At 35.5% G+C, this 51,589-nt stretch overlaps 1 protein-coding gene across 1 annotated transcript; it reads right to left on the bottom strand.

Annotated features, from left to right (window-relative positions):
- Positions 1-248: 248 nt before the first annotated feature.
- On the bottom strand, positions 249-26,822 carry LOC138330760 (rab GTPase-binding effector protein 1-like). Its single transcript, XM_069278284.1, has 18 exons — positions 26,771-26,822; positions 24,627-24,721; positions 22,459-22,557; positions 18,479-18,614; positions 17,815-17,973; positions 16,910-17,017; positions 16,587-16,618; positions 15,892-16,135; positions 15,012-15,139; positions 12,930-13,151; positions 12,228-12,326; positions 11,904-11,942; positions 11,629-11,730; positions 9,819-10,008; positions 9,195-9,361; positions 8,088-8,204; positions 4,283-4,393; positions 249-3,748 (listed from the first exon to the last, which is right to left on the bottom strand). The coding sequence occupies exons 1-18, from the start codon at positions 26,820-26,822 to the stop codon at positions 3,584-3,586; spliced, it is 2,265 nt and encodes a 754-aa protein (XP_069134385.1). The 3' UTR covers positions 249-3,583.
- Positions 26,823-51,589: the final 24,767 nt, after the last annotated feature.

Raw genomic sequence — 51,589 nt, forward strand, 5'->3', positions numbered from 1 at the left:
ACATCAGTGATAGTAACCCCTGAGTATCATGGATGATTGCAGCCTTTTAAGGACTTGCATGCAACAGCTTAGAACCATGAATCTACATTTTGGTCCATCGTGCACTTCACAACTTGCACCAAAACTTAACCAGCCAGTACATTTTGCATATTGGGCCTCTTAAATGTATCAAACTCCTGATAGTGTATCCCAATACCAATACTATCTCAATCTCTGCTAAAAACTAGATATACAAAACAAACACGACATTGTCTGTACCGTTTATTGTTATTACGGAGTGGCCAGTAGACAGAAACATCTGTACACATCACCAACATAATCAGTGAACGCATTAATATAATAACGCACCAGTGACAGAAGATTGGAAATTTTATAAAATACTAATTAATTAGTAAAACCAAAGAAAGCTTTATATGCATATATTGTCTGGCTCACCACCAAACATTTGACATAGAAATCTACATAGAACCTTTATAATTGAATAATATATCATTTTGACTGGTAAAAAATTTTGAGAGTTTTATTTTTAAAATGAAAAAAAAAATTGATTTCAATAACTAGATTGCACGTTCAGGCTTTTAGTTTATACATGATTTGTTTATTATTGTTTCCATGGATTTTAATATTTGTAACCACAATAACATCTTGTAAATTCATGGAATTCCTGCAAAAAATGTACATGGTATTTATATTATTAAATACCCGGTAAAAATTGTGACAATTAAATTTGGACATAAAAAGATTTTGATGGAACTTGAAGGAGAGGAGAATACCGTATGTATATCACAGTTACTTAACATAGATTAGATATATCTGTTTATTTTCTTATCTTATCATCATTGATGTTTTTATATACCGGGTATATATCCAACACCATTTTCTATATAGTTTCATTTGTGTACAGTAGGCATGGATACCATGAGGTTTATTACCGTATTAACCCTAATTAGCTCCCTCACTCAATCAAAGGTTATTTCTGTGTTATAATTAAAAGCCTTTTCTCATTGTAATAAATGTTGATAACTCTAAGTTTGGGTCGCACTATTTCTGATTTCATTTTTATACACTAAATCATATATACCTGAAACAAAGATAAATATTGTTAAAGTCTTGAGTAGATATACATGTATTTTACTTAATCACAATTATCATTACCAGGTAATGATTTTCTAAAAAAAAAAAAAAAAAAAATTTAAAAACAGGCCAAAATATGAATCAAAAGGTATCTTACAGAGTTATCTGCTCATAGGGGTAGCTACCGTATTCAACCTAATAAGTGCCCATGTCCTTAAAAGCACCCCTCCACTTTCTGAGGCCACATTTCCATGACCTGGTCATAAGACCAAAACTATCAAAACTATGGTAGGTTTGCAATGATTTCATCTTATTAAGCACCTTTTCAGTGTTTTCATTTTTTTTTTAAACACCCTCGGCAACAGTAATTATTTTTACTGCATTAGTTTGCATGCAAGAGTTACTTTATTTTCGATGAAAAGTATGATGTACTCACGAGTACAGATGCAACAAAAATTACCTACCATCTAAAACAGATGACTTCCACTAGCATTTCAAGTACAAATCAAAACTTAATTTTGATTACATATCCTCTTTGAAAATTATTAAGGCCAGAGCCGAACTCGATTTGCCGTCTTCTACTTTTAACTTAAGTAAACTTCTGATCATTCAATTTGTAGCTCTTCAGCTTCCAGAGGCTCTTCCATCTATAAGGTTAAGTATCATTTTAAATGAAGTGAATAGATAGAGTTGGCTGGATACTGGTTAAGGCTAACACGATAATTTAGTTTCTCAATTAACTCATTCACCCCTGAAATTCCATAATGGACTGTTCCAGCCTTTGATTTAGATTAGTTCAAATGTTTCCCCAGGGGTGACTGCATGAGCTAAAGCTAGCAACAGAATATAAACAGTCACTGTGATAAATACAGTTCATTTATACCAACAAACACATTACACGCATCCTTAAAAACGTTTTAGAATAATCTGACATACTCCTAAATATAGGGGTGGTCAGGATGCTACCAACATACTCCTAAATATAGGGGTGGTCAGGATCCATAACCTTAGAACATTTCAATATGTACAAAGTTTACATAATTTTGCTACATTTTAAAATTGCCGCTAGTTAATAAATAAATACTAATGAAATATACTACAATCTACAATAGTATGATCAGATCCCAAAGTTTTGTATCCACTCATTTGTGCAAGGCAAATACTCGTTCATAAACATAAAATTTAATTTAACTACATATAAATACACCCTAAATTTTCTCTTTACTTACTTACAAGTGTACAGCTAGCTTGAAATTATCACTAAACAAAAGGTGCAATAGACCTGTACTTCATATCATACACAGAGAACACATCGTTAAAAGTTTTAATGAACTGTAATGACCTTGAGACTTAGGAATTTCTGGATCAAACATAAAGTATGTCATTACAGAAATGACTTGCAAGAGCTACATACAATTTTCTGTACTGAAACCCCTGCAGCTTTATATTTTTAACAAACTTGCTTTCCTTTCACTCAAGGATGCTTCATACTAGTTAAGTCGCAGCCTTCGTCATGACTAGAAATGTCTTTGGAAAAGTTGACAGGCAGATGGAGCAATATTGGCAATGGTTGAATTGATGTGCTATGACATGACCATAGATAGTGGACAACCTATTATAGCACAAATAACTTATTTTTTCTGTAATTACACAACAATTTTCAGAACTGCTACTAATATTTCATATACATGTATAACTTTTCATCCTGTTTGAGCAGAATTAAAATGAACATTTCAATGATAAAAAATTTCAGGAATAAAAAACAATGAATCTAAATTATCTGATATATAAGCAGTATGACTGCAATATATATTAAAGCTGTATTACTGCAAAATAGATAACAGTATATAGCTTGGAAATAAATAACTTGAAAGTATTTATGAATTATAAACTGGCCAATTTTTGTTTTTGCAAATAATTTTTAAAAAGACCAGTTTTAATGGTGCACCATTTAATCATAGATTTAACCTTGTCCGCCAATCTTTTCACATATTTTCCATCTCTCAATGGAATTCATAATGTAATGGCCTTCAAAGACACATTTGGGTCTCCAAATCATGACAGAAAGTACAAGTGGAAGAATGTTTGTCCCCTTAGTAAGTCTGCTCACTTTATGATCAGGTGTATGTTGATCTTCATCAAATTAAAGGATTCTTTGAATAGGGCTTAATCAATTTTTCCACTGATTCTTGGAATAGGGGTTAATTAATTTGTCAACAGATTCTTTAATTAGGGGTTAATTAATTTGTCGAAAGATTCTTTGCAGAAACACAAACACTGAATGTCTGAAATGTTTTGGTAATTTGAAACAAGAGTTTTGAATATTTTATTTAACAAGTCTGTGTTTGCATACTATCTGTAATCACTAAGCTATAATAAGTCTTAAATGTAAATTTTAATGCTACTACACCAATCAATATTTAATGTTTATATACCACTAGCTGTTGATATGGTGTAAGAATTAAAAATGGTGGAAGTAAAACATGAAATGATCACGAGATTTAAATGTTTATCCATTCACATTAGGCGGTTCTGTACTGAAGTAGGGCATGGCGTCCTTCACCAGAATCGTGTGACAAATGTCACACACTTTGGAGACACGGTTATTGGCATTGGTCACAGTCTTCATGGTACAATCAGCACAGAATATACGGCCACAGTGTCGACAGTGGTGCTGCAAGGGAAAATAACAAATACCATTGTTAAAATGGACAAATAGCAAATACAAAGTGGACAAATAGCAAATACAAAGTGGACAAATAGCAAATACAAAGTGGACAAATAGCAAATACAAAGTGGACAAATAGCAAATACAAAGCGGACAAATAGCAAATACAATTGTTCAAATTTCGGCCAAATAGCAAATACAACTGTTAGAATTTAGGACAACTTCATGAATTATGACCTATTTTGCGAAGTGAAATGTCAGAACATGTGAGAAACATTACTTGATATACTTTTAAGACAGACAATCAGAACAGGCTTCATAGTGGAATTTCCCCAATTTATTAATGAAACAAAATTAGTTCTGTTTGAAGAAGCTAATCTTTTGAAATTTCCTAACATCAAACTTTCAAACCATTTAAAACCTTTCAAAGATATTTTACTTTGAATCTTCTTCACTATCTATACTTGACTTCACTACTAGATACATAATGTAGGTACACAATTTGTCACGCAAATTACAGAAACAGAACTTGACACTTACCTTGCGTTTTGTAACACTGAAAGCTTGTTTACAATTTGTACATTCATCTATATCATCCTCGTGTTGCCACCGAACCTCTGTTTCAGCCTGACGAATCTTTTCTAACTGAATCTGTGGAACAAGAACACACACATTGGAATCTAAATAAGGAAAATTCAATGCTTTGATTGTATAAAACCTTAATACTTTATCATCCCCTAACAATTTTTCTGCGGGTTGGAAAGCATGGTTTATGTACCGAGGTTTGTTACACAACCAATGAATGTTTCTTTTGAGACAATTTGATGACTAGTACGATGTGTTCACAGTCACCTTCATCAGACAGATGACTAGTACAATGTGTACACAGTCACCTTCATCAGACACATGACTAGTATGATGTGTACACAGTCACCTTCATCAGACAGATGACTAGTATGATGTGTACACAGTCACCTTCATCAGACACATGACTAGTATGATGTGTACACAGTCACCTTCATCAGACACATGACTAGTATGATGTGTACACAGTCACCTTCATCAGACACATGACTAGTATGATGTGTACACAGTCACCTTCATCAGACACATGACTAGTACAATGTGTACACAGTCACCTTCATCAGACACAGATGACTAGTATGATGTGTACACAGTCACCTTCATCAGACACATGACTAGTATGATGTGTACACAGTCACCTTCATCAGACAGATGACTAGTACAATGTGTACACGGTCACCTTCATCAGACAGATGACTAGTACAATGTGTACACGGTCACCTTCATCAGACAGATGACTAGTATGATGTGTACACAGTCACCTTCATCAGACAGATGACTAGTATGATGTGTACACAGTCACCTTCATCAGACAGATGACTAGTACAATGTGTACACAGTCACCTTCATCAGACAGATGACTAGTACGATGTGTACACGGTCACCTTCATCAGACACATGACTAGTATGATGTGTACACAGTCACCTTCATCAGACAGATGACTAGTATGATGTGTACACTGTCACCTTCATCAGACAGATGACTAGTACGATGTGTACACTGTCACCTTCATCAGACAGATGACTAGTATGATGTGTACACTGTCACCTTCATCAGACAGATGACTAGTACGATGTGTACACTGTCACCTTCATCAGACAGATGACTAGTATGATGTGTACACAGTCACCTTCATCAGACAGATGACTAGTACGATGAGTACACAGTCACCTTCATCAGACAGATGACTAGTATGATGAGTACACAGTCACCTTCATCAGACAGATGACTAGTATGATGAGTACACAGTCACCTTCATCAGACACATGACTAGTATGATGTGTACACAGTCACCTTCATCAGACAGATGACTAGTACGATGTGTACACAGTCACCTTCATCAGACACATGACTAGTATGATGTGTACACAGTCACCTTCATCAGACAGATGACTAGTATGATGTGTACACAGTCACCTTCATCAGACACATGACTAGTATGATGTGTACACAGTCACCTTCATCAGACACATGACTAGTATGATGTGTACACAGTCACCTTCATCAGACAGATGACTAGTATGATGTGTACACTGTCACCTTCATCAGACACATGACTAGTACAATGTGTACACGGTCACCTTCATCAGACAGATGACTAGTATGATGTGTACACAGTCACCTTCATCAGACAGATGACTAGTACAATGTGTACACGGTCACCTTCATCAGACACATGACTAGTACAATGTGTTCACGGTCACCTTCATCAGACACATGACTAGTATGATGTGTACACAGTCACCTTCATCAGACACATGACTAGTATGATGTGTACACAGTCACCTTCATCAGACACATGACTAGTATGATGTGTACACAGTCACCTTCATCAGACACATGACTAGTACAATGTGTACACTGTCACCTTCATCAGACAAATGACTAGTACAATGTGTACACTGTCACCTTCATCAGACAGATGACTAGTATGATGTGTACACAGTCACCTTCATCAGACACATGACTAGTATGATGTGTACACAGTCACCTTCATCAGACACATGACTAGTATGATGTGTTCACGGTCACCTTCATCAGACAGATGACTAGTATGATGTGTACACAGTCACCTTCATCAGACAGATGACTAGTACGATGTGTACACGGTCACCTTCATCAGACAACATGACTAGTATGATGTGTACACAGTCACCTTCATCAGACAGATGACTAGTACGATGTGTACACAGTCACCTTCATCAGACACATGACTAGTATGATGTGTACACAGTCACCTTCATCAGACACATGACTAGTATGATGTGTACACAGTCACCTTCATCAGACACATGACTAGTATGATGTGTACACAGTCACCTTCATCAGACACATGACTAGTATGATGTGTACACAGTCACCTTCATCAGACACATGATTAGTATGATGTGTACACAGTCACCTTCATCAGACACATGACTAGTATGATGTGTACACTGTCACCTTCATCAGACACATGACTAGTACAATGTGTTCACGGTCACCTTCATCAGACACATGACTAGTACAATGTGTACACTGTCACCTTCATCAGACACATGACTAGTACAATGTGTTCACGGTCACCTTCATCAGACACATGACTAGTATGATGTGTACACTGTCACCTTCATCAGACAGATGACTAGTACGATGTGTACACGGTCACCTTCATCAGACACATGACTAGTACAATGTGTACACGGTCACCTTCATCAGACACATGACTAGTACAATGTGTTCACGGTCATCTTCATCAGACACATGACTAGTACAATGTGTACACTGTCACCTTCATCAGACAGATGACTAGTACAATGTGTACACGGTCACCTTCATCAGACAGATGACCTTCATCAGACAGATGACTAGTACAATGTGTACACGGTCACCTTCATCAGACAGATGACTAGTATGATGTGTACACAGTCACCTTCATCAGACAGATGACTAGTATGATGTGTACACAGTCACCTTCATCAGACAGATGACTAGTACAATGTGTACACGGTCACCTTCATCAGACAGATGACTAGTATGATGTGTACACAGTCACCTTCATCAGACAGATGACTAGTATAATGTGTACACAGTCACCTTCATCAGACAGATGACTAGTACAATGTGTACACGGTCACCTTCATCAGACAGATGACTAGTACGATGTGCGATGTGTACACCGTCACCTTCATCAGACAGATGACTAGTGCGATTTGTACACCGTCACCTTCATCAGACAGATGACTAGTACGATGTGTACACCGTCACCTTTATCAGACAGATGACTAGTATGATGTGTACCCAGTCACCTTCATCAGACAGAAGACTAGTATGATGTACGTGTTCACGGTCACCTTCATCAGACAGATAACTAGTGCGATGTGTACACTGTCACCTTCATCAGACAGATGACTAGTAGGATGTGACACTGTCAATTTCATCTGACAGATTACCAACAACTACAATGCTATACATATGATTGTGTAATCAGCAACGCCAAAATCGACATAGAGCTTGAATCTTTGACTTTCATTTGGAAGACACGTCAGAACCCATTTTTAATACCTTTTCATACCAGACCTGTATTTCTACATCATCTATGTGACTTTGTTTTTACACCTTTGTGTAACTATACTAATATATGATATCATAAGATATCACATGCCCTAAATTGTCAGCCTGCAGTGTCTCCTTGAATTTGGCAAATGTTAGTACCAGGGAAGTCAGCAGAAAATTCTAAACGAACATGTAAACATTAGCCAGATGATAGTATGTACAGACCTGTAAGGATTGTGAGAGTCTAACAAAGTCCTGCTGAACTGTTTCACTGTTATCTAAGTCCACTTGTAAGGATGCCACTTTGTTCTTATACATATTTATATCAGTCTCCAGCTTTGTCTGAAAACAAAAACAACTCATATGTCACTCAAAACTTAAAGGCCCACTATACCTTTTCAAAGAAAAAAAAAAGTTTCTTAAAAACAATAATAACATAAGGAAATATATATCTATGGCATAAGATGGGGTAACAATACGAAACAAATAAAAGATTTCCTGCATAAGCTATATTAACAGTGAAGATTTGCCGTCTGGCACAGTAGTAGTCAACTAACTCTTGGTAATTAGAATGACGGCTGGAAACATGATACGACACTCGTTACGACAATTGACCATTAATTTATCTAAATTTAATTGTTCAGAAGGTGATAAGAGCTGTAGTATTAACGGTGAGCTGATAACTTTTGCGACTTAACAAAATAATCAATCTTGTTTTACATTCCAATTTTAGCAAGAGATCCCAGTGGGATCTCTGCGCCCATCAAAGAATAATCTATATCTGACAATAGACATCGTCTGAGACCCACGGGTGATCACACTACACTATGCTACACTTATCACCAGTGGGACAGCTCCAACTCAGAGTTTTAGCATTGACGTTATCCTTAAAACTTGGCATTTATCTTAAACCAATCAACTAACTTTGATTTATGACATATGAACAGTCTAGATTTATAATAGCTAAATTTCATTCTGTATGCATATTCTGATAGACTAACTTTGCCTTCTGATATTTGTACAATTTATAGACCAGCTGTTAGAGTTTGAGAGAACTGTATATGACAGACTTACCCTAGCTGATAGAGTTTGAGAGAACTGTATATGACAGACTTACCCTAGCTGTTAGAGTTTGAGAGAACTGTATATGACAGACTTTCCCTAGCTGTTAGAGTTTGAGAGAACTGTATATGACAGACTTACCCTAGCTGTAAGAGTTTGAGAGAACTGTATATGACAGACTTACCCTAGCTGTTAGAGTTTGAGATAACTGTATATGCCAGACTTTCCCTAGCTGTTAGAGTTTTAGAGAACAGTATATGACAGACTTACCCGTGCCTCTGACTGCTGTTGAACCTGCCGCTGTAATTCCTGTATCACCTGTTTAGACTTGGACTGTATACTTTTCAGACTTTGTTCTGATTCCCGTAGCTTGGTTTCCATCTCTGCTCTCACTGCTGACTCTCGCTCTAGCTCAGAGTTTAGACTGTCTTGTACAACTGCAAACAGAATGTTCAATATACTAACCTACAAGTTTCTTAAACAAGTAAACGATAGTATTGCATGTTCATTTTCCATCAACATTTTTCGACTTTATACTACTTTCATTTCAATATTAAAACAGAAAACTGAATGGAAATTCCTATCAATAAATATTATGTAGATGGTTATTTGTAGAGATAACTTTTGTGAATTTACCGGTACTTGGATCACAAAACAATAACAATAACAATGCAAATGGCCACAATTCATCCAATTTTCAAATATATCTTGTTTCCAGAATATCCAATACCATTGAGAAGTTAAACAAGTGACTTAATTATAGCTCTATGATCTCAAGCTAGAGAGATAATAAGGAGCAGTCTTCTTTGAGACTTTACTTGTGAGATGTGACTTCCATACTAGACCACATTATAAAGTGTTCCTCAGTGTGGTGATGTTCCTACTATAGCCTACCCAGTTTCTCCTGCAGTGCCTGAATGTCCTGCGTTAGCGTCTCCTCAATATTATTTTTCTCCTGTTGCTCCGCAAGCACTTGGTCCTTCAGGAACATGATTTCTCCTTTCAGTGTATCTTCTGTGTGCTCCTTCGCCACCTTAGCCTGTATAATCTCTTCACGGTATTTCAGAAGTAGCAACTGCATCTCCTACAAGTAGGGAAACACACATGTGTAAACAATAAACATATAGGCTATAATTTACTGAGGCATTTGGAAACAAGAACTCTTGATAAAATTTAGTATTTTGACATTAGAAATGAAGGAAATGAAATTAAAAACTTTATATTTAGAGGCTTATTATTGCCTAAAATCACAGAAATGATTTTAAATGTATCACTAGAAAACTGACATCTGTCAGAAGGGCCCTGCTCTCATCTTAGGAGCAACTGACACAACTTTTAATAACTTCAACCACCACAACAGTCATCTTGGGTTTCCAGTCTCCTTCAAAACTTTGATCTTGGTATTCAGTGTGACAAAGATGTATACCAATTTTCACTGAAATCAGTCTAACACAACATTTAGATTTCAACACTTTAGGAGCCAGAGCGGACATAATGAATTTCTCAAAAAACAAATTCAAACCTGTATTGTACATATTTGTATCATCACCTATTACCATGTGGAAACTGAAATGATAGGCCTATGGCAAAGTCTTCGAAAAACATCAGTGAAAACCAATTGTGGATGGAGAGACAGACAGATAGACATTACGACAATGACCAAAATATAGGTCAGAGTGACCTAGTTTACCACAATATAGGTCAGAGTAGGGCTGAAACGATTAGTAATTTTTGTATTCGATTAATCGGTCACATGTAATCGATTACTAATCGATTAATCGTTTGAATTGAAGGCAACTATATTGTTTCACTACTGACTACTGAAAACGTCCGCCATGTTTTGTTATCAACTAATAATAACACCTACCGTATAATATGACAGAGGACATGCCTTATATAATATAAGCCTACCAACAAATAAGAATAGATTTATTGACAAAACAAACGTATTTTATCCCAAATAAGCTCTGAATTCCGTTCCTGTATTGTCTTCCGTAACATCGTTTAAATCAAGTCTGCTAACCCGCTGTTTTGACGTGACCTTCACACGTACGACTAATCAACCAAATCCGGATCGCCACGGAGCAACATGACCAAATTTTCGTCAATGAACTTTTTTATTTCCGTGATCAAAAAAATAAAATAAATCAACAACTCTTATATTCAATTAGAATATGAACAAAAACATTCTTTTTATATGATAAACACATGCAATAGTAAAATTTAAATGTTCAAGATTACTGCTCCTTCCCCTCCCGAGCGTCCCGGCGGCGATTAGGCCTCCGTGACGTAACAACATGGAGTCGATCGCTAGTGAAAATTGGCGAACAGCATGATGCAAGCTTTCTCATGACATCCACTTTTTCATTGATTAATGACTTTAACTTCCACAGAGACATAATTCAACAAGTATTTCTCACATCATATATGCTTTGTTGAGTTCAAAACATGTACATAAAGAGATGAAACTCCAGTAGCAATGGCTTACTCAGAAATCCATGATCTGTCAACGTGTTTAGTCAGCTTACAATGCACTGGCTATGCATGTTACGATTAACGATTAATAAAATCTTTAAGCGATTATCAGCAATTAGCTTCATTAATCTAATCGCCTCCGATTATTCGACTAATCGTTTCAGCCCTAGGTCAGAGTGACCTATTTTACCAAAATATAGGTCAGAATGACCTAGTTTTGCTAGCCTACCTCTAGACTAGAGGGAAGGTTAATATCTTCGTTCTGTAGTTGTTGAGCTGTTTTGGAATGTTTACCGATCAATGAATCGTTCTCTGTTTGTAGTCTGTTTAACTGTAAAATAAATAAAAAAATGAATTTATGTTAAAATTAATTTTTTTCACAAGAAATGGAGACATGTTGTATTTTATACAGTATCAATAAGATGGAACTTTCAGATATTGGATCTGTTATTTCTTTATGTAATACAAATTAACTGTTTAGTCATAATTGACTGTGTGACTCACCTCTTTATGAACCTGTTCCCTTGACTCTGTTAATGTTTTCTGTAATGACATTGTAATATATACCACATACCAACATACTTTCTCTGCTATAAACAAAGTTTGCTGATTCTGAATCTTCTTTTACTGAAATGCTTTCCTATTTATAATTTCTTTGATGTAATGGATAACTGATGAGGCCAGCACACCACTTCGTAAATCACATATATCATTTAATAGAAAGCATTTGTCATTGATCATGATTGATACCAATTATTATAATTACTTTTAAACATTTGATTATTGTCAGACTTTGGTGTGACTATACTTATGACAGAAGAGGTGTACCAGTTGGTCCTGTAGCTCCAGCTGAGACTGTGTGTACTGTTGTCGACTTTCTGTGATAAACCTTTCACACTGCTGAACCTGGGTAATTAGACTAGATATCTGAAACAGAATCCAAGTACTGTAAGCACTGGGGGCATTTTTCAAATTCATGCAACAGAAACAGTAACAGATTTACAACAGAGTACATCTGCATATGTAGGAGATATTTGCTAGGTTAAAATCTTGTGAATGTCTGGTTAAAAAATACTTATTCATGTAGTGCATTCGATCACGTATAAAGTTTTGTTGGACAAAATCTTTACTTATAAAAACATATTCTTGCATTATGTATTTTATGCAAAAAAAAGGTGAAAGAAGTTTCCTCATGCAGCATATTCTAATTTCCCTGAAAATCATTAGATAGAAGGCAGAATTCTAAAGGCATGAAAATGTTTTAAAATTTGAATGTTAGTCATTATACATTAGTTTTTTTTAAATAATTTCCAAATTTATTTTTTAACAATTCCACCACCTTGTAATTTAAACCAGTAATGCCAAAATTTCAAACAAATGATAGGTAACTTCTTTAACTTGTTCCATTGTTCAAAATAAAATATTCATAACAAATTGGCATTTTAACTGTCTATACATATTCTAGTGACCTTTATTCATTACCTTCAATGTCAAACTTTGTCAAATGATCGTTTTCAAATATCTTTTTACCTGTTTCTCAGCCTCTTCTGCGGAGGACTTTAAACTGTCCTCCAGTTCGGAGATATATTTTTTCTGGTTTTCTGTGATTTGTTTCTCTGCCTTGAGCTGTCGATCTAAAGAGTTGGCCTTAACCTGTTCCTCTTTTGACTCTTCCTGAACACCCTGAAGCTGAGCTTCGTAATTATTGCACATATCACAAGGCCGGCCTAATTTTTCTCTAGCTTCCTGTAGCTGTAATAAGAGATACCAATAAAGTCATGGTCACAAATTCTACTTTGAAATAATGATCAATGAGAAATTTCTAGTCTTCATTTCTAGGAATCATTTAGTAGCCTTTAATACATGGTAACAAATCAATGAATGGTTATTCATCATCAATGTGAAATATTTATAAAAAAAAAACAAGAGGCCCATGGGCCTTAACGGTCACCTGAGTTAGAATATATAATGAAACAAATTAATGACATATAAACACTTTATGCTGGGCCTTGAAGTTGGTCAGTGATTTATAAATTTGACTTTTTAGACTATGAAGAGTATTTGCTTCCATCAAACCTGTGAACTTAGGGGTATTTTCTGAAATTTTAATCATTTTGACCCTGTTTGGTCCTGCCCCTCTGGTCCCCCAGGGGGTCATCGAGGACGGATATGGATGTTAAAATGCAATATCTTAGGCTAATAATTCTAATCAAGATTGACTAATTTCCTACGAAAATTGGGCAAATAATGTTCACAAATATGTTTTTCCTATATAAACTTGACCCTCCCCAGGGGGTAACGTGAGACCCCAAGGTCATATAATTCACAATTTTTATAATCTATAATTATTTGATTCTATTATATCCAGAATTTTAGAAGATTTTTGAAGTTTTAGCCTATTTGACCTTTTTTGGACCAGCCCCTCTGCCCCAAGGGGGTCGGCCAGGACCAATGTGGATATGATATTAAAATGCTATCTCAGGATAATAATTCTAACCAAGTTTGACTCATTTCCTATGAAAATTGAGCAAAAAATGCTCATTAATGTGTTTTTCCTATATAAACTATAGTAAACTTGACCCCCTCCCCAGGGGGAAACGTGTGACCCAAGGGTCATATAATTAACAATTTTTGTAAAGGACCTTAAGACCTTTCTATTTATGAAAAGTATTTGATTCTACCATTTCCAGAATTTCAGAAAAAAAAATTTGAAGTTTAAGCCTATTTGACCCCCTTTTGACCCCGCCCCTAAGGCCCCTGGGGGTCAGTCATAGAAAATTTGTTAATAGGATTAAATGGCCATCTCATACTGATAATTCTGACAACATTTGACTAATTTCCTATTACAAAAGACCAAATAATGCGCAAAAATGTATTCCCAATATAAACTATAGTAAACTTAACCCCCTCCCCAGGGGGAAACTAGAGACCCCAGGGTCATATAATTCACAATTTTTGTAAAGGACCTTAAGACCTTTCTATCTATGAAGAGTATTTGATTCTACCACATCTGTAAGTAGAGAAGAAGATTTTTGAAATTTTACCCCTTTTGGCCCCTCCCACAGCCCCCTGGGGGGTGGGGACCATATAATTCACAATTTTGATTGGCCTTAAGCCTTAGGAGGTTTGTGCAAAATTTCTTTGAAATTGCTTCAGCAGTTTTGGAGAAGAAGTCGAAAATGTAAATTGTTTACGGACATACGTCGCACGACGCACGACGCACGACGACGGACAAATGGCAATTAGAATAGGTCACTTGAGACTTCGTCTCAGGTGACCTAAACAGCATTCAATTACAGCTAATCTCATAGAGACCAAAGCTGTCACATAAAGCTTACATCCAAAATAATCGGCCTACTTTTAAAAGTACAATATAACTTGTTGAAATTGGCTCTTGTCTAACCTGGATCCCTGAGTATTCTGGCATAAATTGTATGACATTTCCTTCTTAATTTATAGTGATTAAAGCTTGCATGATCTGTAAACCGGGCTATACCAACTAAATATCCTGGCCTAAGTGACATATAGACAATCTACACTGTAATATTAATCATAAAACACTGTTAAAGGTGTCCATCAATTTCTCATTGTTTACAGGCTGTAGGTATCTACCTGTTGTTGTAGTAGGTCCCACTCCTTCTGACTGACCAGCCTCCGGCCGTCGGTCAGTGCTGACCGCTCGTTTTTATGTTTGGCGCTGGCCAGTAGTGTTTGTCTTGCTTCAAAATCTGGAGTTGGATCTGTTAACACCAATCATAAATCATATTAGGACAACAAATAAATTAAACATAATTTATTTATCTCTACAAAAGACTAAATTCATGTTATTTTAAAATGACATCATGAAAGATTGATATTATAACACCTACACATTTAATCTTGTGTAATTTCAATATTATACTGGAAATTTAGCTAGTTAGAATTCTGTATTATGTCACATGAAGTAATAATTTATAAAAGGGGTTGGATATTGTGGTGTCCTACATCCTTATCACTCCAGGGGTTACTATCACTGTCATTATATCCATCCCTGGACCATGCTCAATACTCCAGGGGTTACTACCATTGTCATTTTATCCACCCTCTGGACCATGCTAAATACTCCAGGGGTTACTATCACTGTCGTTATATCCACCCCTTGAACTATGTCATGGCAACACTGAAGGTCCTGCGTGCAACAACAGATGAGACCAGTAGTTTGGTCCATTCTTGTACACGTACATCAATTAAAGGTACACAATACGACAATGAAGTTGGGCATCACTCTCTATAACCTTCAAAGAAAGTCTCTGTTGGTCTGTGTTTTGTTAGCTATTTATTTTTCCTGAAATGCCATTGAGGATTACTATGAAATAACTCATGGGTGGATAACGACAGTAATAGTTACCTATGGAAAAGTGAGGATAGGGGTATCATGACTGAAAGTAATAATGTAATTTCAACAAATAACATCTGTACAGTGACTGTAGTATATTAATTTCCTAAAACATACCTGTGATCGCCCGTTTTTGAGCCTCTGACAATGATGGCAGATTGAGAGTTTTTTCTGGACTGATCTGGACCCGAATCCCATCAATCTCTGATCGGTCAACCTCAGCAACCTTAGCATCAAGGAAACTGTCACCTCCCTGACTGGTATCTGCTAAATCTGGGTCAGATGCAGAATTTCCAGTGAGAAGTAGGTCACTGTCGCCTGATTGTCCTTGAGATTTCTGAAGTCTTACAGCTTTGTGTTTCTAAAACAATTACAAGCATCAAAATAAGAATGGGTGTCTTTCTTTCTTTGAATTAAAATGTACTGCAGTTACATGTATCTGTAGTTATAAATGAATAATGGTGATATTTCTGCCCAGAAGATATGGATTTAAGATGTTACAAATTGTGATTCATGTTCATGTATCATTATTTCAGCATGTCCATTCCAAATTACATTTAGTTACATATCAGTAAAATAACACCTGATTTCGCAATCATCTCTGTATAAACATCATTTGTTAAATAAGACCACTTTTGGTCTCAAGTTCCCAAATTAACACAACTTGTAGTGTGAAAAAATACCATCTGACTATAAAGACAATATTTTCTTTGTCCATGGGTGATTTCTATAGGCAGGTTTAAAAATAGTTGGTGGACATTAATAAAAATTTCCCTGTGAATTTTCAGTGTTTTGGGACTAAAGAGTTTTACCTCGGTTGCCTCTCCAGCTTTTTTCAATGCCTCTGAAATAAAGCAAGGACACAATCATGTAGGTAAACTTGAACTCATGAAATCAAAGTCAAAATACAAATTTGAGAAGGTGACTTTGGCAAAGAAAGTTTACAATCTAATATTAAATAATATTAAAACAATACTAAACTTGTTAAATCTATAATTGTCACAAATTATTTACATGAATGTAACTTAAAATACAATTCTATCATCAAAACAAATCAACGATAAGCTTCAAATTTCACAACATTATAGACCATATATTACGATAATCATTAAGAAAATAAAGAAATTGTCTGTACCTGTCCGTCGTCTTTCCTCCTGTTCGCGCTGCTGTTTCAGCTGAAGTTCCTTGAGACCTTTGACCTTCTTTTCTTGAGCCTCACGTTCAAGATCTTTCTGTTGCAGCTCTGTTAAACGAAATCAGAATTAAACCTTCTTTATGTGCCTCCTCTCACAATTTTACATAGCTTCTCTCTCAATTTTTTTTTATATTTTCTCTCACAATTTTATGTGGCTTCTCTCACAATTTTTTTTATTTTCTCTTACAATTTTATATAGCGTCTCTCACAATTTTATATAGCTTTGTATAGCTTCTCTCACAATTTTACATAGCTTTGTATAGCTTCTCTCACAATTTTACATAGCTTTGTATAGCTTCTCTCACAATTTTACATAGCTTTGTATAGCTTCTCTCACAATTTTATATAGCGTCTCTCACAATTTTACATAGCTTTGTATAGCTTCTCTCACAATTTTATATAGCGTCTCACAATTTTACATAGCTTTGTATAGCTTCTCTCACAATTTTATATAGCGTCTCACAATTTTACATAGCTTTGTATAGCTTCTCTCTCAATTTTATATAGCGTCTCTCACAATTTTACATAGCTTTGTATAGCTTCTCTCACAATTTTTATTATCGTCTCTCACAATTTTACATAGCTTTGTATAGCTTCTCTCACAATTTTATATAGCTTCTCTCACAATTTTATATAGCTTCTTTCACAATTTTAAATGTTTCCTCCTACACCTACTTTATCTCCACGAATCTTAGTGAACTTGTTTGAAATTGGAACAGAGAAATTCAGAAGCTGTGAATCGAAAGAAATTTCACAAATACCCATTTATTAATTTGCCAAACATCATCCCCACCCTTATCCCATCTCCCCACTCCACTCAGCCCCTCCCCAGGGCTGATAGGTACCAGCTATCTGTCGTTGCTGTTCTGTGGACAAAACACTCTCCATCCTTTGGAGATCCATCATCATGAGTCGCTGAGATTCGAGGAATTGGTCGTTTGCCATCTGCCATGTCTGTTTCAGGTCTTCATGGGCCTTCTTCTCCTCATCCAAAATACCACATACTGAAATAGAAATAAACGTATGAAAATTTTACAAATATATAACATTGAATGGAGATGGATTAGTACAATTGTCACATGTGTAAATAAATTCCTGATTGGAACCCAATCATTCATGTGTTGATAATAAGTATGAAACAAAATATTGTAGAGTGGTTAAATTTTGGTGATGGATTATTTTTGCTATGACTTGTATTCACATTTTCATTTATATCTCCAAAACGTTAACACTAGTGAAATAATCAGAAATTCATTGACAAAGAAATATAATGTTATATAAATCTAAGGATCAGTAGGAATCAGTGAAATGCAAAATTAACCTCCGCAAACATTTCCTGTTTACATATGTACATGTATATAGAAAACTGGATTATTCTTACTCTATTGCGTAATTTCAGTTTGAGCGCAAGTTCAAATGTTACATAAATAATTTGCATCAATCAAATAATTTTAAAAGTGGTTTAAATAACTCATAACAATTATCTGGTATGGCTATTTTTGAACTTACCATCTTCAAGTTCAACACGAAGTTTGTCTGCGTCTTCAGCAAACACATTTTTCTGCGTAGTTAAGACAGCAACAAACATCTCTAAGTCTTTACGTGATGATTTCTCTGTCCGTAGATAATGTAAAAGCTCCTTAATCTGAAAACCAATCATTATGTAGCATTAGTTTTTATCTCTACCTTACAGTGCCATGTGTATGGTGGCTGATTTATGCCATTCTCATCCAACAAGAAAAGACACAAGTGATGTACACTTATCAGCACCTTTAATTTTCCTCTTTTCCCCTTGAAAATATTGTCTTTTTGCCCCGAAAAGACAAAAAGACAAGATTTTTTATGGCCAAAGGATGAAAATTAAAGGCACTTATAAGCGTTCAGCAATTTCATCTTTTCATGTTTTATTTTTAGTCTTTTCATCTCAAAAACACAAGATACGGAAATGGTTCATTTTCGTCTTTTCGGGGCAAAAAGACAAAATGGCACAAATTAGCCACCGTATATGTGTGATTGTGGGTTTATCTGATAGCTCTGGGCCTTGTGAGCATGATATGTGAATGGTGAACTATCCATTTTTAGTAGATGATAGCTACAGACATGAGACAAAGCATTTAAGGCCCAAACAGACAACTACAAGTCTACAACAGTACAGACCAGTCCGTTAGTATCAGTTACTGTATCAGTCCGTTGGTATCAGGTACTGTATTAGTCCGTTGGTATCAGGTACTGTATCAGTCCGTTGGTATCAGGTACTGTATCAGTCCGTTGGTATCAGGTACTGTATCAGTCCGTTGGTATCAGGTACTGTATCAGTCCGTTGGTATCAGGTACTGTATCAGTCCGTTGGTATCAGGTACTGTATCAGTCCGTTGGTATCAGGTACTGTATCAGTCCGTTGGTATCAGGTACTGTATCAGTCCGTTGGTATCAGGTACTGTATCAGTCCGTTGGTATCAGGTACTGTATCAGTCCATTGGTATCAGGTACTGTATCAGTCCGTTGGTATCAGGTACTGTATCAGTCCGTTGGTATCAGGTACTGTATCAGTCAGTTGGTATCAGGTACTGTATCAGTCCGTTGGTATCAGGTACTGTATCAGTCCGTTGGTATCAGGTACTGTATCAGTCCATTGGTATCAGGTACTGTATCAGTCCGTTTGGTATCAGGTACTGTATCAGTCCGTTGGTATCAGGTACTGTATCAGTCCGTTGGTATCAGGTACTGTATCAGTCCGTTGGTATCAGGTACTGTATCAGTCCGTTGGTATCAGGTACTGTATCAGTCCGTTGGTATCAGGTACTGTATCAGTCCGTGTATCAGTCCATTGGTATCAGGTACTGTATCAGTCAGTTGGTATCAGGTACTGTATCAGTCCGTTGGTATCAGGTACTGTATCAGTCCGTTGGTATCAGGTACTGTATCAGTCCGTTGGTATCAGGTACTGTATCAGTCCGTTGGTATCAGGTACTGTATCAGTCCGTTGGTATCAGGTACTGTATCAGTCCGTTGGTATCAGGTACTGTATCAGTCAGTTGGTATCAGGTACTGTATCAGTCCGTTGGTATCAGGTACTGTATCAGTCCGTTGGTATCAGGTACTGTATCAGTCCTTGGTATCAGGTACTGTATCAGTCCGTTGGTATCAGGTACTGTATCAGTCCGTTGGTATCAGGTACTGTATCAGTCCGTTGGTATCAGTACTGTATCAGTCTTGGTATCAGGTACTGTATCAGTCCGTTGGTATCAGGTACGTATCATCTTGGTATCAGGTACTGTATCCGTTGGTATCAGGTACTGTATCAGTCCGTTGGTATCAGGTACTGTATCAGTCCGTTGGTATCAGGTACTGTATCAGTCCGTTGGTATCAGGTACTGTATCAGTCCGTTGGTATCAGGTACTGTATCAGTCCGTTGGTATCAGGTACTGTATCAGTCCGTTGGTATCAGGTACTGTATCAGTCCGTTGGTATCAGGTACTGTATCAGTCTGTTGGTATCAGGTTACTGTATCAGTCCGTTGGTATCAGGTACTGTATCAGTCCGTTGGTATCAGGTACTGTATCAGTCCATTGGTATCAGGTACTGTATCAGTCCGTTGGGTATCAGGTACTGTATCAGTCCGTTGGTATCAGGTACTGTATCAGTCCGTTGGTATCAGGTACTGTATCAGTCCGTTGGTATCAGGTACTGTATCAGTCCGTTGGTATCAGGTACTGTATCAGTCCGTTGGTATCAGGTACTGTATCAGTCCGTTGGTATCAGGTACTGTATCAGTCCGTTGGTATCAGGTACTGTATCAGTCCGTTGGTATCAGGTTACTGTATCAGTCCGTTGGTATCAGGTACTGTATCAGTCCGTTGGTATCAGGTACTGTATCAGTCCGTTGGTATCAGGTACTGTATCAGTCCATTTGGTATCAGGTACTGTATCAGTCCGTTGGTATCAGGTATCAGTCCTGTTGGTATCAGGTTACTGTTTCAGTCCGTTGGTATCAGGTACTGTATCAGGTCCATTGGTATCAGGTATGTATCAGTCTGTTGGTATCAGGTACTGGTCAGTCCGAAATGGTAATCCAGGTACTGTATCAGTCCAGTTGGTATCAGGTACATGTATCAGTCCATTGGTATCACTGTATCAGTCCATTGGTATCAGTACTGTATCAGTCCGTTGGTATCAGGTACTGTATCAGTCCGTTGGTATCAGGGTACTGTATCAGTCCGTTGGTATCAGGTACTGTATCAGTCCGTTGGTATATCAGGTACTGTATCAGTCCATTGGTATCAGGTACTGTATCAGTCCATTGGTATCAGGTACTGTATCATCAGTCCGTTTGTTGGTATCAGGTATCAGTACTGTATCATGGTACTGTCGAGTCCGTTTGTATCAGGTACTGTATCAGTCCCGTTGGTATCAGGCAAAAACTGTATCAGTCGTTTGTCCGTTGGTATCAGTACTGTATCAGTGGGCCCCATTGGTATCAGGTACTGTAATCAGTCCGTTGGTATCAGGTACTGTATCAGTCCTGTTGGTTATCAGGTACTGGAATCAGACCGTTGGTATCAGGTACTGTATCAGTCGTCCGTTGGTATACCTCTATTTCCCCTATTGGGCCTTACCCCACTTCCTGTCCCCAGTCCAAAATTATACAAGTATCTGTATTCCCCTTCCCCAAAGGATGTTTGGTCCGTTTTGAAATACATATGGTACTGTATCAGTACCCCGTTGGTATCAGGTACTGTATCAGTCAGTCCGTTGGTATCAGGTACTGTATCAGTCCCCGCCATCATTTGGTATCAGGTACTGTATCAGTCCGGTTGGTATCAGGTACTGGTTCAGTCCGTTGGTATCAGTCCAGTCCGTTGGTATCAGGTACTGTACGGTATCACGTCATCCGTTGGTTATCAGTATGTTGGTATCAGTCCGTTGTGTATCAGGTACTGTATCAGTCCGTTAGGTATAAGGTACTGCATCAGTCCGTTGGTATCAGGTACTCGTATCAGTCCGTTGGTATCTAAGGTAAGGTATCAGTCCCTTGTATCAGGTACTGTATCAGTCCGTTGGTATGCAGGACATGTATCAGTCCGTTGGTATCAGGTACTGTATCAGTCACCATTGGTATCAGTACTGTCATCCCGTTGTATCCAGGTACTGTATTCAGTCCGTTGATATCAGGTACTGTATAGCTGGATTATTTCCACACTTATGATATTTTGGTTATTCCATGGGTCATTTGCTTTGATCACAGAAATCCTATATGTGGAATATTCAGATGAGGTTGATTCATACATACCCTTAAAGCCATATGACAAAAATCAAAGCAGTTGAAATTTAATTTAAAACTTCTAATCTTTAGTTTGATCCATATATAAAAAGCTGACTATACAGTATAATCAAATACAATTAAATGTTGAAAACTATGATAGATTTAATAAATTCCGTCATCAGATAGCACACCTTTCGTGTCATTATACACAGTAAATATACATACCCTCTCTTCTGGGTCGCGGACTTGGTCCATATCAGGGAGAGATTGAGTATCTGGTGTCATCTGTCGGTGACTCGGGCTCATCCCACCGACTGGTGACTGCTAAAAAACATGATTTCACATAAGGTTGGCTTAGAGAATACAAATGTGGGTAGTCTTCACAAATAAGAAAGATTTCTATACATATTACATGTAAACTTGACAATTCATGCGATGGGAATGACAATTGTTATTTGATCGAAAAAAATGACATAAATATATCAACCTCCTTTAAAAATAACATTTCTTCTAATAATTAGAATTTCATCTTAAGATTTACAAATATTAGTTTTCATAATTTGACTTTTTTTAATACTGGTTTTGAACATCCGCCGCCTATACCAACATAAATTTCTTTCCTTATTTACTTTTCCATTAGATTGTAGATCTTATTATTAATCTACTTTACACATAGCTATCGACAATCAGGTCAATAAATCCTGATGCCACCATTTTCATAATTAACCTTCAATCCAAAGGCCATTTATTTTTAAATGTTTTAATAGATAACATTGCCATAATTTCAGCGTTGGTACGTAATAATGAGTCTTTCTTTTTGAAATGTCAAAACAGTACTTGAGCCACTGAAATTATGATTTTCAGAGACAACAATATTTTCTCATTAGCTATAAACACAATCTGTATAACATTTCCACTACCCTAAGCTAGCTCTTGTCTAATTCAGATCCCCCCCGCGGCGTATTTCTATAGCACCATCTTCCTTCTTAATTTACTAGTACAATAATATAAAAACTGTTATCATTCTGGACAAAAGGCTTTTTGTTGGGTCCACAATCATATCCTCCCTGTTTACAGCACAAATTTTCACACTAACCAACTACAAATATCGCAAAAATAGTAATAAAGCAAAAAAAGTGTGACGAATATAAGTTCTTTACTTGATGCTTTAATCCCCTACTATGCCATAACATAGGCTATCGTACCTTTTTCATGCTCTCCACTCCTCAGAGACTTGTTCGAGTTCCGATAGAGAGGCGGATGTGGACGTCGTGGACCCACACTGACCAGCTTCAGACTGTTTTGGCCAACGGTACTCAGGAAGCCTTCCACCACCGCACTGTAACATACTCGATACAGGTATTTATGCATTCTTCGACCATTTTTTTCTCACCCCCAAATGGAAGTTTGAGATAGGGTAGCAGCGTAAAACATTTTTTTTTTTTTTTTCTTTTTTTTTTTTTTTTAATTAGATCACAAATATATAATCATGGAAGATATATCTGTTGTATACGAAAAAAAACAAAAATACATTGGGCGAACACAGATGAAATGAAGCAGTTACATGAAACGTTCTACTCAATCAGTGTGAACATGCTCATAGGGGAAGATAACTCCAACACAGACAAAAGACTTCTAATGAGATTACAGAGATAACCAAACTCCCAAGTAACATTACAACAGACTAATAAATCTGTCTCAAAACACTAGGCCTGTCTCCTGTCCCCTACCCACCCGTTATTAGTTTATTCCTCAGGTCCTGTAGCTCCTCTTCATATATTTCTATGTATTGTTAATCCTTGAAGCTTTCTCTCCGTGCTCTGTCTCATACTTTAGAGCGGTATTCCTGGAAGCTTTCGATAGGCTACCTCTGTCTGGGAGACACCATTCACTATTTATCAAACAATCTTTACAAAACGCAATCTCTAAACATCTGATAATATTAGGGTGAAATGCATAATAATAGACCGGGAGAGATAATTAGTTCTTTAAAAAAAATTGTCGATTTTAAAAGTGACAGTAAAGTTTCTGGCATCAAAAAACTTATTTGGCATAGAGAAATTTCAAACTTTCCATTGACAAAAATTCTGGTGACTTGGATATTCATTATAAGCTGGTATGAAGCCTGAATCATTTATGTGGGAAATCATGATTCTATGGCATTTTTGAATTATTTAGATTATTTCTAACATATGCACAACTTTTGAAACTAGTAATTCTGTTACATTATATGCTCTACTTATACAGTTATGTACCTTTCATAAATTGTATTGTAGGGATGCAACCTCCTGCTGACATTGTTCGTGTCATTGATGCAAAATCTCGTCTCTGTTTGTTAGATTAACCAGAATTATGTCCACAGCTGTCTTGATATACTTCTACAAGTTCCACACCTTTGACCCCTTGTCTAAATCTTCCTGGAGCATGTTTTTAGCACATGTTTCTGAGACTTCAGTGACAGCCAGCTTTTCCTGAGTTCTTAATTCCTCTAAAATGTTTAAAATGTGGTTTTCAATTAAATATTATAATAAAAGCTGCGGTAACCTTGCTTAACTACTAAACTAATAATCCCCATGAAGATCGAATTTGTTTAATTAACCAATTCTATCAGAGGACTCATTTAGACTCTTCTTAATCAAAGGTAGGACTACTCCATTTATTTGAAATTTACAGGGGGTGACTGAATTCATTTATTTTCCAGCAATGAACAAATGCCGCAACTAAATTAAAGATAATTGCATTTAGTCATTTTGCATTTGTTTGTTTTAATTTCAATCATCTCTCACTGTTTCATATCAACAAATAATTCAAGCCTTCTTTACAGTTTCTTACTTAACTGAACTTTTAATTACATATAATTTCCCTCCTTCTGCAATTATATCCTTCCTTTGAAATTTTCGCTCTTTTTTTTAACAGTCGGGATGTAGAGTTTATACAAACCGCAACTGAAGTGTATTGCCTTGAGCACGCATTTTTCCTTGGGTGGAGCGCATCCTCGAAGGTGTCTGATGATAAAGAATAGTGTTCAATCCATCCTTTATTCTACACTATAGTAAGATGTACTCACTGCTCATTTGCATAATGATATTAGAGTCAGGATACACCCCACCTAATACTCAGGATATCCCCAGCTTCTCCTCCTAATCATCAATCATGGACTCCCTCGTCACCGTCGACTCACATTGAATCTTTTATCGCTAAGGGCATTTTATGTCATTCATGATCAGCTGACGGATCTTGAGCAATATTCCCAATAGACCAAGGTTCAATTCCTGTATAACCATGGTGCACTCAAAAGGAATGCAATTTTTCTCTGTATCTATCTAAGTGCAATAACTTAATTAGCCTTATGTAAGCAAGAGACATTTGATCACCTTTCCCTCAATTTTAATTTTCAGTAATTTAGAAAAATTGCAAAACTGAAAATGTATATGAACTTGAAAGTGACCATATTCTATCAAACATAAGCGCATAAACTATGTATATATACCTTGGTACTGAAAGACCCTAGCTTATGATTTTGATATTCTAGAAGCTGCCTATACATATGTGCAATCATATGGTACATCTACATCTACATCCATATTGTACCTTCATCAAGCTGAAGTTTATGTCAATTGGAGTGAGTGTTGGAAAAAAAATAATAGGCAGAAAGGATTGTTGATTTGAACGTTGTAGTTGAAGAGTTTCAGAGAATTTGTGGTTGTAAGGAATTCCAATCTATTATGGTCTACATGTTGTAATTATGTAAAATGTAAGTTGTTGTGTACATTGTGTATACATGTAACTAGCAAATAATTATTGTGATAAGTATATGTACAGCTGTAGTATAAGGAATATTTTTTTTTAATATTGATAACATATACCAGATTTATTTCGCATTATGCACATACAGACAGTACCTACCCCTATAGAAGATTGGTATTTAATTATAAATTGACAAAGTAACACTGAATCTGGCTATATGCTAGTTTAAGTCAAATAAAATTCATTTTAATACTGATATAGTAATATGTACATGCCCATGGATATGTTTATGTCAGATAAAGATGTAATGTACTTGTAGTGGACTATTTACACATACATGCTAATGGCAAATGCAACCTGCAGGCCCCTTTACAAATATCTTTAGGCAAATTTCCAACTAAAATACGGTACCAATATACGTGTATAAGTTATAACGTCTTTAAATCTAAAATATTGATATCGTCAATATACTGCAAAGATACATACCGCTGTCTAGCATACTCTTGTGTATTCTAGTTATCATATTTAGAAAATGTGCACGTGCGAATATAAAATCGATAAAATCAATTTGTTATTGATTTAACACGACCGGGTCCTTTAATTTTATGGTCATTTTGTGTACTTCTAAAATGATACAACTGTGTTCAGTGTTTCAAAATACTTCATAGAATGTGTGTGTATGTTTGATCATGATAACCATACATTTAAAAATAAACATCAGCCGATGTCTTTCATTCATCGGCATAATCATTTTCCTCCTGATCCATCAGACCGATGTGACCAGGTTTACCTTCTGTGTCGTCGGGCGACTGTGGCGATGCAGGATGCTCCATTTCAGCCATATTTGGCAATCATATGTCAAAAAATTTCAGAAATACATTTAACAACATCCATATTATAGTATGATGATCGTGGCCTCCTGTCAAACACCAATAACGTCATTCCAGTTGTCATTGATCAGTTCTATCGCCCCCTACTTCCCGTTTCGGAACTCTTTTATTGGAGATAAGAAAGTCACGAAAAAAAGGCGCCAACATTTGAAGCTAACTCTGGTGCCTGTCAGTTTACGCGAAGTCGAATATTTCCTTCGACCTTGTCCTTGAAGTCACATATAGTTCCTTCTTTAGACGATTTAAATGAAAATTCTCAAATTTAATGTTATTAAATTCAAAATTGTTTAAATATCCATTAGTTTATCGAAAATGGCGATTATGTTACTAGAATGTGTATTTGCTTACCATAAATATTACGTGTTACTGGTGTAGCCCCTATTTTTCACACCGAGGAACACCCAGTCCAACCGGCCTATCAAGCAGCTGTTTAAATAAACAAGAGATAAAAGCTGCGATAAATTTGTATTTATCAGTACAAATGGGACGGCTTCCTTGTTTGCGACGATTCAACTATTGGCGGGTTATTCAACTGTTTTAAATATCATTTTATGGGACAAGGAAGTAATTCCAACCGTGTGGACAAAACAAAATTGTCAAATTTTTGAGACGATCTGTCCTTTATCAAGACATATATACAACGAGCAGTATTACATAATAGTAGACAGATATTAAACTATACAGCACGATGGAGCGCAATTTACCCTTCGGCAAGTGGCAGCCGAAGGTCGGATCTACAAAAATGTGTCCATGCTGTTCGGCAGAACGCTAAATATAATTTTAAAAACACTTTAAAAGACCCACTTCCTTTCCAAAACGGCTTTTAATTTTTTAAATGAGAATGTAAAACGAGATCGATAATTTTGAAGAGTCGCAAAAGCTATTAACTTACCGTTAATACTACACGTATCATCACCTTCTGAACAATTTGATTAATATATTAATATATATAAAATGTTGGTTTCATAACGCGGGTCGTCTTATGTTTCCTGCCGTCGTCTTAAATACCGCGCGGTAGTTGATTACGGCTCTACCGACTGAGCCAAGAAGCATGCTCCGTCAGCTGAGTGACAGAGACCATATACGTAATTAAGTGGCGTAGCTACCATTGACGCAAAAACGCAACTGCGTGCACATCAATCAATTTTCAAAAAAAAAATCATAACTACACGTAACCGAGACTAACATTATATATTTTAATTTGTTATCCGAATCGCCTTTTATTTTTACTTTTTAGGTTTACTTTTTCCGGAAAATTTCGTTTCCAGGCACCCAGACACATTATAATGTGTAACATGAGGGATAAATCAAATACAAGTGTATAAGCATGACAGGATGGACAAGTATATGTACATAATATTAAGACATTATTATATATAGCAATTACTCTCAACATTTTTACATTTCACATGTACGAAACACAAAGTATAAATATTTCATTCATGGTGCAATAAGAAAAAAAAACCTAAATCATAAATGTAGAATATTTTGATTTCATAGTAGCATCATTATTACGATAATAGTAGAGGATTAAGTTTTTTAAGAAAAAGGGAGATATTGTCTGTTATTTACACGATTTCGCTTAAAGCGGAACGCTTCTTTGATGTTCAATAAAAGTTGCATTCACTAAACCGAATGAGTGTTTACTCCTTTTTACTACCGTGGGAAATATGTAAGCGACGTCATTCCGATGATTGTGACGTCACTGTTTGGCGGGACTGACTGCCGTTTCATTCACTCCTACTAAAAGTGACGTCACTGGAATGTTGGGGATCAAGTCAACAAATTTAGAAATTGAATCAAACGAAAGAAATTGAACATTTATTTACTGACATCGTAATATTTTCCTATTGCAACTATTACAGGAAATTCTAATTATCCGATATCGGGTTTTGTGCCCGACTAATGTCGATATTAGAGCTGAAAATGCATTGTTTCTTGATATTATTCCGCTCCTTTTGTGTTTTTAAATTCGTAAAATGAACTTAACCCGCAAAGGGCGTCAGAACGCTTGTTTTCAACGTGAATAAACACCGTAGTGATAAAGACCTTCCAAGTGAAAATTTGCATCAGGGAAATTGGGACACAAAAAGACGATTTTCTCCAAAAGTAAGTAAGTTACACTACTTTAATTTTGCTGGAACACTTAAAAAATCGTTCTGATTTCAGAATAACTGGAATTATGAAGATATCTCTTACAGTATTTTTTATTATTATTATTATATATAATGTAAGTTAACAAGCTAACCGATACTTACATTATATATATATATATCATTGGCTTCTTAGGTAAAATATGTGTTTTCGTTTAAATATCACATACAGTGTCTATAACAATAATGACAATAAAAAAAGCTAACCGAGTTTTATAACATATAGGTATAATTCTTTTTCACAAAAAATAATACGGGCAGCCACTTGAAACGTCATGATATACACGTGCATATCAAAAGGTCTCCAATACTTTTAAATGACATACATGAATGTATCAAATTACTAGTAAACGTTTCTGTCATAATTTGCGTGCCCCTATGTTTTGGCTGAGATGACCAAGATTGCATTTTACGGTCTCGGAATAGCAGTTGAGACTGCTTGTTTTACACGTGTTCATAGATATTTAACTGTCGAAAACAGATATATCTAGATTTAATATCCCATGGAAAGTTACACAATATAAGACCACGATCGAGAGCATCGTGGGTAGCGATAGGCCAAGGACATCTCCTTGCAGGCGGTGTATGGGAGTTGCAAATTATTTAGTCTAGATGAAATAAATGATTATTCTAATTACTGGTTTATGTAAATAATGAATGTACTTGCAATATTTCCAACGTTGGACATTTTTATTTTGCTATCATTAATATCGATGCTGCTATCGTTTGTGCGATGAGGAGGTTTTGCCGAGTCATCTCGGTTTTCCCTGTCGACACCAAAATAAATACAGTATTGTAAGATAGTGACCGTGTATTCTGTTTATCCTGCAACTTTTTCATTATACATAGAGAAGATGGTATTCAAAACGAAAACAAATTGCCTGTTATTTACACGATTTCGCTTAAAGCGAAATGCTTCTTTGATGATCAAGAAAAGATGCTTATACTAAATCGAATGAGTGTGTACTCCTTTTTACTAACGTGGGAAATATGTAAGCGACGTCATTCCGGTGATTGTGGCGTAACTGTTTGGCGGGACTGACTGCCGTTTCATTCACTCCTACTAAAAGTGACGTCACTGGAATGTTCGGGATCAAGTCATCAAATTTAGAAATTGAATCAAACGAAAGAAATTAAACATCTATTTACTGACATCGTAATATTTTTCTATTTCAACTATTACAGGAAATTCTTATTATCTGGTATCTAGTTCTGTGCCCGACTAATGTCGATATTAGAGCTGAAAATGCACTGTTTCTTTATATTGTTCCGCTTCTTTTGTTGACTTTAAATTCGTAAAATGAACTTAACCCGCGAAGGGCGTCAGAACGTTTGTTTTCAACGGGAATAAACACCGTAGTGATAAAGACCTTCCAAGTATGGCAACAGTGAATATTTGCATCAGGAAAATAGGGACACAAAAAGTCGATTTTCTCCAAATGTAAGTAAGTTACACTACATTAATTTTGCTGGAACACTTAAAAAATCGTTCTGATTTCAGAACAATTGGAATTATGAAGATACCTCTTACAGTATTTTTATTATTATTATTATATATAATGTAAGTTAATTATTATTTCAGAAGTTTTTAATTTGTAAAAATTACATTAAACATCAGCACACAAATCGTTCATAGTCTTCATTCATTCATTCACTCACTCATTCATTATCATACATATGCTTAATAAATATACAACGTCATTCGGTAATCATCATATCCCACAGAAGCAAAATATATTTGATTACCATTATCACACTCAATAAACAGTTTCACTATAGCTACAGCTTTGCCCACTAACATCATCACTCAATTCGCATCATCATTACCATGATCATCATCATTGTCAACAATATCTTCACTACATGTTTTTAATATCATGATCAATAACTCTTTTATTTTGGTATCATAATCAATGTTATCACATATCCTCTTATCATCAAACATAACATTATATATGATATCATCACCCACATCTACATCATCCATAAAAAGGATAATTGAACAAAATCATCACTGTACATTTTACATGTAAGCAACCAAAATTGATCTGAATGAGTTATATTTTTAAAAACATTATATGACGTTACGCTCACAAAAATACGACGTAATAATTGCAAGGGCAAATAACTCTGTAAAATAAAATGGCAGAATAATCTTTTGCGGAAGTAGTAGTGATGGTCTTCTGTAAATAAAAACGAGAACACAAATGTAATAAATAAATAGAATAGAATATTCTTTGCTTCTTGATGAATACCAGTTATATTTCATCTTGTGAGGTGGAAACTATCCTCTATGTAACTTTTGTCTTTAGGTTTTTATTTTGGAAACATGCAGACATATAGATTCGTAGTCTCTTAATCATGAACCGATTTTGTAAGTATGAGAATGACAATTTAAATTATCACATTATCTAACAAGTTGGATTTTTTGGCAGGCATCATGGCATAATCATCATTAGGTTTATAAAATATGAGTAAGTTCTGAGGTTCTGGGAAAACAGAACTATCAACTGATGATTATCATAAAAAGCATTGTTATGAGATGGCATTTAAACCTATGGAATATACAGCACATATAACAAAACAAAGCAAAGCAAAAAACAAAAAGAAATAAACAAACGCTATTTTCATAAAGAACAGTTTGCCTTATTTTTGATAAAAACTTTCGGTAAGGTTCTTCAAGTATATCAACATAATTTTGAAATATACGTAAAGGATAAATCAACACTGTACCGTCTGTCTGTAAAAACAATTATAACTTGATTAAAATAACACTTATCCTAATGCACCGGAAGCTTATAAGTGACCTGACAGATAGGGTCGTTATCTTCCCTTAAATACAACAGGGGGATACCATCCACGTTATAATCTCACGAGCAGAATATGGACCACAGTACAGCTGAACTCGAGATAGGTTTTTATCATCACCAGATAAATCTTTGATGTTCTTTATTGTAGTGATTCTGATATACCGCGTCCGTTTGTCAATGCCCCCTAAAGTACAACGAAGGTGTGGTTGGTATTTAATAGTCCATAGACCCGTCCATTACGTCCTCATCTGTCGTCATAGTTGGCTTATGGGTAAACATGAAAGGATAAAAAATTTGCTCTTTGATTATTTTCTTTTAAATATTTTCATCACCATCATCATTACCATCATCATCATCTTTTTACATCATCGTCACCATTATTGTCATTATTATCGATATCACCGCCGCCGTCTTCGTTGTCGACATCGGAAATTCGTAATCATTTTGTGTCAGTGTTGGATTCTGGGTATTCAGACATGCAGAGGTGAGGAGGCTATATCTATTAATTGTTCTTCTGGTTATTGTCGTCTTTAAAGAGGAAAGTAATCCTGATACATATTTTTTTTTTAATTCATCACCATCACCACAATTAATCTACAATCATAATCATCATCGCCATCGTCGACAAAGATGACTCATGTAAGCCGTTATCATTTCAAGCCATTGCGTTTTACAAATGTATTGACCGATCGCAGTGCCTTGCAGTAGTCGGCCAAGAAACATGTCTTCTGGTTTATTTTCCAATATTTCTAATTATAGAAGTGATTGTGTTGACACATTGATTAAGTCGGGAGCTGTAAGACCTTATCCCGCTGTACTGTTATCTCGTTTTAATAACAACAACTTCTCACAAGTCAACATTCTAATAAAAGATGGTTTATTACACAAATTCATCATATCACTTATATATGACATAATAATTAGCATCGATTTTTAATTTTGTTTGTCGAATTCTCGATAAGAGTTAATTTACTGTCTTGTTCATGATAAGAACGGCCTCGATAAGCCGGAACATAACCTCCGGATGTTACCTCGGTTCCGGGTTTTATAGTCACCGTCCGACGTCCTCATATCTGTGTGATCAGGCAGGCGGGTCTGAACCGTAATTTGTATTTTTCGTTTGATATCGCAATTTAATAGCAACATGACTGCTAACCACAGGTTGGGTATAAAATGGCGACGAAGCAGCAATCAAGAGATAAAATTAGTGTGAGGGTTTTAATTAGCACATGCGTCGAGACAGGAAATGACTATATTCGCTACACGCAGTAATTCTATTGTAAATTGATAGGGCGTAATATCCAGATACGAGTTACCGTAGATTGGTCACCCTTTGGGAGCTTATGTGTGAAACATGGAGCATGAGAAACAACTAGGAAAGGAATCTGGATAATAGTTGAATTAGGATTTTTTTACTCCCGAAAATGTCTTGCACATTTCTTCTTATTAATTCTCTTTATTCATGTTGTTGTTGAAAATGTTTTATCTCTCTATGGCAGAGTGCAATAAAGGTTTTTATTTCTGGTAATTGTTTATGGATCACTATATAGCTGCAGAAGTATTTATCGCTGGCATTTTGTTGGTGTATATATAGTAAGGATAGTTCCATTTGGTCTTTCTTGCTTTATTTTATTTCATATTGTATATGTATATATCAATGGACATTGATTTTAAATGTATATTCATAATGATTGTCAGTTATGAAAAGAACGCATTCGAAAACACACACACAATTAAAAGAACACCAAAGAAGACTTTCAACGTATATGTACAATGAGCAAACAAGTCGCCCAATTTCCTTTAAACAGGAGCGAAAACTACACTTTCCAATAGTCTTCAGTGTGTCTGTACCAATGGATAGAATTAAAGGTTTTTCTTACAATGGCGAACGTTGAACACCAGGCAAACTTGGGAGACATTGTCAAGGGAGACGTTAGGAAAAAAGGAAAATTTAGTCGCCATCAACGATCATGCAATTTTGGGAAACAGGTAAATGCCTAACGTTTTACATTCATCACCATGATATCATTGAGAAAACTTTGGTCACCATTGACATATGATTTCGGAGTCGTCCATTAATTACTGAAGTACATTAATTCTTGTGTTGTGGCTCTGTTGTTCGCCCTATTCTAATCTCTTGAAATGATGACTCTCGCCTTTCTTCTATATTGACATGCTAATTGGCATTCCAATTACACAGAATCTTTTAGATTTGTTAATAGTTTTAGAACCGAAATTATGACAGAACCATGATCAACTAATCAACTAGATAGATAACCAGAAATAAAAATTTGCGACAAACTCAGCAAAGAAGAAAGAACAAATATTCCGGAGAGTTTCACGCTTCCTTTCACAATTGCAAATAGGAGCCAAACTGACGACAAGTACCTAGTACATCTGAATTCAAGTTCAACAAAGAAAACCAAACATATCAGAACGAAAACACCATATCTAAGTAAATGTAAATCACCAAAAGTGTGTTATCACAAAACGTATTATATTTCCTGATTTCATATTACAGTAATCTGCCCTTGCGGGTAGGTATTAATTGTGACGTCTGTGTTTACGAGCCAAACGTCATACTTTTCGTAGAAAACGGTGTGAATTGTGCAAACAAATTATCGACGCCACAATGGATACCTAGGAGCAAGGGAGCTACTTCTGTAATATGCAAAGACGGAATTGAAACAGAGTAGAGGACATGATAGGTACAATGTAAGCTGCTTAAATGTGGCGGCGGATTCCGACATCCTAAAGTGAGATCTCAAATCATGTTTCTTGTTTTATTTTTACCAACAAAATGACCTATTTTAAGCCTTTGCAGTGGCATGATTACTGTGATGTTTGCATAAATGATATCCTATCAATCGGGTTGTTTATATCTTTGTCAGAACTATCGTACCTGTCCTGTGGTAGCGGACTCTGTACCATAATCGTCGACTAACGCGTTTGATCACATTTTAGTTAAGTTTTACACTATAAAAGTGAGTATGGTTATGAAAGTTTTGAAATGTCAGAATTTTGCTTTCTTATGCACAATAAGAAGATATCCAATTCCCAAAGAAGTTAAACAATAGATCATAACAAACAATCTGATTACAATCGTCTGTTCATGGCTTCGTTCACTAAGTACTATGAAGGCAACGAGCAAGCCATGACAGATTATTGTATTTCCTAAACAATGGAAACTCATTTAATGCCTCTACTAGATCTAGATATGTCGTTTCATAAGACCGAATGCTTAAATTAACGTGAAATAGGTTAGTGAATAAACACAAATCTAAATATTATCAAAAATGTAATTTTGGAATATTCCGAAACCTAGCGAATTCGGAAACAGGAGTCGTGACTCGCTGTATACAGGATTCCTGTGTAAGAAACATGACAAATTTGTTTATTTGAGATGTTTATTTCTCCCAAGGGCTACTGTAAAATAAACTTTAAAGTAAAACAACCAATATTCGTGTTATCCGATTGAAACCGTCCGTTTACAATCGACTTCTCTTCAGCGAAGGATTCTAACAAAACAACAAATCTTCCGAAGTCCAGAATTTATTGCCAGACAAAGATATCCTCTGGAGAAGCTTATACAGCTTAAACGGAATACACCCATGTTGTGTAAGCTAAGGAAGATAGTTTTACGTCAACAGTAAGAATATAGCTTTGTGTTATCCGGATATTTATAGCGTTGGCTTCGCAGTTTATTAGAGTACACTCAGATTTTTGTGTTATATCACCATAACATAAAAAAAATCTATTCAAGTTAATCCTTAAATGAAATCACAGTAAAAATCATCTTTTGATGTATGTCGATTGAATAACAGTATACTGTGATTGACACAATGGCTTTGAAGTTGGGTGTCGCTCTCCATGTAACCTTCAAATGAAGTCTCTTCATTACTGTGATTGGTCAGTCGTTTTCTTCTGAACCGCCTTCAGTTTTACTATGAGTCCAGGGGTGAATATTACGACAGTGACAGTTACCCCTGAATGAACTTATCTATTCTTGTACTATACATTTGTATTTTTGGTTGACATACTTTACGAAATAGATTAATCGTGAGAGGACATGCCATCAACTGTCCAAAAAACAAACGACAATGAAATTGAATTAAAATGGTAAGAAAGTCATGAAAGAGGTCGATTTAAAAAAATCAACGCAAAACAAATGTGGTTTGAGTTAGGTTGATTAGTTCAGTTCATTGTGCAGATTACGAAACCTTTGTGTCATGACCTTGACCTTGGATATGGTATTAATCCAATCGACCTGCTGTTATACTAACCTGAACCGAACACATGATCAGCACACTCCATCAATATGCCTGAAAAAAGATAACGTTTGGATCAGTGAGGGTTCCAGCTAATTAATTAGAGCGCGAAGGGGACGTCCATTTCTTGAAATTGTTTTCTGTAGTTGGCGGTTTGTAGGTCGGAATTTTGTGTCATAAGGAGTATTGGTTTCTGAAACAGCATTTTAGAAGCTACATAAAAGAAATTAAAATTACTGAACGTGCAGAGGTTAAGCCTACTAACGTTAAACTAACCGGCTAATGATTTTGTTTGTGATTTGATTAAATGGTTTTATTTCTTCAGACGCGTGCTAAGCTAGAGCTATCAGGATGGGAGCTAGATAGTAGACAGTATAAAAGGGTTGCAATGATTTAAGCTACACAGTACCAAATGGTCGCAGTAAGTTTAGCTAGACAGTACCAAAGGGTCGCAGTAAGTTTAGCTAGACAGTACCAAAGGGTCGCAGTGAGTTTAGCTACGACAGTACCAAATGGTCGCAGTAAGTTTAGCTAGACAGTACCAAAGGGTCGCAGTGAGTTTAGCTAGACAGTACCAAAGGGTCGCAGTAAGTTTAGCTAGACAGTACCAAAGGGTCGCAGTAAGTTTAGCTAGACAGTACCAAAGGGTCGCAGTGAGTTTAGCTAGACAGTACCAAAGGGTCGCAGTGAGTTTAGCTAGACAGTACCAAATGGTCGCAGTGAGTTTAGCTAGACAGTACCAAAGGGTCGCAGTGAGTTTAGCTAGACAGTACCAAATGGTCGTAGTGAGTTTAGCTAAACAGTACCAAAGGGTCGCAGTGAGTTAAGTGAGACAGTACCAAATGGTCACAGTGAGTTTATTTAGACAGTACCAAAGGGTCGCAGTGAGTTTAGCTAGACAGTACCAAAGGGTCGGAATGAGTTTAGCTAGACAGTACCAAAGCGTCGCAGTGAGTTAAGTGAGACAGTACCAAATGGTCGCAGTGAGTTTAGCTAGACAGTACCAAAGGGTCGCAGTAAGTTTAGCTAGACAGTACCAAATGGTCGCAGTGAGTTTAGTAAGATATTACAAAAGGGTCGCAGTGAGTTTAGCTAGACAGTACCAAAGGGTCGCAGTGAGTTTAGCTAGACAGTACCAAATGGTCACAGTGAGTTAAACTAGACACTACCAAAGGATCGCAGTGAGTTCAGCAAACAGTACCAAATGGTCGCAGTGAGTTTAGCTAGACAGTACCAAAGGGTCGCAGTAAGTTTAGCTAGACAGTACCAAAGGGTCGCAGTGAGTTTAGCTAGACAGTACCAAAGGGTCGCAGTGTGAGTTTAGCTACATGTAGACAGTACCAAAGGGTCGCAGTGAGTTTAGCTAGACAGTACCAAAGGGTCGCAGTAAGTTTAGCTAGACAGTACCAAAGGGTCGCAGTGAGTTTAGCTAGACAGTACCAAATGGTCGCAGTGAGTTTAGCTAGACAGTACCAAAGGGTCGCAGTGAGTTTAGTGAGATAGTACCAAATGGTCGCAGTGAGTTTAGCTAGACAGTACCAAAGGGTCGCAGTGAGTTAAGTGAGATAGTACCAAAGGGTCGCAGTGAGTTTAGCTAGACAGTACCAAAGGGTCGCAGTGAGTTTAGCTAGACAGTACCAAAGGGTCGCAGTGAGTTTAGCTAGACAGTACCAAAGGGTCGCAGTGAGTTTAGCTAGACAGTACCAAATGGTCGCAGTGAGTTTAGCTAGACAGTACCAAAGGATAAGCTTCTAAATTTACTTCAAGTTAAAAATATGAAAAATAATTAATTGCATCCCGAAAAAATTCCGTGTCACTATATCCAATGATGAAAGAAGTAATGATTGCGCATGCACCAAAGGCGAAATAAATTAATTTAATTATTTTTTGTCTTAATTAGACATATATATATACGATTAAACGCCAACTATTGTTCAAATGATGAATACCATTTATGATGTGTCGGCGGTGGAGCATTTTTAAATAAATTCATAATGATGCCATTATAAGGAGCATCGTTCAAGCTTCACCCAAAAATCCAAAAACGGAAAGTCAAAAGCTGATAAACTTAATAGACACATTCTATCTGTATCGCGAGTGATCCATGGGATCTTTCAAAACTGAAATTGTTCTTTAGTTTTATTTTTTCGGTACTCGAATATAAAGTTTCTTATGTGTTCACGTTCTGTTTTTAACTGTTTTTAACGGGACGCAAAAACTACCTAAAAGTATTGTTTCAAATCAAATAAAATTATAACAAAACTATTTTAAATAAAAAATTTTTTTAATTATAAAAAAAAACTTTTTTATCTTCAATCTGTGAATTTTTTGTAGCAATACCTCTTGAGTATATCATGTTGTTTTACCGACATATTGTAAATAATATGGCGTATTAAAGAAATTATTTACGCGATAGACTTTGTTGATATTTAATTTGATGGTCTACCGATTACTGACCGTGGCCTACCGCGAAATAAGAGTACATTATATATAGAATCTGGTCTAAGGTCCACTTCCTGGTATGTAATAGGTTTACACGCATGATACCCATATTCTGAAATGATATTAAAACATAAGACAATTTCTACCTCTCTCCAAATAAATATATTGATTATAGCTATATATATGAAGTCACAAGAGATTGTCTGTGGAAATGACATAAGTGTATATATTTTTTTCATAATGTACACCACAAAATAAAGTATAGATTTCTGACAGCAAAATCATTGTAAAACTAGAAGGATATCCGATCAGCGATACAAATGAAGATAATGACTGATGCATCCAAAGATGTAGTCTCAAACCAATATTGTGGAACAAAATCTCTTTAAAGATCTTAAACGAAAATCATATACATAGTGTATATCGTCATTAAAACCAGTAGTAAAAATGATAATCGATTACACAATTGGACGTGAAAACAATATAATGGTCTCATCCTTTGACGAGACCGAGTGCTTCAGAAGAGTAAACGTCTTCAATACATGTCTAGATTGAGTATGAGATCCTTCAATAATCAAGCTTTCCAGTACACATAAAGGTAAAGGACGTATGAGTTAAAATAGATCGTCCACAAACAATTAACCCAGTTTTAGCAAATTCACCAATGATCAAGTTTACACGGGTAAGATTTTTGCTCCATATCGGCAGTGGAATTAGAAGTGCTCCATCCGTGGTGGTGTTGACCATGAACTTCATTAAAACAAAAAAAAAGTACTCATTATTCATTATTCAGCCTCTTCATTCCTTTATCTCTGTACGTGTAATTACAATCTAATTCAATCTGTCAACTACGTCAGTTCATTGTTTAGTAAACCACTGGGATTAGTGTGTTAAGATCATATCAAATTTATGAATATTAGGTCTTTTCTATCTGTAACCAATAAATTCAGGAGGCATGAAGATCGCCGCCGCGATATGTCCGGGAACAATTTTTAATTTCCTAGAATCCTAGTTTAATTATTAATTATACGAGTTTTATTGACATTCACACAATAAACATCGTGTCAGCTTCATGCGAATAAGAATTTTATATAAAATAGAAGATTAAAACTTAATTCAATTTCATTATATATAAACGTACAAAACTAATACAATTTTTTTTCTTGTTGACAAAATTATTGTCATTTATAGAATCTTACATGCGCGTGTCCAGTGGACAGGCCAAAATCTTTCACGAGGGTTGAGATATTCCTGACAGACCTATCTTTGATTCTTGTTCTCCCATACTTTATTAAAACATTATGAAAATGTAGTTATATAGAAACATTTCCAAAGTGCCGTCAACACAAAAACGTCGCAATGCGTCAAAACTAATTACGTCGCAGAAATATTCGCCTTATGTAAGGATAACGTCACGTCATTATCTAGCGCGTGTGATGAGTTATCTTTTCCCTAGCAACTTCGGGAAACCTTGTCAAGTATAGGAGAAAATAATACCACTAGATTAATAAAATCTGTTACCTGTAAGTGAACGAGATCGGGGTATTTCAGTCGAGGGCTAAGATTTTGTAACATAGTCCCAACCGAGGCATTAGCCGAGGTTGGGATGTTACAAAATCTTAGCCCGAGACTGAGATAACCCGATCTCGATCACTTAAAGGTAATAGATTTTTTTTCTCGCGCCTCTAAGATATAACAAAACCCATCTATATACGCGTTCCGAATGTAAAACTATCGCGTCATGGGCCTCCTGGTTCAAAGCCGATTAACCATTACATCTGCGCTTCGATTTCAGTCATTCCGCATAAAACTATAGTTCGGTTATATCAAAGACAAACGATGATCAATCGGTACATACTGTTTCATAATTAAAAACAACAACCAAACAATGCATGGTAAATCACTGAATGCACATATTTCTAATAATATTGACTATCTGACGCTTATGACGTCACCGGTTCAAGAGTTTGACGTCACATGCGCGGACTGTTACATGAATGGCGTAAAATTCCGCCAAAATTCGCGTAAAGGTACCAGACAGATCGGACGAGATAGAAAAATCTAGCACCGGGTATCATGTGAGATTTCCCTGTCCGAGGTGCGAGAAAATTGTGTATGATCGTCAACTGCTAATTGATATTGGTGTATAACACTAAGAAACACAACACTAGTCTCAAATGATTCAAAAGGTTTTGTTTGAATAGTAAAGCTATCGCTAATTGATAACATATTGTACCATTATGTCCAATTACAATCAGGACATATAAACGATTGGCTGTAAAACGTGTGTATTTGTGAATGAGCATGAAGAATTAATCACAACATAATTGGAAAAAGCTTATAATATTAATATATGTGTCCTCCGAGACGACAATGACGAGACGTTGTACCCTCCGGCAGTCAGTTAGAGACTTTGGTAGCGGAACGTTTTCATCACATTAACAAACCGAGAATCATTTGCAAAAGTACTTTCTTTTTCCTTTATTTCATGCATCAATAGTAACTCCTGATGTCATAAAGTAGCGTTGTTTCCACATTATTTATTTACCTATTATTGTATTTGATACACCTGGATGATAACAAGGTTTGGTTGCGTTGGATACGTCAGGTGAATTTGTCTGTGGTTTGTATTACTTTGGACATGAATGTAAATCAAAGACTGACGAACAAGCCTTTGTTATAATTTACAGTTAATGCAGGCGTGGGATTGACGGCGAAATCCTCGAGATAATTTCTATATAATAAATATATATGATGGACGCCTCACGGCATTAATGAAACTTGTCATTTTTGTTTTGTTTATGGGATAGAAAGAAGGACAGAACAATAACGTTAAGGAAAACACTTAAATTAAATAGGAAGAAGAGCAGCGATATCATGACATTCTGTGACATATGTGGCGCAGATTATTCGTATGTCGTGTGATACAATATTAGATTCATGATTTGTTATCATAATGGATATTACTAAATTGCTATATAGTGCTTACCTGATTGGTTTACGTAATGTTAAATTACCCACCCTCCATTAGATTATTGATTAAAATTTTATCTTTTCGGTTGGATTCATTTATCAATGAACGCGAACCTTTTGTTGATAGATTGGCCATGGCATGATATGTACAAACGAGAGCCAGGTCATCCCCAAAAGGACACAATTCTGCTCATAATAAACATTCAAATTCAAATGCTTTATTGCGTACTTTAGAGTTTATTTTATGAAAATACAATGTACCTGCATTGTATAAATGAGTTACATTAGGTACACTGTATACTACAGGTAAGACTATTTCAAATGTAAATATTAAGGATAGGGATATTCGACCTACGGATCACAAAATGCTATAAAACTCGAGGCTTGCCGAGAATATTAGTTATTAATATCACAAATTTGTTATCAATTTCAGTGCAATGTACTGTAAAAAGGCAGCTTAAACTTTTTTCTCCCCAGACAGTAAAAATGGCAAACCATGTTAGAAATAAACACCTTTATTCTGTGTTGTAATTAGAATCATTGTTTATTGTCGTTGTTGTCAGAGTTATTGCAGCTCTTTGATGTTTTGTTGTTTTTGTTTTCACTGTCGTTGTTGTTAGAGTTATTGCTGCTCTTTGATGTTTTGTTGTTTTTGTTTTCACTGTCGTTGTTGTTAGAGTTATTGCTGCTCTTTGATGTTTTGTTGTTTTTGTTTTCACTGTCGTTGTTGTTAGAGTTATTGCTGCTCTTTTATGTTTTGTTGTTTTTGTTTTAGCTGTCGTTGTTGTTAGAGTTATTCCTGCTCTTTGATGTTTTGTTGTTTTTGTTTTCGCTGTCGTTGTTGTTAGAGTTATTGCTGCTCTTTTATGTTTTTTTGTTTTTGTTTTCACTGTCGTTGTTGTTAGAGTTATTCCTGCTCTTTGATGTTTTGTTGTTTTTGTTTTCGCTGTCGTTGTTGTTAGAGTTATTGCTGCTCTTTGATGTTTTGTTGTTTTTGTTTTCACTGTCGTTGTTGTTAGAGTTATTGCTGCTCTTTGATGTTTTGTTGTTTTTGTTTTCGCTGTCGTTGTTGTTAGAGTTATTGCTGCTCTTTTATGTTTTGTTGTTTTTGTTTTCGCTGTCGTTGTTGTTAGAGTTATTGCTGCTCTTTGATGTTTTGTTGTTTTTGTTTTCACTGTCGTTGTTGTTAGAGTTATTGCTGCTCTTTTATGTTTTGTTGTTTTTGTTTTCACTGTCGTTGTTGTTAGAGTTATTGCTGCTCTTTTATGTTTTGTTGTTTTTGTTTTCACTGTCGTTGTTGTTAGAGTTATTGCTGCTCTTTTATGTTTTGTTGTTTTTGTTTTCACTGTCGTTGTTGTTAGAGTTATTGCTGCTCTTTGATGTTTTGTTGTTTTTGTTTTCACTGTCGTTGTTGTTAGAGTTATTGCTGCTCTTTGATGTTTTGTTGTTTTTGTTTTCACTGTCGTTGTTGTTAGAGTTATTGCTGCTCTTTTGATGTTGTTTTTGTTTTCACTGTCGTTGTTGTTAGAGTTATTGCTGCTCTTTGATGTTTTGTTGTTTTTGTTTTCACTGTCGTTGTTATTGCTGCCTTTATGTTTGTTGTTTTTGCTGCTCGTTTTTGAGTTATTGTGCTCTTTTATGTTTTGTTGTTTTTGTTTTCACTGTCGTTGTTGTTAGAGTTATTGCTGCTCTTTGATGTTTTGTTGTTTTTGTTTTCACTGTCGTTGTTGTTAGAGTTATTGCTGCTCTTTTATGTTTTGTTGTTTTTGTTTTCACTGTCGTTGTTGTTAGAGTTATTGCTGCTCTTTGATGTTTTGTTGTTTTTGTTTTCACTGTCGTTGTTGTTAGAGTTATTGCTGCTCTTTGATGTTTTGTTGTTTTTGTTTTCCTGTCGTTGTTGTAGAGTTATTGCTGCTCTTTATGTTTTGTTGTTTTTGTTTCCTGTCGTTGTTGTTAGAGTTATTGCTGCTCTTTGATGTTTTGTTGTTTTTGTTTTCACTGTCGTTGTTGTTAGAGTTATTGCTGCTCTTATGTTTTTGTTGTTTTTGTTTTTCACTGTCGTTGTTGTTAGAGTTTTGCTGCTTTTGATGTTTTTGTGTTTTGTTGTTTTTTCCTGTCGTTGTTGTTAGAGTTATTGCTGCTCTTTGATGTTTTGTTGTTTTTGTTTTCACTGTCGTTGTTGTTAGAGTTATTGCTGCTCTTTGATGTTTTGTTGTTTTTGTTTTCACTGTCGTTGTTGTTAGAGTTATTGCTGCTCTTTGATGTTTTTGTTGTTTTTGTTTTCACTGTCGTTGTTGTTAGAGTTATTGCTGCTCTTTGATGTTTTGTTGTTTTTGTTTTCGCTGTCGTTGTTGTTAGAGTTATTGCTGCTCTTTGATGTCTTGTTTTTTTTGTTTTCACTGTCGTTGTTGTTAGAGTTATTGCTGCTCTTTGATGTTTTGTTGTTTTTGTTTTCACTGTCGTTGTTGTTAGAGTATTGTTATTTTGTGCTTTTTGTTATGTTTTGTTGTTTTTTTGTTTTCACTGTCGTTGTTGTTAGAGTTATTGCTGCTCTTTGATGTTTTGTTGTTTTTGTTTTCACTGTCGTTGTTGTTAGAGTTATTGCTGCTCTTTGATGTTTTGTTGTTTTTGTTTTCACTGTCGTTGTTGTTAGAGTTATTGCTGCTCTTTGATGTTTTGTTGTTTTTGTTTTCACTGTCGTTGTTGTTAGAGTTATTGCTGCTCTTTGATGTTTTGTTGTTTTTGTTTTCACTGTCGTTGTTGTTAGAGTTATTGCTGCTCTTTGATGTTTTGTTGTTTTTGTTTTCACTGTCGTTGTTGTTAGAGTTATTGCTGCTCTTTGATGTTTTGTTGTTTTTGTTTTCACTGTCGTTGTTGTTAGAGTTATTGCTGCTCTTTGATGTTTTGTTGTTTTTGTTTTCACTGTCGTTGTTGTTAGAGTTTTTTGCTGCTCTTTTATGTTTTGTTGTTTTTGTTTTCACTGTCGTTGTTGTTAGAGTTATTGCTGCTCTTTGATGTTTTGTTGTTTTTGTTTTCACTGTCGTTGTTGTTAGAGTTATTGCTGCTCTTTGATGTTTTGTTGTTTTTGTTTTCGCTGTCGTTGTTGTTAGAGTTATTGCTGCTCTTTGATGTTTTGTTGTTTTTGTTTTCGCTGTCGTTGTTGTTAGAGTTATTGCTGCTCTTTGATGTTTTGTTGTTTTTGTTTTCGCTGTCGTTGTTGTTAGAGTTATTGCTGCTCTTTGATGTTTTGTTGTTTTTGTTTTCGCTGTCGTTGTTGTTAGAGTTATTGCTGCTCTTTGATGTTTTGTTGTTTTTGTTTTCACTGTCGTTGTTGTTAGAGTTATTGCTGCTCTTTTATGTTTTGTTGTTTTTGTTTTCGCTGTCGTTGTTGTTAGAGTTATTGCTGCTCTTTGATGTTTTGTTGTTTTTGTTTTCGCTGTCGTTGTTGTTAGAGTTATTGCTGCTCTTTTATGTTTTGTTGTTTTTGTTTTCACTGTCGTTGTTGTTAGAGTTATTGCTGCTCTTTGATGTTTTGTTGTTTTTGTTTTCACTGTCGTTGTTGTTAGAGTTATTGCTGCTCTTTGATGTTTTGTTGTTTTTGTTTTCGCTGTCGTTGTTGTTAGAGTTATTGCTGCTCTTTTATGTTTTGTTGTTTTTGTTTTCGCTGTCGTTGTTGTTAGAGTTATTGCTGCTCTTTTATGTTTTGTTGTTTTTGTTTTCGCTGTCGTTGTTGTTAGAGTTATTGCTGCTCTTTGATGTTTTGTTGTTTTTGTTTTCGCTGTCGTTGTTGTTAGAGTTATTGCTGCTCTTTTATGTTTTGTTGTTTTTGTTTTCACTGTCGTTGTTGTTTGTTATTGCTGAGTTTGTTGTTTTGTTTTGCTGTCTGTTATTGTGTTTATGTTTTGTTGTTTTTGTTTTCGCTGTCGTTGTTGTTAGAGTTATTGCTGCTCTTTGATGTTTTGTTGTTTTTGTTTTCGCTGTCGTTGTTGTTAGAGTTATTGCTGCTCTTTTATGTTTTGTTGTTTTTGTTTTCACTGTCGTTGTTGTTAGAGTTATTGCTGCTCTTTGATGTTTTGTTGTTTTTGTTTTCGCTGTCGTTGTTGTTAGAGTTATTGCTGCTCTTTGATGTTTTGTTGTTTTTGTTTTCGCTGTCGTTGTTGTTAGAGTTATTGCTGCTCTTTTATGTTTTGTTGTTTTTGTTTTCGCTGTCGTTGTTGTTAGAGTTATTGCTGCTCTTTGATGTTTTGTTGTTTTTGTTTTCACTGTCGTTGTTGTTAGAGTTATTGCTGCTCTTTGATGTTTTTTTCGTTGTTGTTAGAGTTATTGCTGCTCTTTGATGTTTTGTTGTTTTTGTTTTCACTGTCGTTGTTGTTAGAGTTATTGCTGCTCTTTTATGTTTTGTTGTTTTTGTTTTCACTGTCGTTGTTGTTAGAGTTATTGCTGCTCTTTTATGTTTTGTTGTTTTTGTTTTCGCTGTCGTTGTTGTTAGAGTTATTGCTGCTCTTTTATGTTTTGTTGTTTTTGTTTTCGCTGTCGTTGTTGTTAGAGTTATTGCTGCTCTTTTATGTTTTGTTGTTTTTGTTTTCGCTGTCGTTGTTGTTAGAGTTATTGCTGCTCTTTTATGTTTTGTTGTTTTTGTTTTCGCTGTCGTTGTTGTTAGAGTTATTGCTGCTCTTTTATGTTTTGTTGTTTTTGTTTTCGCTGTCGTTGTTGTTAGAGTTATTGCTGTCTCTTTTATGTTTTGTTGTTTTTGTTTTCGCTGTCGTTGTTGTTAGAGTTATTGCTGCTCTTTTATGTTTTGTTGTTTTTGTTTTCGCTGTCGTTGTTGTTAGAGTTATTGCTGCTCTTTTATGTTTTGTTGTTTTTGTTTTCGCTGTCGTTGTTGTCAGAGTTATTGCTGCTCTTTTATGTTTTGTTGTTTTTGTTTTCTGCTGTCGTTGTTGTTAGAGTTATTGCTGCTCTTTTATGTTTTGTTGTTTTTGTTTTCGCTGTCGTTGTTGTTAGAGTTATTGCTGCTCTTTTATGTTTTGTTGTTTTTGTTTTCGCTGTCGTTGTTGTTAGAGTTATTGCTGCTCTTTGATGTTTTGTTGTTTTTGTTTTCGCTGTCGTTGTTGTTAGAGTTATTGCTGCTCTTTTATGTTTTGTTGTTTTTGTTTTCGCTGTCGTTGTTGTTAGAGTTATTGCTGCTCTTTTATGTTTTGTTGTTTTTGTTTTCGCTGTCGTTGTTGTTAGAGTTATTGCTGCTCTTTGATGTTTTGTTGTTTTTGTTTTCGCTGTCGTTGTTGTTAGAGTTATTGCTGCTCTTTTATGTTTTGTTGTTTTTGTTTTCGCTGTCGTTGTTGTAGAGTTATTGCTGCTCTTTTATGTTTTGTTGTTTTTGTTTTCCTGTGTTTTCAGAGTTATTGCTGCTCTTTTATGTTTTGTTGTTTTTGTTTTCTGTCGTTGTTGTTAGAGTTATTGCTGCTCTTTGATGTTTTGTTGTTTTTGTTTTCGCTGTCGTTGTTGTTAGAGTTATTGCTGCTCTTTTATGTTTTGTTGTTTTTGTTTTCCTGTCGTTGTTGTTAGAGTTATTGCTGCTTTTTATGTTTTTTTTTTTTGTTTCCTGTGTTGTTGTTAGAGTTATTGCTGCTCTTTATGTTTTGTTGTTTTTTGTTTTACTGTCGTTGTTGTTAGAGTTATTCTGTCTTTTATGTTTTGTTGTTTTTGTTTTGCTGTCGTTGTTGTTAGAGTTTATTGCTGCTCTTTTATGTTTTGTTGTTTTTGTTTTACTGTCGTTGTTGTTAGAGTTATTGCTGCTCTTTATGTTTTGTTGTTTTTGTTTTCGCTGTCGTTGTTGTTAGAGTTATTGCTGCTCTTTGATGTTTTGTTGTTTTTGTTTTCGCTGTCGTTGTTGTTAGAGTTATTGCTGCTCTTTTATGTTTTGTTGTTTTTGTTTTCACTGTCGTTGTTGTTAGAGTTATTGCTGCTCTTTGATGTTTTGTTGTTTTTGTTTTCGCTGTCGTTGTTGTTAGAGTTATTGCTGCTCTTTTATGTTTTGTTGTTTTTTGTTTTCGCTGTCGTTGTTGTTAGAGTTATTGCTGCTCTTTTATGTTTTGTTGTTTTTGTTTTCGCTGTCGTTGTTGTTAGAGTTATTGCTGCTCTTTTATGTTTTGTTGTTTTTTGTTTTCACTGTCGTTGTTGTTAGAGTTATTGCTGCTCTTTGATGTTTTGTTTGTTTTTGTTTTGCTGCTCGTTGTTGTTTGTTATTGTGCTCTTTTATGTTTTGTTGTTTTTGTTTTCGCTGTCGTTGTTGTTAGAGTTATTGCTGCTCTTTTATGTTTTGTTGTTTTTTGTTTTCGCTGTCGTTGTTGTTAGAGTTATTGCTGCTCTTTTATGTTTTGTTGTTTTTGTTTTCGCTGTCGTTGTTGTTAGAGTTATTGCTGCTCTTTTATGTTTTGTTGTTTTTGTTTTCGCTGTCGTTGTTGTTAGAGTTATTGCTGCTCTTTTATGTTTTGTTGTTTTTGTTTTCGCTGTCGTTGTTGTTAGAGTTATTGCTGCTCTTTTATGTTTTGTTGTTTTTGTTTTCGCTGTCGTTGTTGTTAGAGTTATTGCTGCTCTTTTATGTTTTGTTGTTTTTGTTTTCGCTGTCGTTGTTGTTAGAGTTATTGCTGCTCTTTTATGTTTTGTTGTTTTTGTTTTCGCTGTCGTTGTTGTTAGAGTTATTGCTGCTCTTTTATGTTTTGTTGTTTTTGTTTTCGCTGTCGTTGTTGTTAGAGTTATTGCTGCTCTTTTATGTTTTGTTGTTTTTGTTTTCGCTGTCGTTGTTGTTAGAGTTATTGCTGCTCTTTGATGTTTTGTTGTTTTTGTTTTCGCTGTCGTTGTTGTTAGAGTTATTGCTGCTCTTTGATGTTTTGTTGTTTTTGTTTTCGCTGTCGTTGTTGTTAGAGTTATTGCTGCTCTTTGATGTTTTGTTGTTTTTGTTTTCGCTGTCGTTGTTGTTAGAGTTATTGCTGCTCTTTTATGTTTTGTTGTTTTTGTTTTCGCTGTCGTTGTTGTTAGAGTTATTGCTGCTCTTTGATGTTTTGTTGTTTTTGTTTTCGCTGTCGTTGTTGTTAGAGTTATTGCTGCTCTTTTATTGCTCTTTTATGTTTTGTTGTTTTTGTTTTCGCTGTCGTTGTTGTTAGAGTTATTGCTGCTCTTTTATGTTTTGTTGTTTTTGTTTTCGCTGTCGTTGTTGTTAGAGTTATTGCTGCTCTTTTATGTTTTGTTGTTTTTGTTTTCGCTGTCGTTGTTGTTAGAGTTATTGCTGCTCTTTATGTTTTGTTGTTTTTGTTTTCGCTGTCGTTGTTGTTAGAGTTATTGCTGCTCTTTGATGTTTTGTTGTTTTTTGTTTTCGCTGTCGTTGTTGTTAGAGTTATTGCTGCTCTTTGATGTTTTGTTGTTTTTGTTTTCGCTGTCGTTGTTGTTAGAGTTATTGCTGCTCTTTGATGTTTTGTTGTTTTTGTTTTCGCTGTCGTTGTTGTTAGAGTTATTGCTGCTCTTTGATGTTTTGTTGTTTTTGTTTTCGCTGTCGTTGTTGTTAGAGTTATTGCTGCTCTTTGATGTTTTGTTGTTTTTTTGTTTTCGCTGTCGTTGTTGTTAGAGTTATTGCTGCTCTTTGATGTTTTGTTTTTTTGTTTTCGCTGTCGTTGTTGTTAGAGTTATTGCTGCTCTTTGATGTTTTGTTGTTTTTGTTTTCGCTGTCGTTGTTGTTAGAGTTATTGCTGCTCTTTGATGTTTGTTGTTTTTGTTTTCGCTGTCGTTGTTTTTAGAGTTATTGCTGCTCTTTGATGTTTTGTTGTTTTTGTTTTCGCTGTCGTTGTTGTTAGAGTTATTGCTGCTCTTTGATGTTTTGTTGTTTTTGTTTTCGCTGTCGTTGTTGTTAGAGTTATTGCTGCTCTTTGATGTTTTGTTGTTTTTGTTTTCTGTTTTGAGTTTTGCTGTTTGTTGTTTTTGTTTTCGCTGTCGTTGTTGTTAGAGTTATTGCTGCTCTTTTATGTTTTGTTGTTTTTGTTTTCGCTGTCGTTGTTGTTAGAGTTATTGCTGCTCTTTGATGTTTTGTTGTTTTTGTTTTCGCTGTCGTTGTTGTTAGAGTTATTGCTGCTCTTTGATGTTTTGTTGTTTTTGTTTTCGCTGTCGTTGTTGTTAGAGTTATTGCTGCTCTTTTATGTTTTGTTGTTTTTGTTTTCGCTGTCGTTGTTGTTAGAGTTATTGCTGCTCTTTGATGTTTTGTTGTTTTTGTTTTCGCTGTCGTTGTTGTTAGAGTTATTGCTGCTCTTTGATGTTTTGTTGTTTTTGTTTTCGCTGTCGTTGTTGTTAGAGTTATTGCTGCTCTTTGATGTTTTGTTGTTTTTGTTTTCGCTGTCGTTGTTGTTAGAGTTATTGCTGCTCTTTTATGTTTTGTTGTTTTTGTTTTCGCTGTCGTTGTTGTTAGAGTTATTGCTGCTCTTTGATGTTTTGTTGTTTTTGTTTTCACTGTCGTTGTTGTTTATGTTTTGTTGTTTTTGTTTTCGCTGTCGTTGTTAACATTATTCATGTTGTTTTGTTGCTATTGTTATATCTTATTGTAGTTTCATTATTTTGAGAATTGTTGGTTTAATTATAATATCTTATATTGCTGATGTTTGCTGATGTTGTTGCTGTTGTTGTTGTTGCTGATGTTGTTTTTATGCTGTTATTGCTAATGTTGTTGCTGATGTTGTTTTTATGCTGTTATTGCTAATGTTGTTGCTGATGTTGTTTTTATGCTGTTATTGCTAATGTTGTTGCTGATGTTGTTGTCGATGTTATTTTTGATGCTGTTATTGCTAAAATTGTTGCTGCTGCTGATGTTGTTGTTGATATTGTTGCTAATGTTGTTTTTGTTGGTGTTGTATATGTTGATATTGTTTTTGTTGTTGTGTTTTGCTGTCGTCGGCATTGGTAATACCTTCGTGTTGTTTCAGTTGATTGAATGTTGATAGAGAAAGAATACAAATGGCTACCTTTGTCACAAAAAAGAAAATGATATTACTGTTATCTAAACTCACTTATTTGTGTTTTAACTTGTATTGTCAGCTTTTATAGAGATAAAATGATATTGGAAAAAATAGTCACGTTATTGTTGATAAAGTTTCACATTATATGTATTATTTAGGTCACAGGTAAGGTTTCTACTAAAAACTGGAGATATTTTTAGATAAAAAAAGTAGGATTAAAATTAAATTTGAAATACCATGCGTGATCCAGAAGTGTTTTGCTGATCCTGCTAGAACTGACAGTAACAGGTAACAGCTTTTACTTGAGGCCATGGAGGATTTCTAATCAGGCGATTTAATTAAACCAAGTGTGAACTTCTTCTCAGTCCGCTCCGATCCCGTTCTCATTTCATTACAAATAAGATAAAATGCAGGCGTCACTGCACTTCAATCTGCACCGCCTCACACAAAGCTTTGTCAGATTTAACATGAGATTCCCGAAACTGTGTACGTTTATGATATCAATGCAAATGCTGATGTTAAATGCTCACTACATTAGCTATATTTGGTAATTGACGAAAAAGCATGAGTAATTATAGATCAGTAACAAAACAACAACATACCGTGTGGGATACCTACCTGACCTTAGTCTATCTCGGAGGATCAAGAATGATATTGATACGGTGGACTAATTGACCCTGCGCGGCGGCTTTCTTTCTTGATGTTTAATTAATGTAATGGTTATCACTGTTTTGTATAATCTACTACCATAGTAATTAGTGTAACCATTCCGTTACTATGATAAACCCTCCCATGGGGACTTGTAGCCCTAGAAACAATTCCTTACCTTGCTAGAATCCCCAGGCTTTAAGGCCTTAGGAATGCTGTCAACACGTGCGTTAATGACAGCGAAGGTTCTACATGTTCCCGAACAAAAGAATGTGATAATGTCCCTGATAGCAGTTCGAGATACCTGCTGAATTCAGATACATGTAAGAATTCAGAGGGAAAATTCGTCCTTGGAATTATTCAAATTTATTTCGAAACAGTTGCATTTGTGTGTAAATTGCCGAAATTGACACAATTAGAAACCATGTT

The sequence above is a fragment of the Argopecten irradians genome, chromosome 9 (assembly GCF_041381155.1).
Source record: "Argopecten irradians isolate NY chromosome 9, Ai_NY, whole genome shotgun sequence".
NCBI classification, from domain to species: domain Eukaryota; kingdom Metazoa; phylum Mollusca; class Bivalvia; order Pectinida; family Pectinidae; genus Argopecten; species Argopecten irradians.

What these genes read in the sequence shown, in the direction of transcription:
- LOC138330760 (XM_069278284.1), bottom strand. Translation starts at nt 26,822, where the DNA reads ATGGCTGAAATGGAGCATCCTGCATCGCCACAGTCGCCCGACGACACA. An exon ending in ATTTAGACAAGGGGTCAAAG is followed by an intron (nt 22,558 to 24,626) that starts GTGTGGAACTTG and finishes CATGTTTTTTAG; the next exon opens with CAGTCACCAGTCGGTGGGAT. An exon ending in AACAGCAGTCAGAGGCACGG is followed by an intron (nt 8,205 to 9,194) that starts GTAAGTCTGTCA and finishes TTTTGTTTTCAG; the next exon opens with ACAAAGCTGGAGACTGATAT.